General features: G+C 42.3%; 1 protein-coding gene across 1 annotated transcript; it reads left to right on the top strand.

Annotated features, from left to right (window-relative positions):
* The first annotated feature begins 6,555 nt into the window (after positions 1–6,555).
* LOC116334013 (insulin receptor substrate 2-B) lies at positions 6,556–34,540 on the top strand. Its single transcript, XM_031757313.2, has 2 exons — positions 6,556–11,174; positions 28,770–34,540. Exons 1-2 carry the CDS (start codon positions 6,941–6,943, stop codon positions 28,772–28,774), a joined length of 4,239 nt encoding a protein of 1,412 aa, XP_031613173.2. The 5' UTR covers positions 6,556–6,940; the 3' UTR covers positions 28,775–34,540.
* Positions 34,541–63,329: the final 28,789 nt, after the last annotated feature.

Below are 63,329 nucleotides of genomic sequence, written 5' to 3'. Positions count from 1 at the left end.
AATACCCTCAAATACAAAAAGAAAGCTACTTTTTGCTCCTTCTTTAATCACAAGGAGTCACCACAGCAGGCAGCTCTGGATGTTCGATTTGGCAGATCTTTTACGCATGATGCCCTTCCTGGCTCTGCCCCTATAGGTTTTGTGTCTCTTCATGTAAAAATTGAGTGTAAATAACCTTTCAGTTTCGAGTATAACTATTTAGTATAGATAGAGATTAAATTTTAAAAAACTAAACAAAACCCACAAATCGCGGCTAATTTTGGCCCTCATGCCCCAGTTATGGCATGCTTTTTAATATCTTTTAGCCTACTTCACTTTGTCAGAGACTGATAACTATTGTTTTCCATGCAGGGCCAGGTAGGTTTTAATAGCATTTTTCCATTAATGAATGAAATCCACATCTAAAAACTATTTTGTATATACTCGGGTTATCTCTGTGCAATGCTAAAACTTATGTCATGATCTGAAACATGGTGTCGGCCGCTTGCACAAGCTGTGCAACGATTCAGAGGAATATAAATAAAGCTTTAGTCACAGCCCATCTGACATCTGGTCCACATAAGGTGGACCTGTGGCTGAGTCTACACAGCCAGACTCACCTTGCATATTTTTATGTAGCCCATAAAAAACAACAGATGATAGTCACATTTGAGCCAAATATTTATTACTATTACTATTATTTATTTCTCTTAAAAACACTTAGATTGGTGCCTCTTATCCCTATTAAACTCTTATTCAGGGGAAGGTTGCTTGTGTGTGAAATAATCAACTCCTGCCGCAGTTTCTAATCTCCTTTTTGCGTGTATTTGCAAACCCAGACAACTGACGTCAGCGCAGGGACTAAATAAACGCCCTGATGCAAGCACATGGGCAATATTTGCATCTTTAATGTGACACAATGGCTTCTGGTTTGACTGACACTTGTGCGCATGCAAAAGCATACCTGTAAAAGTCTCTTTGCTGTCCCACACAACATCTGCCTTCTGCAGATAGATGCATGCAAATTGCCTTTAAAAAAATCGCAAAACAGCTTGTTTTACTTAAAAGTCATGGGCCACACCTTTTATCTGGAACATTACTCAGCCACAGTGCATGAATGTTCATGTTTTTTTAACCCTTAACTGAAAGAGAACATTGTGTTTTTGAGAGGCAAATAAACAACGTTTGAGATTCTGGAGAATTTCAGAGGTAGCAGGACGAATATTTTTCCTCCCTCTGTGTTGTATATGAGTCAGAAACAGGGCAAAAGGTGGAAGGCTACATAGGTTCATGTGTTCTCACAGCTGCAGAGTTAACAGGTTGATAGGGTTCAGAGGCTTTCGCAGGTTTGACTGGTCTCATGCCAGACAGAGGTTAGCAGAACCGGCCTTCCTTTGAAAAGCAGCTGATATTTCCCCAGGGAAGAGTTAGGTTGCCTGTAGGCTCGAGTGGTAGCTAGCCCCCATTGTGCGAGAGACTGCAGGTTGATATTTTGGCTGTCATAATGCCGTCCAGCTTCTTTCCTGTAACAAAAGGTTAAAGAGGTGAAAGAATGAAAGACCAAAGCCTCCACATATAGATTGTATAAGAAGGTGAAGGCATAGTGCTTTAGCAACACAGCTTAAGGAATACTTTATTGCTCAGGTACCCAAGCTGTACTCAAGTTTTCTTTCATTTGGGAGAATTAAGATTTGGCAGGTTTAATTCCAGACCGGTGACCGCTAACCATGTAATTTTACCTTGTCTGACATTCCAGACATGCAAGAATCACACCAGATAACAGAAAAACATTTTAATTTGATGATCCTGATAAAAACATGAAAAATAAAAATTACATACATTTAAAAAGAAGCGTAATAGTTACATTGTCAAGGATTACTTCATTACATCAAACTTTTTTAATGACAGAAGGTACTTTCAGTTGTTCCCTTATGTCTCAAGGTCTACAGCAGATGGATCTGCATTTGGCACAGGTTAACCCTCCCCATTTTCCCAAGCTTGGGTGAGGGTGGGTTTGTGTCTGATTCCAGTCTTAACCCAGGGGTGTGTTGCTTGTTAACCAGTAAGCCATGATAAACAACATATATACATTTATGGGAGAATATACAAATTGTATATTCTCTTATAAACTCTGATCAGCTCTTGCTGTTATTCCATTTATTAAATGACCACGTTCAGCCGTGTTGCTAAACTGTAGCCTTTGTCTTGAAAAGTAAAATGGAAATGCGTGTCCATGCCTTCATCTCCTCTCGCTTGGATTAACCACCTCCAAACTATCCAACATGCTGCTTTAAGGCTTTCAAGGAACTCTCACAAGTCTTCACTTATAACCAACTTTTAAATCTTTTGCTCTGTCTCCCTGTCAGGTTTAGAGCATGTCATCTTCTCTTCAAGCCAGCTCTTTAGATCTTCTTGTGACTGCTATGAAGACTTTTCTTAGCCCCGAAAAGTGCTATAAAAACAGACTTTACTTAATTAATATTATGGAACCTGGCATACAGTGGGGATAGATTACACCAGTGCGTTTGTAAGGGTTTGATTTGACCAAATGCAACTGGTGAATATTCAAAATGTGTTTGCATCATTTTGAGATGTTTAAAGAGATATGTGTGAAACTAAACATGTTGTGGGTATACACAGGTCCAATATTTTCTCTGTTTTTTTTTTTATTGTAAAATCAAAAGCATTGCGAGTAGATATGGGCTATAGCCACAAATGAGTTTTCTTTAGGTCTTTGCCATTTAAAGGGACGCATTCAGAGGCCGACAGGTGGTCCCCGCATAGAGTTAAGGGTACGATTCCCACCAGGGCCAGCTGCACTAAACACATGATCCCGCTCATGACACTGAAAGGTGTTTGGGATAAAAGGTCCCAGCAAATTGTCACATGCAAAGTGTAGTAGAGGCTAAGAAAGCCGAGCGTGACATTCTCCGCAGTGTGCAAGAACACAGATACCTCCCCTGGGACCAGTGTTGGGGAGTAACGGAATACATGTACCGCCGTTACGTATTTAGAATACAAAATATGAGTAGGCTAACTGTATTCCGTTACAGTTACCGTTTAAAAAGGTGGTATTCAGAATACAGTTACTTTGTTGAAATAAATGGATTACACGGCGGTACTTTCCTGTTTCATATTGTCGCGGGTCAGGACTGTTTGGGTTTGTTTGACAGCTATGTTCTATTGTTCCAGGGGGCAGCGTTACGGTTGCCATGGTTACAGGGTGACGCGCTCTCTCTCTGCGTGTTTCCTGGGTGAGAGAGCTTTTTGTTGTTGTTGTTGTGCTAAGCTAAAAGGCAGAATGCTACAGGCATGGCCCTAAAGAATGTAGCCTCATGGGCAGTGTAGTCCGTGCTGCAGCGAGAATGGACTGCCATACACGTTATGTGTCTGTGAGCGAGGGAGGGAGAGAAAGGAAAAATCCGAGCTGTCACGGAGCAAAAACGGGAGCTGGAAGCATGTAAATATAATAATAACCACTGCAGCCAAGAAGAGTGCCTGACGAGCCCATTTGTAAGTAAATGGTAAATGGCCTGTATTTATATAGCACTTTACTAGTCACTAAGGACCCCAAAGCGCTTTACATATCCAGACATCCACCCATTCACACACACATTCACACACTGGTGATGGCAAGCTACATAGTAGCCACAGCCGGACAATCTGATTTCCTCGTGTTGGCGTTGTTCCCACATCATCATAATAAATGTTGTTCCAGGTTCAACATTGCAAGTGACCAATCACCTTCTTGTGACGTCATACTTCTGCGACTTATAATATAAAACAAACAGGGGCTAAAAGAGGCTAAACTTTCATATGGTATGTCTCTGGCAACATTAACACGATGTCCCAGGGACAACATTTACACGATGTCCCAGGGACAACTTTAACACGATGTCCCAGGGACGACATTAACACGATGTCCCAGGGACGACATTTACACGATGTCCCAGGGACAACTTTAACACGATGTCCCAGGGACGACATTTACACGATGTCCCAGGGACAACTTTAACACGATGTCCCAGGGACGACATTTACACGATGTCCCAGGGACAACTTTAACACGATGTCCCAGGGACGACATTTACACGATGTCCCAGGGACGACATTTACACGATGTCCCAGGGACAACTTTAACACGATGGCCCAGGGACAACATTTACACGATGGCCCAGGACAAATTTGTAAATTTCTGGATTACTGTTAATCTCCATAGAATCAAGAACTCATGTCCAGTTTCACGGCTATGGACCAGTTAATTATGTTTCCAGGTGATAGTTTGATTCATAGATTCAGCACACAACCATTAGTCTAGGCCTTTTAGTTCAAATTCTCTTCACTTATGTTTGTAAAATGATCAGGGAAGCTACTGCAATTTTGCCTGACATTGTTATGACAGCTATATTCACCTGTACATTTATTATATATCATAATATATTGACGGGAGAGCTATATTCACCTGTACTTTCATAATAAATCATAATACATTGACACGCAATTCTCTGTCTGGAGAACACTGGTTCGCAAGTAGCCTATCACTAGCAAACAAACAGCTATCCATTTCAAGGAAAACATATGTATTATGCTTACCGTTTATTAAAGAAAAGTATCTTGAGAGGAATTGAAATTGCTGGATCGGCGGACAAAAGGCGGTTTCCCGAAGAACATTTGTTTTTTTAAGACGGGTATTTTTCGAAGTCGCAAAAGTATGACGTCACAAGAAGGTGATTGGTTACTTGTAATGTGGACCCTGGAACAACATTAATTATGATGATGTGGGAATAACGCCAACACGAGGATATCAGATCGTCCAGCCACAGCCACCCTGGGGCGCACAGACAGAGGCGAGGCTGCCGAACACTGGCGCCACCGGGCCCTCTGACCACCACCAGTAGGCAACGGGTGAAGTGTCTTGCCCAAGGACACAACGACCGAGACTGTCCAAGCCGGGGCTCGAACCGGCAACCTTCCGATTACAAGGCGAACTCCCAACTCTTGAGCCACGATCGCCCCACAGTAAGTAAGCTGTGGGGCGTAAGCTAGTAAGCTATTAAGTAAGCTATTAAGACTCAATTGTACACTGTGTTCGTGTTTTCCTCCGGAAAAAATAAGTTCCGTTGGAGCAGCCTTTCAACGCCTCTCTCTGTCTCTGGCAAGCAAAGTTGACCCAGACAACAAAGTAAAGCTAGTTTTCGGCTACCAGCACGACACGGAACCCACTGTATTAGCCCGAGGTCCCTTTACTACTGTTCGGAGCCGCGGACCTTCAGTAACAGTAATAAATCACAGCAATAGTACATTCAAGTAGTTGTAAACAGCACGATAATATATTAAGTAATCCAAAGTATTCAGAATACGTTACTCTCATTGATTAACGTAACGGAATACGTTACAGAATACATTTTGGGCCATGTATTCAGTATTCTGTAATGGAATACATTTTAAAAGTAACCTTCCCAACACTGCCTGGGATATAGGGGGAAAGTCCTTCTTGATTACTCTATCTAAGTTTGTTGCAGGAGCTTAAATCTCTGCTGTCACACATGCATGCTCTCTTAATAAGCGTCTAGTGACAAGTTGCTGCCTTTAGGCAAAATCTTAGGATCACTCTCAGGTCAGAGGGAATGCAAGTGTGGTGCCAGCAGGTGTAGTATGTTCAGTGAATTTTGTTCTTTGTATTCACTTTACTCACACTAAATGTCTAATTTCTTGTTTCTCACATTGCTTTGAATTGTATCTTCCACTTTTCTGTGCATCTGTCTTTTTAAATCAACTCTAAAGCAAAATTTAATGAAAATATATGAAAACATTTCCTACTATTATAAACAGGCAAACACAGTGACATTAGAAATGCATTTTCACTATTAAGAATGCATTATTGTAAAATTAGCTGTTCAGTGTTGTCACCAATTAAGGTGGAGATCATTCCACATGCTGTATTATCTTTAAAAACATACGTTTTTTCTGTCAAATACACACGAACCAGATATGCTCTTCCCTATAAATAAATACAGTGGTGTGAAAAATACAGTATTTCCACTTAAAATGCAGTGAATCACAACCACAGACTTGCACAAAAGTGTTTTCAAATTGTACTTTAATAACACTGATAAAAACCTCGGTTTCTCGGTTTATTTTATTTCAAGATTACTTTATTTAAGATTTTTGTAAGACTTACTCAGTAACGGCTCATTTACGCTTGTTTTTTTTTTTTGGTTTGTATAACATTTGATAATAAGATCTAACATAAATAACCCCCCAAAAAATGGAACAGCGCGCGGGGGGGGACTCCGTGTCTGCTGATCTGGGAACAGTTTCCTACGCGTAAACAGTTGCTGGAAAGCTCAACAGCAGTCTCCAGATAAGCCCGAGAAAGTCACCGCCTATTTTGAAAACTCAGTAAACTCCACACTACGCGATTGGCCAAAGCTATTGACGCAAAGCTCCAATATCTCACACCGATTGGTTTCAACTTCTGTCAAAAGCTGACAGTCAAAGTGACGGACCAATCAGAGCCAGTCTCTGCCCCTTTGTTCCTCCCGTTCGCTCGGTGACGCAGGGGGTCATGTGTTGTTTGTGCTGTGGCCCGTAGAGATGTGTACAAGAGGAGAAGGGAAAGCAGTGCTAACCGAGCTAGCTGGATCCTCCCGATTATAGAAACACGGCTGAACGTGGTCATGTTGCACACGGTGGGCTTTATTTCGTGAAAAAAAAATAAAAAGCAAAGCTCACGCTGGAGTACCTGCCTCGCAGCTAGGAGGGCAAAAGGGACTATTTTCTTCAGACGGAACAGCAAAGCCGGTTTGTGAGTGCTGCAAATCTGAGCCGTGTGTGTGTGTGTTTGTGAGTCAGTTAGCTGGCCTAGCCGGACTCGGGAGCTCGTCTCCCAAAACAAGAATGGGGTCTAGGTCCGCTCGGATTAGCTTGCTAGTAAAGTGACCTTTGATTGTGTTCTCTGATGGCAAATTTCACGAACTATCAGGAAGGCAAGGCAGCGATGTTGATGGTGGAGACACAGCAGAGGGACGTGGGGACGAAACCTGCGGCCGCCGCCGCCGCCACCACTGCAGCCGCAAACGGAGACGGCTCGGTCGGGGAACCCCCTTCCCCGTTAATTAATATCGGCGGAGGAGCCGGAGGTGGTGGAGGAGGAGGAGGCTCTCGTTTCCACCATTTACCTCCGTCAAACCACTTCCACCTTAGCCACAATCAGCCGCCAAAGGATCAACAGCAGCACCATCACTACCAGCAGCAGCAGCATCTTTCCGGGGAAAACATCGCAGAGTCTCCGGGCAGGAAAGCCGCCGCCGCCTCCTCCTCCTCCTCCTCCTCGCCTTTCAGCCAGGTACACACCGCCGAGGACCCCGCCGCTGGCAGCAGCCATGTATACGCGGCTGTGAACGTCGTAAACACCTCAGACGTGGTGGATGATATACGAAAGTGTGGCTATTTAAGAAAGCAAAAACATGGACACAAGAGGTTTTTCGTGCTGCGGGCTGCCAGCCACCTCGGCCCCAGCCGCCTGGAGTACTACGACAGCGAGAAGAAATTCAGGAACAGCCTGCGCTCTGCTGCTGCTGCTGCTGCCGCCGCGGCAGCCGCCTCCTCCTCCGCCTCCAGCAGTGGTGGAGCCGTCCTCCCTTCTCCTCCCAAAAGAGTGATTTACCTCTACCAGTGCTTCACCGTGAACAAAAGGGCGGATTCCAAAAACAAACACCTCATTGCCCTTTACACTAAGGATGAGTACTTTGCCATTGTGGCTGAGAATGAGCAGGAGCAGGAGGACTGGTATGTGGCTATCAGTGAGCTGATGAGCGAGGGAAAAAAAGGACACTTAGACTCTGATGATTTAGATGATGGATATGGTACGGTCACCCCTGGTACTGTGTTTAAAGAGGTGTGGCAGGTGAATGTAAAACCCAAAGGACTGGGTCAAACCAAAAACCTCACAGGTGTTTACCGGCTATGCCTCTCTACCAAAACCATTCACCTCGTTAAGTTGAACTCTGAGACGCCCTGTGTCAACCTGCAGCTGATGAACATCAGGCGCTGTGGACATTCGGAAAGCTTCTTTTTCATCGAGGTGGGCCGCTCCTCATCCATCGGGCCCGGGGAGATATGGATGCAGGTGGACGACTCTGTTGTGGCTCAGAACATGCACGAGACCATCCTGGAAACGATGAAAGCGCTGAAAGCGTTTGCGGAGTTTCGGCCGAGGAGTAAGAGTCAGTCGTCGGGCTCCAATCACATGCCTTTCATCACGACGCGGCGCCACCTGGGCAACCTTCCGCCGAGTCAGACTGGGCTGCAGCGACGGTCGAGGACAGAGTCTGTGGTCGGCACGCCGCCGTCGACTAAAAGCAACATGGCTAGTGGCTATCGCTTTCGGACATCCAGTGAGGGTGAGGGCACAATGAACCGGCCCTTTCGCTCAGCCACTGGAAGTTTGGTTCACCTAAACACGGCAAGGGTCCATCACGGTCGTCAGGATATGGGCAGCGGCAGTGGCGGAAGCAGTGGGAGCGGCGTTGCCACAGGAAACACTGGTACAAGCACCGGCAGCGGACGCTATGTCAGAGCTATCCCAGGGGCGACGTCCACCTATCATGCCCGCTCTGCCTCGTTGCCAGTCTCCCATTTTCCCTCCACCACTAGCCCCGTGAGTGTCTCCTCCAGCAGTGGCCACGGCTCCGTCTCTGACACGCTGACCCGCCCATCGAGTGCCTCAATATGCGGCTCCCCGTCAGACGGTGGCTTCAACTCGTCAGACGAGTACGGCTCCAGCCCAGGTGACTTCCGTTACTTCCGGGTGCGGAGCAACACGCCAGACTCTCTCGGCAACACCCCACCAATCAGAGAAGAGAACTGTTTAAATGATTACATGGCCATGGGCTGGAACCGGGAGGTCTTTGGCACCAGTGCGGGCTCTGGAAACAACAGTGGAGCTGACACGCCGCGGGACGAGAGCACGTCAACGACAGAGGATGAGCGCTTTTCTTCATCATCACTGAGGAGGAGGACGCACTCTTTTACCAGACCGACTGGTGGCGCAACCGGAGTGGCAGTCTATCAGAAAATGACACAGACTAACTTCTCACTGGACGAGGGGTCGGATGTGGTGTTGCCGTTTGGCAGCGGCCTGCTCCGCGGGGGGCCGTCGTCCTCCTCTTCCTCACTGCGCTCTGACTACAGCTCCTGCTCCGAACACAGCCAGCAGAGCCGTCCCTCCACACTCTCCCGAACGGAGGCCGGTTCCGAACGCCCTCCCTCCTCCTCCGCCAAGGAAGACAGCGGCTATATGCCTATGATGTGCGGCGTGGCGGTGTCGCCGAGGGACACTCCCCCTGACTACATGCCTATGCAACCCAGCTCTTACTCCCACCACATCTCCCATTCTCCTCAGTTTCACAGTCCAGCTTTAGCTACACGCTCAGCCCACCATCATCACCCCCAGCTCCAATCCCAATCCTCCACGGATTCCCACGGCTACATGATGATGCTCCCGGGGGGCAGTGGCAGCTCCCCCTCCCCAGTGCAGGCCTCTCCCAGCCCTCACAGCAGCTCCAGCCTCACTGGAGCCTGTGCAAGCAACAGCATTGCAGAAAGACCGGAGAATGGGGAATATATGGACATGTCGTACAGTAGCGGTGGGGTGCGCAAGGTCTCAAATGAAGGGAGCAGCGGATATTATACAACTGGCACACCTGAGAGCACCCCAAAGCCTTACAGCCCTTATTTCTCTCTCCCTCGCTCCTATAAGGCCCCCAGCAGAGAAAGGGAAGAGAAGAATAAAGAGTATGGGGAGTATGTTCCTATGAGCTCTCCTGCTAAACCAGTCTACTCATCAGTCGCCACATCTTCAGTGTCAACACCAGAAAAGAGGGGTGGGGGAGGTAGTAGCACCTCCACTCCCTCTCACCCACCTCCGCCTTATGGTGCTCACCATACGACTGCAGCGATGGCTGACAGGCGTATTGTGAGGCCCAACCGCCTCCCTTTAGGCCGAAGAAGTTTCCACGGACCGCTGCGGATTAGTGAGCCTTCAACAGCATCTGCAGGCACCTTGACTTCAGTCCCTGCCACTGGCAGCTCCTCTGAAGGGCCTTCCAGTCCTGGAGAGTATATTAATATAGAGTTCGGTGATCACTACCCTCTCCAGCAAGAGCCACCCGCCTACCCTCACTCTGCCCAAGACGAAGCGCCTTCCCTGGGATCCGGTGACCACTGTCGCTCCCCTCCTCAGGATTACATGAGTGTGGAGGTAGGGGCGGACCAGCAGGATAGTTCTGATTGCCTGGGCAAAAACCAGTCACCCAGACCGAGCCTAGTTGCCCCGTGGAACCCACCCAGCTATATCCGACCACTGGCTAGCAATCCCGGGGCGGTGGCCTCCCCTGGAGTGCAGGTCGGAGGTCACTGGAGGCCGGTTGGGGACGACTATACAGACATGACGTTTAACCTCAGCAGAGGTGACGGGATGCAAACGAGCCCTACAGCTATGCTGCAGCATCTCTGTGTTATAGAGGGGCGTTACGGCCACCCTCCCCACACCACCTCCTCATCCATTTCTCCCCCCCTGCCCCTGACGAGCCCAGATATGGCGCCAACGCACCCGATGGAGCCCAAGGTGGTTCGAGCTGATCCCCAGGGCAGAAGAAGACACAGCTCAGAGACATTCTCCTCCACCTCTTCCTCTAATTCAACTCCTCCTGGTGGAGGTCTTGGCTCCTCGGCCACACACCCCACCCTGGCTAACCCCTCAGCCCCCAACGGATCTTATGTAACGGAGGGACAGGCGTCTAGATGGGCCAGCTCGGCGTCTTTTGACAGTGTGTGGATGTCTGTGGAGGGTCTCGGTGATTCTCCAGCTCACCACACCCCGGCAAGAACCACAGAAACGGGCACGGCCTCCAGGACTTCAGCAGCATCCTCCTCCTCTTCCACAGGGCCTGGAGCCGGCAGAATGTGCAGGAACATGTCAGTCGGCTACCAAAATGGCCTCAACTACATCGCCTTGGAGCTGAGGGAGGATGGGAGTAGTACGGGAGCTGTGACGTCGGGAGCAGGTAGCAGCAGTGGGAGCACGGCGTCGGTGGTGGCGGCTGCAGGGGGGACGGTGCCTCTGCCAGAGAACGGAGCCTACGCCAGTATAGACTTCACCAAATCAGACGGCGTCACTGCAACAACCAAGGGTGAGTTAGCATAAGTGATGATTTTGTGTTAGTGTTATAGACTCTAATTTTTATGTTCTGCACACGCTCACTTTCTTTCCTGGAGTTAATGTAGCAGCCAGCCCTGTGTGTGGAAAAACACAGTGTCTGGCTGTGTGTGTGTGTGTGTGTGTGTGTGTGTGTGTGTGTCTGTGAGTGATCTTTCATGTGTGAGTAAAAGTGTATTTTTTTTTTTGTTTGTTTGTTTCTTTTTTTCCCCCTCTCACTGAAATCCAAAATAACCCTTGAGTGCTGGATGCTATTATTAGCTGCATTGTATCAATTTGCAGCTCCTCCAGTGAATCTATTTTGAATCAAGTCTCTGTGATCTTGACAAGGGAGTGTTCACGCGCTCTGAGTCTTTTGAAGGAATCTGCCCAGGGAGCTGAAGCCTAGGCTATAACAGTGCTCGTACAGGAAGTGGCACCAATATGTGGTTCATCTTGAGGTCTGCGCGCGCTGTGTGCAAACACACTGGTAGACGATTAGCTCGCTGAATGAACAGAGGGTTTATCTGAGGTCAAGTGTGGTTTGAATCACCCCAAAAATGGCTCAGACTTCCTGTCTTTGTAGCTTGGTGGTGGTGTGTGTGTGCGTGCTTGTGTGTGTGTCTCTCTCTCTTTGCCTGTCTGTGCACGTGCCGCTGTTTTCTTTGTGTCAGCATGTATGCAGAATGTACTAATGTGTGGGTGTATAAACTCTTTTGTCTGCTGGAAGGCTGTCACATGAGAAGCTTTTCAACATCTATGAAAAATTATTTTTATTTATACTAAACACGAAGGAATCCAGTGCCAACAGGAACACTCAATGTGGCAGCACAATACACTTAATACCTTTTTATAGTCTAGTAAGCTGGCAGTCACTCGGTGAAACATGTTTTTACTAGGGATGTTCCTGGCAAATGATCGTTTAAAATTACAGGAAAAAAAATCACTAGATTACTTGATGTGAGAAAACACTCAGGAAATTGTCAAAATTGAGTACAATTTAATAGATGAGGTTAAACATTGTCTGTAAAAACGTTCTGTTTATATTCTATTTAAATAGGCAGTTCCTGCACGGTCGTCTTAAAGCCAGCTGCACAGAGACCTGTGGTGTTGGCTCAGGTCAGAGCTTGTTTCAGTGAAAATCAGCTTGCAGTTTGTCTGCCTCAGTGATGGGTTTGTTATTAGAACACCTAAAGCACCTTTTAGCATTTCATTTAAGTGACTGACCCTAGGAGTAACTGACTTTCTTTCAAAAGTAACTTAAAAGTGTCTGCAAAATCACACAAGGTTAGTTGTTTTTCTTTTTTTTTTTTTTCTTTTTTTTTTTTGTAGTAGCTTTTGATTTATTTATTATTTTATTAAACTTGGATAAAGTTTTGTCTCATAAAAATGCCCTTTTTTGGCATAAAGGTTTCCAGTTTTATCCTCTAAAATTTGCCTATTTTTCGTAATAAATGTCAAGGTTTTATTCTTGTCAATTTCACAGTAAGTTTACCTTTTTTCCTCATATTTCTTTTTAGAAATGTCTTTTTCTTGTTCATTTTCAAGTTTTTTTTTTTCCTCAAATCGACAATTTTATTTCTTACCTTTTGCAAGCTTTTTTCTTTCAGATATTCAGCTTTTTTAAAAAAACAAACAAAAAAAACTTTTTTTCTAATTTTCTTCTTTTAGTAAATTTGGCTTCTTTTTCCTTATAGTTACAAGTTTTTTTTTGTCTTTAATTTCCCAATTTTGTGTCCCCTTTTTGTAATCAGTTTGCATCTTATTATCTACTTTTTGGGAATTTTGCAAGTTTCATTGCATAAAATGTCATTTTTTAACATAAATTTGACACTTTTATTCTTGTCAATTTAACAAAATCACCTCCTGTAAATATTAGTAATAAATTGTAATTATAATAGTATAATATTAAAGTTAATTTCTTTTTATTTCTTCACTTTTTGCTAGAATTAGTTGTTTTTGAGTATATTTGACTTTTTTGTAAATTTGGCTCATTTCATCTAATAAAATTGGCTTTTTTGACATAAATTTTCCAGTTTTTATTCTCTTAAATTTGCCTGTTTTGGTTAAAGAAATCTGACAGTTTTATTATTGTCAGTTTAACAATAAATATGCCCATTTTTCTCATAAATTTTATTTTAATACATTCATACAATATTTCAGGCTTTTCCCCTCAATAATTTGGCATTTTCCCCCAAATAAATGTTCTTTTTTATTTCTAGCCAATTTACTTTCTTTTTCTTTTTTTTCTTGTAAATTTGCTTACTTTGTTTTTTTCCCCTTATGTACAAACTGTTAAATTTATATGTGCTAAACCGTGTGCTTTTATTTCTACCTTTCATAAAGTCTGTAACTCACCATAAGTAAAAGTAATGAACGAAAAAGGGAGAAGCCAAAGCTTGGTCACTGATTTACAGTTTTAAAAAGCTGCTTGGGGTATATTACTGCTGACCCTCTGCTGTTAGCTACTTTAGCTCTGCTGCTGTTGAATGGTGTGCTGTATGGTGAAGTAAACGTGGAACATCCAACTGCATTATCATTGATACCTGATCCAGCTTTTCAGCCAAGATCAGATCAGTGGTGAATGTCTTTGTTTCCTGCTGTGGTTCCTGTTAAAAGTCTGTGAAGGTTCTCAGTTATCCAGGTCATCATAGTTCAAGGAAGTCCTTAGACTTCCTGTTTAAAAGTCGATTAGCAGTAATAAGTAATGACTCAGCTCATATTCGTTAAGTCTTTGTTTTCCATATTTACAGCTCTTTGTGAAGCAGCTCCAGTAGGTGAACATCCGCAGACAGGAACAAAGGTTTTAGATGAGAATGCTTAGCAGGGGATTTCAGGATGATGGGTTTTGTTTGTGTTAGAGAAAACATTTGACACTTAGAGCACAAAGTTAGGCTATGTCTGTAAATGAGGATCTCCTTTTTCTCCTTTTTTCTTTCCTCTTCTCTTTTAATTCAGTTTTATGCACCCACTTCCTCCACAATCGCCTCCTGTTTTTTGTTTTTTTGTTTTTTCTCCCTAAGAGCGTGAGTCAGGACTCGCTGAGAGCGCCGACTGATTCATTTGTTTATCGTCGTTGTCTGTGTGGTTATTCACTGCTGAATCTGTGTTCGCCGACACGGGAGATCAACTGACACTCAAACCCTTCCTATTGTTTGAGTTTGTCCGTCTGTCTGTGTGTGCTGTGTTTTCAGCTGCTGCCAGCAGGTTCATTAATCAATAGAGTGTGTGTGTGTGTGTGTGTGTGTGTGTTAGTTCATGCAGTTCAAGGTAACAGTCAGAAATGTTAATCCCTGACCCCCCCCACCCTACACCCTGCACACACATGCATACACAGTTTTGTGTATTGGCTTGTTTACAGTCTGTGCCGGGCATCTAGGTAGGTGCGCGTGTGCTTGTAAGCGCTGAGTCATGGCAGGCAGCTTTTGATGTGGCAGTGTAATTGCGGCGGCGGCATGTCAAGGCACACAGCAGGTCTGAGAGGAAGCGCATCATCATCACTCAGGAATGCGCTTCCCCTCAGCTGCGGTGTTGCGCTGATAGAGGCACACCTGGATCCTTGACCCAGAGGAGGAGCAGGAGGCGGAGGTTCAGGCTGGGTTTGTATCCAGCTGGTGAGGAAGTCTTGCATGCATCTGTGAAATGTTGCTATAAATATTTCAAATTAGGCGTGTTTAGATCAGCTGGGGTAAAAGAAAATCTGCAGGAAATAACGCTGAAGTTGGGGAAATCTGTTAATAATTTCCTCTATTTAATTGTTTTGTCCACAAATTTACATTTAGCAGCACCAAAGTCATCGCATTTTAGTTGCCAGAACTCAAATATGATTCTTTTTTTACTCAAAAGTGGTTCACCCAGATGCTCTGCAGCATCTCAAATTCATGTAGGTTTCATTGTCTGTCACCAGCCTGTGCTGTGAGGCAAAATATGAAGGTCAGAGCTTCACGGTTATGAAAGTAGTTAACATTATACTCGCGTCACCATAGCAACAAATGATGCACACCTAACCTGCTTATCACCTACAAAGTCACCAATCAGATCTTTGTAAAAAAATGATTCCATTGATAGGAAAAGGTAGTAGGATGGTCTTTAGGTACCAGTAGGAAGTTTATTTCTTACCTTCGTGAGCATCAATAAAGAAAAATAGCGATTTAATCTTTAGTTGCTCTCACTAAAACTGTCTAATGCACATCCAAATGTTAATGTAATCAAATAACAGCTGTGATCCATCAGATTCTCCCATGTCTTATTAATAGAGGTGCATGTTGGGTGGCTTTCCTTCCTGGTTTCAAATTGGCAAAACTTTAGACTGGAAGTTGTTATGTTACAATAAAGCCCGCTCACATAGGCCAACAGATTGGTCGGCGACCTCATCTATTCTAGCCCAAACCCTCGCAACCTCAAACAACTGCTGAACGTCTAAAACTCAAATTTTCATTTACTTGGTGTTGGTGTTAGGGGAGTCCAAATCTATACCTAGCAACTGGTGTTTGCCTGGGGGTTGCTGACTGGTTCTAGACCTGGGTGACTGGGGCTTTACTGCCCAAAGCTCTTAGGCCACGTTCACACTGCAGGTCTTAATGCTCAATTCCGATTTTTTTGATCAAATCCGATTTTTTTGTCTGCTTGTTCACACTACAAATAAAATGCGACAGCAAACGCGCTCTAGTGTGAACGCTCAAAGCGGCCCGCATGCGCAAAAGATGTCACACACAACGCGCTCTGTTTAGACCCAGAGCAAACAATATTGTTTGACTGATGGCCCTTAATATAGAGACTTCGGACTTTACGTTTCCCAATTTTTGCTTTAAGTTATTCTGTTATTTACATAATAATGTAAATAACCTAATAATGATCCTTATTGCTGTTTTAGAGGAGCGGTGCTTCAAAGGATAGTTGCAGATTTCTGTCAGAATCTGCAGAAAATACAGTACAAATAAAATGTTCACGTTGTCTTCTCAACAGTTTCACTAACATCTATACTGGATGGCCAGGAAGCGTTTGCGATGTCTTCTCGGGCTCTTCTCCGGCGCTGATAATTGGCGTCTGTCTTGTGTCAGTGACGTAAAAGACGGATTTAATGCGACCTGACCGTTCAAACTGCAGTCGCTTTCTAAAACATCGGATATGTATCGGATTCAGTACCACATACGAAAGTGACCCAGATCGGATTTGAAAATATCGGATTTGTGCCATTCACACTGTCATACCATGATCGGATACGGGTCGCATAGGGTCAGAAAAATCGGATTTGATGCGCTTTCGCCTGCAGTGTGAACGTAGCCTTAGAGTGCATGCACTATAAGAGTCCTCTTACTTTAGCCGCTATTCATATTTTTCAAACATCAGTTTTTTGGTTTTTTTTTTTGGTTTTTTTTTCTTTTCTTGCTTTGTAAAATCAGCTGCCCTGGCTTCACGTTTCCGATCGGTCGCATATCACCAGCACCTCCCCGCTTCATGTAAACGAACTGCTAGCCTAGATTGAAGCCTTGATTGATTTATTGACACTGACTGCTGATGTTGGGGTAAAGCTGCGCATCGCTTTCTTCCAGGCTCCAGTTGCTTTGGCAACCCTCTAATGTATTTACTATGAATTCATATGTCAGTCAACAATGTTCTTCACCCTCATCAGCACTCTCATTCTTCAATTGCTCGCCTGGGCTCGCCTGTCTACTTCCTGTCACCAGCAGTTGTTTCTCCTGTACTTGCTCGAAGTCGCATTCACCTTTCTGGATTTGAATGTAGCTTTATTTTAGCCCGATCAGGAAAAAGATATCCTGGGTATGTTCAGTTTTCTTCGTAGTACAGCCCCAGATCCTCCCTATGGTGGGAAACAGTAGCTGGTTGGTGGCTTCATTGCTCTGTTTTCAAAGGGAAAAGGGGGAAAAAAAAAAGAAGGGTTAAATAATCAAAATTTTGTGGTTATGATTTCTGCCATAACTGAGCAGTATTACTGGGGATTTATGCGTCTGTGTAAAGTCTAAGCTGTAGGTATGTCATAACCGCCAAGCCCTCTAAAATCTTATGTGTAAACTCACGTGCACCTCCCTGCACTTTAGTTCCACCTCGGGCAGTTTAGACATGCCAGCCTACATTAAAAGCCAACATCGATTTATTATTGTGCAACGAGAGCCTCAAACAGACAGTAGAAACTAAACCAAGCTGTCTCTAACCCTGAGGAAGTTTTAGTTGTTTAAGTTGGCTCTAAATTTCTTTAAATTTTTAGATATATATTATTTTTTTTATTTTTTTGTCTGATACGCATCATATTCAAAACTTTAAATGCTGTTTTGGGAACTAACAAATGTTCCTGCATGGTGAATGGTAAATGGTGAAAGTAGGGTCAGGAGAGAGAGATGTGGCCTTAAACCTGTCAGAAGTGATTTTTAGATGTCTGTGACAGCAGTGGGAAGCTGCCCTTTTCTCCTTCTCCTTCCTCTCACCTCCCAGCCAAGTGCTGATGAGGTGGTAAAGGGCCGGGCAGAGTGCGAGGCAGGGTTATCGGACGGAAAGGGAGAGTAAGATGCCCTTTTCCTCTCTCGTTCCCACCTCCACGACTGTGCCCTTCTATATTTACAGGTCTATTTCCAGACTGACATGAATTTATGGGCCGGTATGAGGCTCTGCTCGTAACAGGACCCCCCCCCCCACACACACACACACACACATTCTCTTTTACTGTGTGTTGCAGAGGTCTCTCTGCATCCTAAATGGCCAGACATGTATTCCCACAGATGTTAGAATTATTAACCATCAGGCGTGCACACAAGGCAATTTTGATTTTAAGCTGCCATTTTGACCGTCACAGGAAAGTATTTGTGGCTTTCGGAAAGCCCCCTGAGGTTGGACTTTTTGCTCTTTATGCCTATTTTAGTGTACATTCAGCAAATAAATAACCTTAAAATAACATGTGCCATTTGATGAGCACCGTATTTCACAGGACTGACATGATAGATGTGCTTTGAGCATGGGTGGCCTGCATTAAGAGGCTTGGGAACATAAAGCTGGCAGTGTTGTTGAGAAACAGGGAAGTGGCCCTCAAACTTTGGGCAAATGACTGCTTGGAGAGCTCCCATTGATCAATAAAGTCTTTAAATATGGGGTTTTAGCAAACGCTATGAGACTTTGGGTAAAAAATAGTGCATTTGCTGAAGGTAAAAATGAAATTCAATAGTGAATCACCTGAAAGTTAAGAAGAAAGAAAGAGAGATATGTGAACTGAGCTAGAGAACCTGGTGTGTGATGAATTTAGGCTTTTAATGGAGCGGAGGGTGAAAGACGAAACAAGGTCATCATTGTTGCAAACTATGAACTATCGTTTTATCTCAGCTGTCCTGTTTTAATAATTGTTGAAAGCCAAATTGTAATTTAAAGAAAAATTCAAGTAATCACACAGCCCTCCTCAAAATTTTCTATCAGTACAAGTTCAGGTTAGTCCTATGAGTCAAAATCTTGGCTTATAAATCTTAAAACTGAAGTCGTGCACTTTATGATGACAGTGAGAGCAAGATGACATCTCAGGCCTGAGCAATACAGGTGAAGAGACTGGTCTCTGACTAGTTGGGGAGTGCAGATGTGTGGATGCATCCTCAATCATCCAGGTCAGAAAATCCCAGAAAGTTTGTTCTGTTTATCTGGGCTCATCCAAGTATCGACAAAATGGTTTTTCCCCAAAGAAAAGATTTTATGAGGTTTTCTTGTGAACGCTTTGGTCACTAGCAGGTTACCATGGAAGATGCCAGCTTGTCTGCAAACACTCACCCGCTCGAGCTCGTCGAGCGGCTGTGAAGCATGACAGCGTGTCATGACAACGTGTTTGCAGACAAGAACGGGGAACATTCATCTTCACAGTAAAAGTTGTGCGCTACTGCTGAAGCCAACAAATTTCAAAAGCTGCAGCTTTTACTCTGAAGGCAAAAGGCCTCAGTTTCTGGTTTGTGTCACATTCCTCAGATTACCTACCACTTAGCAAGTAGTTGCAGTGTGTTTGCAGACAAGTTGGCTTTTCCCATACAACTACAGGTGACTGTGGGACAAAAACACATAATGAGAGCACCTGTCTGCTGGTCAGACAGGGGAAAGCGAGCTAAAATTACTCATTTCAAACAGTGGATAAACCCAAAGCCTGCAATAAAAGAAAAATAAGGATTATTTTGAACTTGTAAACACAAAAAGCTACTCCAGTAGAGTCCAGGAATAAATATATGGACTTGGAAATGAACAAAATAAATTAACTTCACAACATTGAAGATTTGAAAGAGGTGGTTCTCAGAGCTTTAAATATCAGTTTAGAGCAGCTCTTTGTTAGGTCCCTATAGAGGAAAAAAGATTACTAGCCATTATTTTCTAAGCAAGACACATTCCAAATGTGTTCTTGATTTAGCTTCTGAAATATGCTTTTATCTTATGTGACATGAAGGAAAATATCTTTTCGACATTTGGCTTCGAGAAAATATTTTTGCACATCTGAGAAACAGTTAATTGAGAACATTTTCAAATCGGTCTTTAATGAAAGCTGCAGCACAGCTTGACAGAACCCTAATCAAATGTTATTTCCAGCTTGTCTACTTCGGTTTTGTTCCTATGTTTTGCATGCTGCAAGCAACTGTTGCAACTCATCAAAGCTGGAAACTTTTTTTTTTTTTTTTTTAAGGTTAAAATTATTTATAAAGTGGCGATTATTAATGAAGTTGTGAATCATGCAGTATAAATAAAGTCGCAGGCAGTGATTAAGCTTCACAAGACCAAAGAGCTGCAGTGCTTACTCAAGTGGAAATGTTGTGTCTCGTCAGTAATAAATGGACCTAAACATCGTGAGTCTTTAACTGGGCCTGCGTGTAGATTTCATAGGTGGTCTCGTACTTTAATCATCGGGGTTCCTGAGGCTCTCCCACTTCGAGAAGCGCTGCAGTTTTCTCTTCTGTCTTTGCAGTGTTTTTGTCTACTTCACCGCCTCCTGCAGATACACGGTAGTGGTAAAGCATGATTTTACTGGAATACCCTTGGACTGGCTGGAATGTGAGGTTAGATAGCTTTATTAGTCAAAGTCTGAATGTGTGCGCAAACGTGCATTTAAGAGGAACCCCGAGTGCGTCACAGTTTGTTTGAACTAAACAGAATGAATGTAAAAGTTTACTGAAAGCTTAAAAGTGACTTTAAGAGTTTTAGATAATGCGAAAGAAAATTTTAGTGAAGTTTTATTATTGAGTTAGTTCATTCTAGTTTGTCTTTGTATGGGTTTCTCTGTCTGATGTGACCTCATCCATCTGTTTAGTAATGTCCTGTTATGAAGCCTCTCGTTTTCAACATTGCCATCTTGGTGTTTGGAAACTGGATGTGTTGAGTGAGGGGCGGGTCTGACTGCGAAACCACACACTCATTCGGTAATGACTTGTGATTGGCATGTGCTGATGAGCATGTCCCGGTTTGTTCTTCTTTCAGACTTGAATTTTGACGGTAATTCAAAAAGCTTCAGGTTTTGTTAAATATTACCTGAAACTAGCAAATAAGCCCATAAACTCATCACTGAAATATTTACTGAGGTCGCAGAGTGAGGGAATTGAGAGCTATTATCCCATCTCAATAGTGAGAGGTGAACCATTGAGGCGGGCAGGCAAAGTACTGTAGACCCTAAATACCACAGCTAACGACATCCAGCCGTCTTAGCGTTTATATCGTTAATGATAGCGCTGTATAATAGGGCTGCCACAAACGATTATTTTGATAGTCGACTAGTCACCGATTATTTTTGCGATTAGTCGACTAATCAGATCATGCATCCATTGGACGTAAAACGTACAGCTTATTGCACCAGCATCTGCTCTTATATAACTATCATTAGCTTACAACTTTAAGTGTTTAAGGTATGTGCTAACTAAAAATAAAGACAAGATGATAGTTTATTAAATTTAAATGAAATTTGCAGATTGTTTCGGTGGAGTTTAATAAACGCAGTCGTCTGCTCCTTGCTATCTAAAATATAACAGGACACCGGAGTATATTCTCGAGCATCTCACACTTCTGATAATCAGTTGTCTGCTTGACGTTTATTCAGCTGTGTAAAAACTATAACCTTAATCTCAGCCAAGCCGATTTACTCAGGAACAAATAAAATACTGACAAAAGCCAAACAATAACATTTTTAAGTTATCTAAGTGACTTATATATCATGTTTAACCTGAGTAGCGAAAGGTTTGCCGGGAGTCCGGTGTTCTCACCGGCTCTAGAGAGCCTTGCCCCCGGCTAGCTATCGAGCTGGTGGGTAACAGACGTCTCAGAAAACGTCGGAGCGCTTTTGAAAATATGTGGTGTCTCGATAAACTGAGCAGATATTTGAGGTTTACACAGCTACATTCTCGCCTGAAAATATGTTAAACGTTTATTTTGTGACCCAGAAAGAATAATAAAAGTAAAATTAAAACTAACTAGCTGCCGCCATTGCTGCAAACTGAGCTGGGCTGCGCTATGAATTCTGGGACACAGTTTCTTCTTCTTCGGGGTTTAACAGCAGCTGGCATCCTTGTACATGCTGTGCTGCCATCTTCTGTTTCACTCCGTTATTACACTCTTAAATCCTACTACTTACTCCTGCGTCTTTTGGGATCTTACAAAGCTTCAAACGATGCGTCGACTATTAAATTAGTCGTCGACGATTTTGATAGTCGACGTAATCGTGACTAGTCGACTAATCGTGGCAGCCCTACTGTATAATAATAAATTTTTATATATTTTGTAGCGTAGATATGCTACAGTGCTTTGTTTCTGACTGCAGACACCACTCTTGTGGTTTCAGAAGTTTTGCGCTCACAAAAAGACCTGGTAGGCACAGGTTTAAACATTTCCACAGTAACGGCGACCTTGACCAGAGGCGTTACGCTTTCAAGTTCGGATTGTGGGTAGAGTCTTTCTTCTTTCAGATGCTCCCTTTAGGGGTCATCACAGTGTCACGTCCTCCTTCACTACCTCATCTGAGCTCTTCCTCTTTCTTCAACATCCTTTGTCCAATATATCTACCATCCGTCCTTTGCACAAATCCAAACCGTCTCCAGCTGTCCCACTGATGTACTCATTTCTAATCCCGTCCATCCTGGTCACTCCCAAGGAAAATCTGAGAAACTTCAGCTCCGCATCCTTTCTCCAAACTAAAACATCGTTGCAGGTCTCACTAGTAGTTCTTCAAAAACTTTAAAAACAAGGCTGTGTGTTTGTAGGAACAAGTTAAGTTCATTCAGTCTGTCGTAGCTCACAGCGAGTCTGCTTTAGATGGTCTCAGCATTATGGCTCATAATCCAAATCTCTATGGAAATATGAAGGTGGTTTTTACTCCTGGAATCTAACTGTTGACCTGTCTAGTCTTTTTAGTCTAGTGGCCAAAATAAAATACAGTTTTAAGTCGCTTTTGCATTGGCTTGACTTTTCAAACTAAGTAGATATATCCTTTTATACTTCCTATTGTTGGCCCTGCGTCACAGTTGCACTTTTTATGTGAAAATGTCCTTTATCGCAGTTGGACCAAATTGCGGACATCGAGGGTTAGTAAAGTCTGATCGATGGGCACACTGTAGAACAGGATGACCCCTTAAAGTTTGACCGTTTGCATTGTTTATGCTGATATTTGCCTCAAGTACAGCTCTTCTTTGTCTTCCGTGCAGCTGCTGGTGTAAGGGTGGGGGTAGAGACGGGGGAAAAACAGAACAAGAACAAACTGGACACACAAATTGAAGTGCGTCTTTTCGTTCCTCGATCTGCACTTGAAAGGCCGCCGGTCCAGCTGTCGTGCAAGCCCATGTCAGGTCAACACGTTACGCTGGCTGTTCACTCCCATGATGCCTTTCATCTCTTGTCCCAGCTGGGTGAATGGGGTTTGGGGACAGAGAGAGAGACGAGCTGAGGGTCAGCGAGGGCACAGGGAACGAGACAGAGGGCGGCGGGTCTGAGCACCTGCATGTGTTGCAACAACACAACAATCTGTTAGCTAATGCAGGTGTTTTTATAACCTGATTTTGCCCTGAAAGTGTGGGTACGTGTGTGTGTGTGTGTGTGTGTGTGTGTGTGTGTGTGTGTGTGTGTGTGTTTTTAACCAAGGTCAGCTCGGGTCAGTTGGGCTCGTGTCCTAAGAGTGTTGTTTTGATCAAAGTCCACGCCTGGACTGCAGAGAAACCCAGAGACCTCAGACTTTCTCTCTCTGTCTGTCTCTTGCTCTCACACACGCCCACATTCAGATTCAGCCTTGCTTTGACCATAATTAAGTACAGTATTGCCAAAGCTTGTTGTATGTAGTGTTAAGTATAATGATTCAGAAAGTTAAAAGAAAAGATACAAATCCACATAACTGCGCCGTTCACCAATGGTGGCTGAAGCCCCCAATCTCTCCATGCATGGTGTTGTGTTTTTTTTCTTTGTTTAAAAAATCATCTCCCTTTAGATATTAGTTTGACTATACTCCTCTAATTCCTGGACAATTTGAACACACATTTGCTACAAACACAAATGAGAAGCAGTCAGAACTCACAGGTTTCAAAATGTGAAGAATTTCAGGTAGGAATGAAACAATCTGCAGTTCAATACAGCAAATATTTGTTAGTATTCATCATTGGAGAAAATAATACTGCGTATATAATACTGACTGAAGAAAGCTCTGTACTTTACTGTGTATTAGTTATAAAACTACATTCTGAAAGCTTTTACTGTTAAATTACAGTAAAGTGCCGGTAACAGGATTCAGCAGCATTAAGCTGTTGTTTTTACAGCATGGTGTCATAGATTACAGCAACAGTTTCTTACTGTAAATGTACAAAATAGTGTGGTTATGTCAGTGTACTCACTCTGATCTCTATAAACAGCCCTGCTTCAGCTCTACACAAGAGTAGGGGGAGTGTTGCTGTTTTCAACACTTTAACAAAGTGAACGTGAGTGCTGGCAGGATATTATTAATTACCGTGGGACTCTTGAACACGGTGACCCATTGTTGGCCAAACCTCAACACTGTTGGTACCTACGCAAACACTGGAAATGACTTCAAACACCAAATAACCAAACTTATTTTAAATGTTCATTTATCTTTATTTTAAACTATGCACTACGTGTTGTTCGTTGCCTTGGTGTTTGCTATTCATTCTCTGCATTTCGTACAAGGGATTTTGGCAGACCCACAGTGCTTATATGATCACTAAAAATGTGACACATATTTCTGGAGGCTGCTGTCACTAGGCGAAATCAGTCACACAGAGGGGTGCTATCCAAAAAAACTCTTTCTGACTGCTTTGATCGCTAGCAGATTGCCACAGTCGCCTGTGGTTTACATTAAAGACACTAGCTTGTCTGCAAAAATATTAACTCTCTGAGCTGTAGTTTATCACTGCTTGGAGAGTAGTTTGCAAATGTTGCACAAAAGTCTTCCATATAAACTCCAGGCAGGTTTTCAGGCAGCACCTCTTTGTGACCAGTTTAATGTTGGCAACCTCCAGCAACCACACACCAACTGGTTGCATAATATACACACAACCCCCTGGAGACCGGTGGCTGCCGGGCAGCTGTCAGCTGTTCTTTAGGCTTGTGTGACTAAGGTGTTATATGGCAAAGATGTTTAAAAGCCTCCGATATTAGAGCGGTAACCCCAACAATCAGTTGACACCCTTATGAGCAAATACATGGCAACCCCATGCACAACCAGGCTCAGAGAGGGGCAGCTATCTGCTGTGACTGGTTAGAGGGTGAGGGGGAACGGGAACTATGGGGAGAGAAGGCAGTTGTTAATGTCATGTAGTTGTAGTGTATAAACACATGTGGCGTAAAGGGTAAGTACTCATTCCATCATGTGAAGTCCCCCAGCAGCGTTGTTTAGTTATAGAAACATAACTAAGTAATGGTTCAGGGTCAGCTGATTCAGGGCAAACTATATGTTTAATCATAAGGCAAGTTTTTAATTTAGTCTTAAAAATAGACTGTGTCTGTCTCCCAAATCTAAAGTGGGACCTGGTTCCATAGGAAAGAGGTCTGGTAGCTGGAGGCAGGAATCACCAGACACCTCACCATACGATCTTATCACAATACTTAATTAACGATACAATTTTATTGCATTTTGCTACATGTTGAGTATTGTAATAATGTATATTGTGATTTATCGCCTTTTTTCAAAGTTACACTTTGTCAGTTTCTGTTTTATCCAATAAGCTAAAATGATCTCACTTGAGTTATTTCCTTACTGAAAAATGAGATTGTCGAAGATACTAACACCATCACTAAAACCTGCCATAAATGTCACCATCAGACAGTCGATCTGAATTCAGTCTGAACTGGGTCGAGCTAGCAGTTGCATGCAGTCTGTGTGAATTAACTGCGACAAATCGTCAAAAATCACACCCTTGCAGTAAATTCACATGTAACTATTACATGTGTTCTCAGCAAACCTTCCTGTTCTTCAGGAATACAACCAGTTAAGTCGAGTCTTCTCGAGTTGTGCTCAGTGACCAAGAGTCCTTCACACTCTGTCTAAGAGTGACTGCCGAGTCAAACCGCAACTGTTTTTAAAAAGGTTGCCACCCATCAGGCAACCTGTGCCTTTTATGATGTGCGTTCCTATCTTTATTTTTATTGTGTGGCTGAGCCATTAGCTTGGTCTGAATTAGCAGGTAACTTTGTCAAGCTCAGTGGTGCCCAGTGTCAGTTGGTTTTGCAGCTCGGCTCACGTTATCCCAGGATGCCAGCGCATGAGATGAGCCCTCTTGTTTGTAGTATTCCCAGAATATTTACATTTTTTTTTTAATAAAATATGAAAATTTAGTGTCCCTGTATTGCTACAATACAGCAAAATATCACAATACTATGCTGTATCGAACCTGCCCACCCCTCAACCCAACCCACTCCTGTTGAAAGCTGGCTCTGCCTGCCATTGTATGTTTAGAAAAGTGAGAGTAAGTAAGCCCTGCAGTCTGAGAGCAAAGTGCTCTGTTAGGGTAATTTGATACTAAAATATATATCAGATATGAAGGGGCCTGATCATTGAGGACTTGGTGTGTAAGGAGGAGGGATTTTAAATTTGATTCTGGATCTAACAGGGCGCCAGTTAAGAGAAAGTCCTGCCAGTTCTCTTACTGCAGTGTTTTAGATCAGCCGAAGGCTTTTCAGGGAGCTTAAAGACGGCCTTGTTCATAGCAGAGTTCCAGGGTGTGCTACACCTTTTGGTTTTTTGGTTGTAATTTGGTTGCATCAGGTTTTTGTTTCTTCTGTTCTTATCCGTGTATTCCTGCCTTTCCATCAGTCCATCCCTCCCTCCCCATGGCTAGCAAACAGAGGGGCAGCATTCCAGCAATGCCCCCTGTCAAAGCATCTGTATTGTGGCGTGCTGCTCACATTGTTGTGTCAGACAAAGGCTCGCTCTCAGTGGAATAACCCAGCTGGATTGCGGCCATTGCCACGGGTCATTCGGGGCCGCTGGGCCGCACCACAACAGCCGACCTGACAGCCCGGCCCAGCAATGATAGCAGGGCAGGAAACAAACATTTTATTTGTGAGTGAGTGAGTGTGTGTGTGTGTGTGTCTGCTGGAAGCGAGCAGAATCCAAAGTTCACCGGCCACGCTCACTTATTACCAGACAAACAGATTTTATTATACAACGAGGAGTTTGAGCCAAGCCGCCCCCTCTGACAGAGACGTCTCACATCTGTGCTGCTTCTCTCAGGCGGTGATCTGTGACTGTGCAACAGCTGTAGTTCTACTTTCTTCTTCTGTGATTGTAAACCTGCGGCTTGTGTCATTAATCGTGCCCTTTTTAAGATTACCAAACTGTTGGGCAACCTCTAAGAAATATGGTGATAACCATCCCCGAGCTGGCAGAAGAGGGTCGAGTGTTTTTGCAACCCCTGCAGTGTCTTGCAGCGCACGACCCCTCAGAAGCCACCAGCACCCCCACCTTTTCAGGATTTGGAGAAATGTTTGGGGGGCCGAGCCCAAAGCCAGACAGGGTCTGGTTCCAGTCAAAATTGGCACCGCTAGGCTTCAAAATGTCCAAAAACATAATATCGACAGCCCCCCCGCCCCTCCCCCCTCCAATCAGTGAACCACACACATTCCTGTTTTTGTGTGCGTGTGATAATGTGTAATAGTTTTTCTATTAGCCAGTGGTCTCATTATAATTTTTCTCATTTTTCAGCTTGCTTTTTTTGTTTGACAAACAGCAGTGAAAATGCCTGTGACACTTTAAAGTTGTTTTTTTTGTTTTGTTTTGTTTTTTTAAGTGCTTCCTGTCTTTTGCTTAACCGTCTGGAGTCAAGTGTGCAACCGGCTGTTGCACACTGTTGCACACACACACAATCAAGTGTCAAAATAAGATGTGCACAAATTATTTGTGCAGTAGTTCTTGTCCTCCACAGGACAGAGGGACACATCACAGGCCTTACATCTGGCATTTTAAAATTGTTTATCATAACTCTAATTTTACTTGTCTTTACTTGACTTGTCAACACAATTTAAAAACCGGAATTTATTTTGGAGTCTGCACTTTGGACACAAGTTGAGCCTGAGACTCGGTGAGGCAGCGTTCTGCGGGTTACATCATCTTAAATCGGTCATGTGATTTGTATGCGGCGACACATCCGTCAACACTACAAGGTTAAACAAAAGTTCCACATCCAGAGATACTCACTTCAATATATGACAGCGTCTCCTCACACATAAACTTTTACTCGGGAAGTATAGCCAGGGAATTTAACAGTCACCAAAGTACGGCAGGCAAAACCATCCTGGCTCTTATTTTGAAAGTCTAGTGTTTTCCTATGGGCTGCTGTTGTGGTGGTCCTCGGGACGTACCTCTTCTGCACAGCAGCTTCTCACTCTGCTCTGGATCCTCTGCGAGCTGCAGGTGGAGAACTTGTTCATGTGCTGCTATGCCAAACTCGCTGAGACTACAGAGCTTAACGAGGGCTCCAACCTGCAATCCAGTCCTCCGTGGAGAGGCAGCTGAAAAGTCACAAAGTATTTTGCATATTAGATACTTGGAGAGGAGAAAGTTACAATTAATGATTACAGCAAACGTCCTTTTGCCTCTTCTAGGTGGAGCTTACTTTCAGTTGTGTAGAGACTGAAAGGAAAGTCGTTCATCTTGTTGTTCACCTGCTACCACGCACAAGAAAACATTCACTATATAGAAGGAACAAGTCAGTCAAATAATAATAAATAAAAAATATATGAATTAATAACAATTACAGGTATCTGGTACTGATACTGTCATGTTTTCCTGACCTAACCAGTTATCCCGGTGCCCATGCTTAGGAAATCTGTGTGTTGTTGAGTCTTACTGACACCTCACAGGTTTTATGCCTCTAACGACGCGTAATCTCGACCTGTTTGTTCATTTGGAGGCTGATGATTGCTTCATGTAAATTCTTGAAGTTGCTGGTTTTTGTCTTGATTTTTTTGAAAAGGGAAAAAAAAATACATTCTTCCCAAATTCCCAAACAGATTGTTCTTTTTCTTTTTCCTCTTTGTTGGCTGCCTGTGGTCAGTTTTTCATGTTGTCACTAGTTTGCTGTTTTTGAGTTTGTCTTCATGTTTTCACTAATGAGCTTTTTCCCCCCCTCTCTCTGTGTCTCAGACTGAGCGACGGAGGTTCATCACACGCCGCAGCCCCCCCTCCTCTTCATCCTCATCTCTCTGCTCGCGGCACTTGACTCTGCCTGTGACCTTTGGCCTCCACCGCCGGTGACCTCTGACCTTCACTGAGACTGAGAAGCTGCTCCCTCCTGATCGCAGACAAAATGTCAAAAACAAACACAAAAAAACGCTTGCAGTTTTAAAAAAAGTGTTTTTCATTTTTTGTTTTCCTTCTGTTTTATATGCATATCGTCCTTTTGGGTTTTTTTTTTTTTGGTTTTTTTTTTGTTTTTTTGTAAAATTAACAAATAATCCCCCCTCTCTTGACCGACGCTGCCAGCGTGCGCTGCTTCCCCGCCCCCTCTCAGAGAGAGTTGGGCTCGTACTTATTCAACAAACAGAGGGTGAACTTTGGCTGAGGGGCGTCCTTGCATCTGCACGGAGCCTTTTTATCAGATGGTTCTGCTTCTCCATGTAGTATTAAAAAAGGGAAACTGAAATTCAAAGGCATTACGGCACAGACTTGGATTTTTTTTTAAAATGTTGATTTGAATTTAAATATTCATCATTTATCATTATCATTATTATTATTATTATTATTATTATTATTACTATTATTATTCTAATTTTTTTTTAACCCCTTGTGTAATCCATCCTGAATGCCGTATAGTTATTACATATTGGATAAAGTGTTTATTTTTTTAATTCCTTAACCCCCTTTAATGGTACAAGCTCGTGGCTGGGCCCGTTTTAGTTTCAGAGTGGCATTGTACGAGTATCGCGTTTGATCCCAGGTACGACGCAGTACCGGCACCCTTTGGATCATCATGTAGCAGGGCGCTCGCGCCTCAGCGACACGTTAGCACCCATTGCCTGAGCGGGCCTGCTCCAAAGGGCTAAAATCAGCTGCAGTACTGCGCCAGTGTGGGTTTGTCAGAGTACCAATGCAACCTTAAAGCATTACTCCTCATGTTATATAGTGCTGATTATTTATATGTTAAAGCAGGTACAAATGTTCCGGTACATTTCACTTTGTTTGTTCTTCTGACTGATGGTACTCAGCAGGGCGGGGAATTGTTATGGCCGCTGGTCGAACGCTGCAAAGTTTTCGGTGTCATTTACAATCCACTCATTAGAAGTTTGATAATCTTAAAAGTGAAGCTACAGCTAGCAGTCGGTTAGCAAAGAGTAGCATAGACACTCAGAACAGGAGCCAAAAGGTGTTCAAAAGTAATTTTACACAAAGTCCACATAAAAGAAATTGTGTTCTGCTCAAACTTTAAATTTTAAACCCAATTTATACCCATTTAATGCCGGCTAGGTGTTTAAATATTGCACTATAAAGCACAGAAAGTCACTAAAATAGCAGTTCTTTTGTTCTACTTGCACAAAAATGGAAATGTATATCACTAAAAGGCCAAAAAAATACACCTAAAGATATAAAAGTATTGTTAATATGAACAAGGCCATAAATAAAGATACAGAGATACAACAGTACATGCCATCTTGTTAAAGTGGACCTGTTATGCTAATTTCTGTTTCAGTGTTTTGGTTGATTGGATTCTACTAGAGCCACTTGGCAATAATCATTATTACATCATCCTGTTTGAAACAACCCATTTTAGCTCCCTTTAAACCAACTTTCTCCTGATTGATCCCTTCAGCAGATAGATGGGACTCCTGCGCCTGAAATGACTGTATAAGAGATGTCTTCTCTCTTTGACATCAAAGAGAGCTAAAAGTATAAAAAAGCCATTTTAGTTTAGTAACTTCTGATTGGATGCCCCTCTAATAGGCTTCAGAAGCCATTAAGTGGGGCTTTTGTCTGGTTTCCATGGCATCATGGAGAGCCAAAAGTAGGAAAAAAGTGTCTGAAACCAGGCGTTTGGAGCAGTCTGAAGCCTAAGCTTTTGACTTTCAAAGAGCTACATACACACAGGATAGAAACCTTGTTCCATTTAAAATAACCATTCATCCTCATAACTGTGTGCATGTGTGACAGGAAAAAAGGAAAAGGCATAACAGATCAACTTTGACACATTAAACCAAATTGTAAAAGCAGCTTTAGGCTGTTATGTCATGACTGTTCCTTAAGGAATATTTAACCAATTTATACACGGGCTTTATCTATGTGGATAGGTCTGCTACTTTTTTCGGGTCTTTATGCTAAGCTAAGCTAACCGGCTGCCTTCACAGATATCTGGGTGTTGTTAATGAACTCTCAGCAAGAAACTCTGATTGTGTGGTTCGAAAACTCAGCTGAAAAACCCAAAACAACAAAAACAAAAAAACGGGTTTTTTGGGGGGGGGTTTTGTTTTTTTCCCCCCGCCCTGCTGTTTCACTTGGTTCATCTTCCTCAGTTTTCTGCACAAATAACTGTTGAGTAGATCCAAGTAGTAGGTGTTTGTTTGTTTCATTCAGTTTTACCTCATGCGGTCCGTAGCACAGATCAGATTAGCGAGGGAGAGTGGCGCCAAAGCAAACACAGACAAAACGCTGTGAAAGGTAAAAAGCACAAAGTACAGTATTGACACACTGAGATGCAAACACAGGAATAATGCACACACACATGAAATGCAAGTGAACCATTTACTGTACTTTGTGAGCAGTGGCATGTACATACACACAAACACACACGCATACCTGTACGTCAATAAGACACACATCTCGGTCATGTGCCCCCCTCCACACACATGCCCTCATATTGCATACAGGCACAGAGGAGTCATGCAGCCCTTTTTAGTCGAGGGTACCTCCTGTGCGTCTCCATTTCGGCCCTTTGTGAGCGGCTCTTGATGACGTGCGGGATTTTTCTCGCACATATGCATGCCGGGGTGTTCGTCAACGGCTCCGCGTGACGTAGAGGTTTCCAGTAACCGGAGCTCCAGCCCCAGGTGCAGCGCACTGGACATAATTGCCCTGTGACACCCCAACCCACACACACTTATAGTGGCGCACAAATTGCCTCCTCTTTTCATTTTGGCACCTTCACACACTAATACTCGCGCATTTAGCATTTATAGTGACGCTGCTCTCCCACGATGTGCTTAAACTTAAAGACCGACAGCTAGACTGGTCCACAGAATTTCAATGATTTCTTTCAGTATTTAATGCAAAATTCATCCTGATTGTTTTTTTTTTTTTTATTATTATCCCACCTTTTGTGATGTTTTTGAATTTACTTGTTTAACGATGCATCATCACTGTTATCCAAGCAGAGCCGGGAGCGAGGGAAGGCGTGTTTGACTTTGGTTTTGAAAGCAGCCTCGACAAGTTTAACTGACTAATCTTTGCTCCGATTTGCTCTCATTGTCCTGATACCTGATGCTGACTTGTAGCAGTTTGACCATGCAGACTGTGGAAGCTTCTCCTCAAAGATGAAAACCTGTGCAGCCGGCTCCCATAAAAAAAGCTGCTTGCTTTGTCCCCTGAAGTTCTGAAGGGCTTCGTTTCTAATGGCTTGTTGTAGTCGTCACTTATATCATTTTTATTAATGCATTCTAGTTGATCTTGTTTCACTGAAGGAGTTGTGATTAAACTTACTTTTCCTCCCATCTATTAAAATGCAGTGAAATTCTGATTGGATATCAGTGTTTAAATTAATTTAATAGTGGTGTGCAAAAATAACAACAAATTTTAAATGATTTCTTTGCAAAATGGGGATAAACACAGAAAAACGTGTATCATTAAATGTAAAATTATTAGACGATAGGCCTGGATCAGTCTGTACAGCTGGTGTAAAGCAGCATTACATCTCTCCTAGTTCAAGCCGGCCTATTTCTGCTAGCTTCTAGCTGCATATCCATTTAATCTATTAGAGTAGCTTAGCATGATTCACAGATCAAAATAACAAGCCTTGGTGGAGCCCCTAATTTTATTCACTGTCTGACACAAGCTGTTTTTAATCCAGCTTTTGTGTGATTGGCTGCCCATCATGAGCAACTGGGTAGGGCTTCTGGTCTGAGAGTGCTGTATTAGGTTTCTCTACCCTATGACATCACACAGACCCAAGAGTGGAGACGCCGGTTTGCAACGGAGCGTTCAGAGCCGTGTGAAGCTTGCACTGATCTCAGTATTTGGAAGTTTGTCGGTGTTCAGTATGAAAATTCAAGATTTATACCAGTATAAACGAGACAGAGGTCCACTTTAACAAAATCTTTCAGCTATGCTACGTTTCCATTTACACGTAGATGGAAGTGGCCAAAGATGAAGCGAGTCTTCCACAGTCTGCAAGGATCCTTCATAGCATACAGCGTGGAATCAGAAGGGTTAAATTTCCTAACATCCTGCAATTAGCAAACGTGTCTCGATTAGCACAAACATTAAAAAAAACGTGGCCACGCTTTCCCCCTGGCTCTGTTTTCAGACTCGTGCAGTGATGATGACAGACCCCTGAAAATGAGCACGGTCGCTCCACAGCAGATCACATACGAAAACCCACAAAATGCTGTTCAGATATTTTTTTTTTATTTTTTAAACATGTGGCGTGTCTTATGTGAACAGTTTAAGCTTTTTTCTTCGCACCCCCACCCCATCTTCTTCTTTTGAGTGAACAAAGAGTTAAATCAGTGGCCCGTGGAGACAAATGAGAATTTTTTTTATTTCTTTTTGGTTGTTTATTTTTCTTTTTTGTGTACTTACTTGGCTACAGCAATGTGTTGCTTTTGGGGTTTTCATGCTAAATGGTAGAGCTGTTTTTTTTTTTTTTTTTCCCCCACATAATTTATTTGAAAATTGTTAACGTCAGACTTGATCCCCTGTTTAATTCTTCGTTATAACTGAATTGATTCACACAGAATCTGTGTTTATTTTGGCAACAATTCAACCTCAAAACTGTCCTCAATGTTTTCATGTTTAGGGTGGAGAATTAAGAAAGAAATAAGACCTACATCATACATGTATATCTATATATAATCCTGACAGAGAAGACTTAGGGTACGGCATCATTATGCAAACTTCAGTTTTTCCTCTAATCCTTTGATTTATTTTATATTCTAGTTTACAGAGGGAAGAATTCATCTTATTCCTGGTTTTCTCTCATCGGAGAGGCTTCTCTGAATACAAAGCGACATAAGGATAGTGTTTTTGTTTTTTTGTTTTTTGTTTTTTTTAAGAGTACATAGGCATTTTTTGCAGTTATTTGTATAAAGAAATGGGTTACAACCTGCCTAATGTTTATTTTTTGTAACTATATCACAGTTCTTTTGGAGGTTTTTTGCTGCTGTGTAGTACAGTTATAACAAAATGCTGTCAGTGGCGAACTAAGAGGACGAAGACGCGGGTCAGGAAAAAATCCCACTCTTACCCCCGCTACCTGTATTCTTCTTTTATTTTTTCCAAGTTGAATGCTGTTGTTCATTAGCTTTACAGGAAAGAGTTCAAAAACAATACTGTGGAGGCGTGTATCCTTCGTACGTGCATTATTTTTCAGCGTCCTGTATGCGGAAAAGACAGGGGGGGTGAAGAGAGCTTAAATTTTAGAGAGAAAGGGAGAACTGGTGGGAATCCTCCTTGTGTAAATAAGGAAAACTTGTTGTTGCTTTTTTCATGTTATGATTGGTGCCTCGGCAGGTGCCCCGCCCCCTCACCCATTTTTTCTTTTTAACTTCCTTTTCTCCTTGTCTCTTTTATTTACTTGCGGAGGGAAAAGGGGGGTTGAAGGGGGTTGAAGGGGGTTCTCGGAGGCGATTTGAGCATCGGCATAGTGTTTATATTTATCAAAACTTTTTTGCTTTCGATAGAGCTATTGCAATAAAAATGTGTTCATGTAGCCGCCCTCGTCTCTGCTGTCTTCCTTTCTTTTCTTTTTTTCCCCCTCGGTTGTGTGTTTCTTTGCAGATCTGTGTTTGTCTTGCGTTACACAACAGTTCAGTTTCTAAACACAAACAGGACTTTGACGTCACTAAAGACCTGAAAAAATGTATCTGCTTCTGTCTCGGTTTGCTCAGCACACTGATGCACGTGATTCTCAAATATGCTGCGACACACCCACCCAGAGAGGCCAATGAAGTGCGAGCTAAATCATTTCAACCATCTGATGAAGGAAATATTTTTTTCTTTCTTCCTCTGGGCACTCTGAAAGGCCACGAGGTTGAGAAATTCCCTGATAACTCTGGAGTCTGATAAAAACCTCTTTGAGAACCTCTGTGATTATGTCTAAAAGAATGCACCGGTGACGTCAGCAAGTGGGATTACGATAAGTCCTCTTGTCTTTAATAACCCTCCTGACCCCCACAGGGAGGCCAAATTTCCAAACTCAGAGGAAATGTAAGCAGCACACACTGGGACCACCTATGCTAACGCTGACTTTTTTGTCATCGTTTTCAAACAAGAAATTGATGCAACTGTCATATTTTAAAAGGTATTTAATACTTTGTGTCAGGGTTAGACTTCGTTTATTACTGGGAGATTCCAGGATAAATCGCATCATTCAGTTCAATTCAATTTTTATTAACACCGCTAATAAATCATAACAACAGTTGCCTTAAATCAATACAATAATACAAAGAAAGAGAAAACCCCAACAATCATATGACCCCCTATGAGGAAAGTGCTTTGGCAAACGTGGGAAGGAAAAACTCCCTTTTAACAGGAAAAAACCTCCAGCAGAACCAGGCTCAGGAAGGAGCGCCCATCTGCCACTACTGGTTTGGGGTTAGGAGAGTAAGATGGGACAAAAGACATGCTGAGGAAGAGATTAATTATAACAATTAAAACATAGTGAGTGAAAAAAAGGTGACTGAAGAAGAAATACTAAGTGCATCATGGGAATCCCCAGTGGCCTACACCTACTGCATAACTAAGGGAGGATTCAGGGTCACCTGGTCCAGCCCTAACTATATGCTTTAGCAAAAAGGAAAGTTTTAAGCCTAATCTTGAAAGTAGAGATAGTGTCTGTCTCCCGAATCCAAACTGGAAGCTGGTTCCACAGAAGAGGGGCCTGAAAACTGAAGGCTCTGCCTCCCATTCTACTTTTAAATACTCTAGGAACAACAAGTAAGCCTGCAGTCTGAGAGCGAAGTGCTCTATTGCAGTGAGAGGTATTATGCCTCCCACAAGTTGACCCCCCCCCCCATACAGTAACTTTAGTGTGTTAAATGAAAGCATGCTTAAATTTGATAAAAACAAAATTTGATGAGGGGACATGCCATCTGCCAAAATAAAACTGAACAGGCTACGGAACTGCAATCGGTCCCAAGACCTGGTAAATGGGCTGGTTCTTATGCAGCGTGGTTCTACTATACTGGAGCACTCAAACCACTTTATTCAGATTGCCTCATTCATACAGGCAGTTTTTCCTAGTCTTGCCCAGGAATACTTTGGCATGCAGACTGGAGCAGCAAGGGATTGAATCACCAACCTTCCAATTAGTAGATTACCTGCTTTACTTCCTGAGCTGTGTAATCCAGACCCCAGAAGGGAGTAGGAAAATTTCTTCATGAACCAAACTTATTTGATCAGTGTGCTACATCTAAACTGACATGTGGGCACCAATGTTATTTGTTCACTTCAAATAACATTGGTTATTTGAAGTATAACTGGTATCAGATATGTAGATTAAAAGGAGATGTTTCATGTCAGAACTGGTTTTCATCACCATCATCTTCAATATTTGCCCAAAACACACTTTTTAAAGTTTTCTCCAGTCAACCAGAAAAGACATGACATGTCCAGGGTACCAGAGCTTGACCTTAAGTAGGCTGGACCAGTGAAACTCTCCTTTCTGTCAGTATAAAGACATTTAATCCCCCAGATACATTCATATAAGAAAACAAAGTGCAATTTTAATGGCACGTCTCAGTTTTTTATATGATAAAAAACATTCAAATAACTGATTAAATGAATGATTAAAATAACTGTGTAAATCAGGGGTCTCAAACTCGCGGACTATGGCCCACGTCACGTCTACTTGCGGGCCCACCTATTGACGTGAAGAAATATTTTTTTAAAATTATTATTCAAAAAATTACTTAATATGAAGGCATGCCATGTGTCTGGGCAGAAAGAGAGTACCAATGTGTTTATTTGGTAGTTTAATGAAAGGCTTCAGTTAAGAGTGAGAAAAAATTGCGTTCATGTTTGCAGTTTTGTCTTTTTATACAATATTTGAATTTTTTTTTTAAAAAACAAACAAAACACAACATTTTAGGAAATATTAGTGGGTGTTTTCTGGTTTGTTTGTTTGTTTGGGTTTGTTTTGTACTACTTGAACACTAAAGTGGCCCTCCAATGAGATGACGGTGGCAGCACTGGCCTGCGGCTCATTTAAGTTTGAAACCCCTGGTGTAAATCCCAGTGAATCCAGCTTGCAACATTAATAAAAGTTAATATTTCAAGCAGGACTATCCCACAGATTCAAACATTTTCTATGGCATAAACAGCAGGAACAGCAGCATTTTGAGTCAACAATAAGAAAGTTTTACGTAGTATTTTTCTGTGGGTATTAAGCGAAATAATTCAAACCATCATACAGCAGATAGCTACATTTCTACTGTGAGCGTAACTACCACGGTACCCCCGTTAGGCAGTGTGGAAAAAAAACTGGCCCGTGGCTGAACCTGGTTACTGACCCCTGCAATGTGTGCTCTGTGGTTCCTTTATCTTCTCTAACCAACTTTTCACGTTTACTCAAAGCACAGGATGTTTAATTTGTCAAAAACATACCAAAAACCCTGTAAGCAGCTGGCAACTTTTTAAACATTTAAGACCTACAATCATTTCTACCTGTTTTGTGTGTAGAATGAGCTTTGGTTAATCTCAGTCATCGCCCACATGGTCTCTTGGTAATATGGTGAGATGATTGTTTTAGTGCCCTGCCATAAACTCTTATCTCTCTGTCTTTATTGTTGGGGGAATACAGATTAAACCTTGTCATAAAATAATTGCTGATCGTGTTACAAATGAATGAATGAATGCATACACACATTTATGTTGTTATTGAGCCATGTGACTGCAGAGGTGTTGTTTTTCTCACCCTAGCATACAGCTCCATAATCATTGACCCTTCACCCCATTAAACTCTGTTTAAAAAAGATAGGTGTCAACAAGAAAAACAAGCTGTTTCCTCATTCCTGAAGCTCTTGTTACAGATGAGAGGATGACAAGTGCTTTTTCAAACTGAGGTGTCCGCCCCAACAACACAAAGTCCAACTGTCAAAACAAACCAAAGTCCACTTTGGTCATAAGGTTTGGTCAGATGAGTTTTGATCCCCTGGTTTACTTTTTTTTGAGGTCAATAAGCTAACAAAGATGAATTCTTTCCACCAGTTTTGAATGGCACTGAGTCATTATGAATCAAATTAGGGAAAAAGAATGTTGTTTATAAGTCTGACAAAGCCATTTAGGATACCAAGATGACAACAATTACTTTTGTAATAAAAGCCCACTTTTGTACCAGAGGTGTAGCTAAAAGGGTATCTGGGGTGCCATTGCCCCTCCTGAAATTAGTTTTCATTCCCTAATTCCCAAAATTATCATATCAGTGTAACCAAGGATGAAGTCACCATTTTCTGTGAAACTATATAACAATATGCACTCAAATCTTTTGTGATTATTATGCAAAATACATTTTTTAAATGTGGACATAATAATAAAAGTGGACATAATATGCTTCACAGTGGTTTGGTCCAGTGCCTTCTACTTTATTTTACAAAGGTGAAAAGTATTGGATGTGTAACACATTGTTTTTTACACTAGAAGTAAGTAATTAAGTAAGCAAAGTGCTTTACAAATCTGTTAGACCACCAGGTGTAAGGCTTATGCCACAGCTGCCCTAAATTAACTGTACTGGTAATTTTCCAAAAGTCAAACAATGCTAAAATATAATTTCTAATGGATTGCATTTATATAGCGCTTTTTGAGACCCTCAAAGCACTTTACAATTCTACTACTCATTCACACACTGGTGGAGGCAAGCTACAGTTGTAGCCACAGCTGCCCTGGGGCAGACTGACAGAAGCAAGGCTGCCATATTGTGCCAACACCAGTAGGCAGTAGGGTGAAGGGTCTTGCTCAAGGACACAACGACCAGGACAGACAGAGTTGGGGATCGAACCGGCAACCTTCTGGTTACAAGATGAGCGTCCCAACCCCCTGAACCACGGTCCCCTTTAGTTTTTTTAGTTTTTATTTTTTAAATCTTGTATGATACACAGCCAGAATAAAGTGTATTTGATCATAAGACTACATTTTTTTTTCAGCTTCATTACCTTGCGGCTGAATCTATTCTTGTTGCCACTGTATTGTTAAAGGGCAGCCACCACCTCCTGATTTATATATAAGAAGACAGGTTTGCCCATTGTTAAACTCATTAGGACTTGTTAAATTTTGAACCTGTCGTGGAGCGCTTTTTATTATCTCACAGTCAAATTTTTTATAAAAACAAATTTAATGTTAAAGGTGCAATATGTAGAGTGGACATTGGATCAACGAGTCTTTGCATCTACCACTGCCTGATAAACATGTAGTGGAGGTCCTACACAATCTTCATTTGCTGTATGGGCCTGGCATTAAATCCTCTGGGAAATCCTAAGTGGTTTGCTGGGAATGCAGCAAATGTGGCAGTGCTAGGCTAAAAACAAACAATATCCTGCTCACTCTTCTGCTAATCTTCTTTGCCACTGATGCCTTACAAAAGCCGAAGCTATTGTTGCCTATCTGCCTGTCTTTCAACATGATTAGTGAAAGGTCAAAATCACTGACTGTGAGAGACTGTGAGACCGTCTCTGGAAGGTTCTGATTCTTCTATTGAAGTTGGACTTGAAGCGGATTGGACTTCAGAGTTTTATTTCTCAAACATCTGTATATTGTGTTCAACGGATATTAACTGAAGTGGAAGCAGGGCTAGAATGTAGTTTCATGCAATGCAAATTTGTGTTACATTTGTAGCACTAGTTAACCAGGTAAGTAATTACAAAGATATTCCTATTTACAATGGTGGGCTAGGGAAAAGTAAAGCCTCTTGCAGAAATGAGAATATTTTTTTAAAAAGTATCAAAAGTTAACCCTCTATTCCTGAGAATTCTTTTAGAATGTTCTGAATTCCTGAGAACTCTTTTAGGATGTTCCAAATTCTTGAGAGTTCTTAGACTGTTCCAGATTCCTGAGAATCCTTTAAGGATGTTCCAAATTCCTGAGAATTCTATAAATAATTCTCAATGAAACATTGCAAGCACCCAAGTTTTATTATAGTCACACACTGCAATAGAGTTTTCTGGGTAACTGCCCAACTCTGGTGGCATTACCTCCAAAGCTTATACAAGTTTCTGCTAACAGCAGCTACATTGTCAGGAACAGCACCTACCAACAGAAAAACTCATGATATCCTCAACAGCTCACCTCAGTATCAGAACTGAGCGATATTATTGTCAAATGTTGATGTTATTCACCTAAAAAAAAAATGCTGACTGTACGTGTCTGTTATGGGGTGCGGAGGGTTAAATAGCAGCACACATTTGAAAACAGCTTAACATACTCATGGTCCCTTTGTGGTTAAAGGGTAATTACAAAAAGCACTTTTATACTGTTAATAAAATCCTGATCTCACATTAAATACCTTTGAAGGGTTTTTAATAACTTTCTACATTGTCATTAGTTTGTTGTTGACTTCACAGTGACGGCTGGAGTAAAAGTCAGAGGCACAAAATGTGTTCAAATTTCTCATCCCTGTCTCTAAAACACAGTAAACACTTTTAAACTATTTATTCAGAACATTTCAAGGCAAATTTTAGATCAGAGAAGGCAACCTTTTTTTTAAAAAATGTTCTTGACCTTATTTGCACAAAATACCCATGAGGCACCATGGTTAAAATGTCATTAACCCCCGCCCCCCCTGAACATTTTATGGCTTTTAAAGCAGGTTAACAGATACTTTTTATTCCTCCTTACCAGTGATTTCCAAAACATTTTTTAAAAATTTAAGTGCAAGCTGTAGGAATCTATTCGGAATCTATTCTTGACTAATGTCTTGCAAATAACAACAGTTTTTTATTTTCATAGAAGAGGCATCAGGGTTTAGATTCAGCCAAACAGTTTTCCAGCAATAAACTCCAACTGACTGACATCATCTAATAATAAGAGAAAAGAAGTCAATAGTCTGTCTGCTGTTATTTCATAATTTGATGGGTGCATCCAGTTTTAGGGGTTATAAATAGGCATCTGATGTTATTATTCAGCAGTTAAAGTGCTTAAATGCAATGCCCCAAGCCCGTTGGATGAAATTAAAACTGTCATAGAGTCACCTACGAGTCAAGACTGTTACTGACCCTTGCTTGCCTCTCAAAGATTTCAGCTAGATGGTGATAGCCTCTGGGTCTGTTTATGTTATTTAAAGACATGCTGCCAAACCAGTCTGAATTGCACTTTGGCAAAATAATGACTTAAGTGTCAAATTGTGCTGGGAATTTCCCCCTAAACTTGTTTTCTGCACCCTGTTGAAGTGCCGAGGTTCAGCCTAAGGGTGCACAATACTGATCAGCGGCAATCAGATAATCTAATATGATTATCTCTGACTAACAACCTTCAAGAAACTGCAGGCTTTTGTGGCCACAAAGGTCAGGAGGCAGTCAAAGTCAAAGGACTTCTATGAAGTCATTAGTTTAAAATGCTACATTTGATTCCTGCACATATAATCAGAGATCAGTTACATTAGTTTAAAAAAAATAAAACTGTATGGCTCAGGCTTCAATATATTTTGTACAGCTCCCCTCTGATTGCACTAAGATTGTTAAATTAGTAAGTTTTTGTGGCGACATTTAACTACGTCAGCTGAGTGTTTTGGGGATAGTGAGCCTTTCTCATAAATGTGGTCATTTTAGGCACTGTGAACAACTTACAGTAAACTCTACTTTTTTAATACTTCAAATATGTAATACGTAAAATTAAAAATGCCCAAACAGCTGTGATGGAGCTCAGGATATACACTTACGGCCACTTTATTAGGGAGAAGCAATTCAATGCATTTAGGCATGTAAATATGGTTGAGATGACCTGCCAGTCAAACTGAGCATCGGAATTGGGAAGAAAGATGATTTAAGTCAATGTGGCATGGTTGTTGGAGCCAGACAGGCTGGTCTGAGTATTTCAGAAAATACTGATCTACTGGGATTTTCCCACACAATCAATCTGAGGTTTACCAAGGAGAAACTATCCAGTGAGCAGCGTTTCTCTGGGTGAAAATACCTTACTGATACCAGCGTTGTTTTGAAATGATGTTTTGAAAAACTAGTTAAGGCATTTACTATTTTTATTGTTATTAATTTATGACTACTGTAATTCACAGACGCTCTATGTGGGCTTGTAATGATGCAGCGAGTTTTCTTCTTCACTCACTATGTGTTTATACACCTCTCTGCATTTAATCATTAGTTATTATTAATCTGTCTGTCTCCCTTCATGCCCAATCAGCCGCAGCAGATGACTGCCTCTCCGTGAGCCTGGTTTTGCTGGAGGGTTCTTCATGTTAAAGGGGAGTCATATGATTCTCAAAGTTTTCTCTGTTTTCTTTGCATCATTGTAGCTGAAGTTACTGAAGTTTGTGCATATTTTAATGTACATTTCTATGCAGGCATCTGTGTATATGTGTATGTATTGTTTGGGTTTTTTTCATATGTATAAAGTAAAACGTTATCATCATCAGGCATGTGGAGGGGGGCGGGGTGCGGAAGGGGTTTGGGCATCTTGGTCATTTTTTGCTGCCTGGACGGTGTCACTTGGATGAGTGACGGAACGTTTCTCCCACTGAAAACGCTACGACCAGATGAACAGATCAACCTTTTAGGGTATATAGGCACATAGGACAGTCTGTTAGAAACAGCTTATCTTTTTTGAACCCATGAGGTCTTTGTGGCATTTATGGATCAGTGTTGGTGCTGAAACGGGGAGAAGGTTTGATGTTCAGACTTTTTTGTGGGGAAATTTTTACAAGGAATTACCTTAAGGGGGACTCTTCACCCTGAAACATGCTGATGTATGCAGCAGGTTTGGGTTTAGACTGTCATACAGTCTGCTTTTCGTGGCTTTATATCTCAAGATGCAGGTAGGTTCCATTAGCTTGTATTACAGGTGCTCTTCTACAGGAGAATAGCAAAGAAAGTGAACTGCAATTAGCTATCCATCCATCCATTCATACATACATTTTCTTATACCTGTTCAAAGCTGGATTGTGGTGGCAGCCATACTTTCCAGTTCCTCCTGTGGGATCCCAAGGCCCTCCCAGGCCAGATGAGATGAAAGTTGGTTCTGGGTCTACCTCGGTGTTCCCTAAAAAAACCTAATAAGGAAGACATCAGTTTGCAATGCCAAGGGTCAAAACGCCCAGGTCCCTCTTTTTGCCTTACATCCAGCCCACCCCAATGCCTGCTCCTATGGGTGATAGGCCCACAAAGTGGAAGATGTTATTTTTCTGGCTTATTTCAAGCTGCATAGATCAAGGCACAGCCACCAGACTGTTGCTGATGAGCTCCCTTCTTAGGACTAATTTACCTTAGTCCCCTTGCCCCCTAGCAGGGACTATTGTTTGATAGGGTGCTGTACTACAGTACATCCAAAAAGTGTTGAACCTGCCACTGAAATACAATTTATGACTTTATTAACTCACTAATAATGCAAACTCATGTGCAACCATAGCTGTTCTACTCTTGTAGCGGTCTACTGAAAGCACCACTGCAGGAGTACGTGACAGTTAAAAATCCACTTTTGTTCATCATTTAATTGCAGAAGATAAGCTGTGAGATAAGTAGGTAAAACTCCTAAAACACATGCTGACTATATTGAGCAGCTGCATCAAAGCTGCTCGATATGGCTACGACAGTTAAGTTGCCTAATTCACAAGGGGCATAAAGTCCTTCACATCATTCGGGGAGAATGTGAGAAAAGGTTCAGGAGTTGATGGAGCGGGTTTAGCTGTTATACCATGAAACTGTGACATTTAGGTGATGGGACGCTTCCTACTACAGCCTGTAATTCTACACACGGAGGAGCCCTGGATGTTTGGGGAGGAGCGGCCGCTGATTCCCCGCTGACTGACAAAGCCTCCACAGTGAGGTCTGGAGGAGCAGAGAGGTATGATGTGTGCATGTGGATGATGAGAGTCAGGCCAGTGGACCAAGCAGGGGGTATTTCAACACTAGCATGTGACCCGCTAAGGTTTCATTACAGATGGACGACGCTTTGGGCTCACTGGGGATGTAGACGGGTGCTAATGTTTCAAAACAACCCAGTGTGTGTGTGTGTTTCGGTGCATATGCGCTTATGAGAATGATATAGGGCAAAGTTTTGGAGTTCACTTGAGCCCGACTGGATCCTATGTCTTATGTACACGGCTTTAAAGCTATTAGAGAAGCTATTAGCATCTTCATCAGTCAGTTTACCAAAGTCCTTTGGAATCCCACCCGCTAACCCCTCACACATAGACGCAAGTACACTCAAACACACACACAGATACTTTCCTCTAATGAGGAACGATGCGTCAGAGCTTCACTTGACCGCACCTCATTTCTGTGTCCCTTGGCGGGACCTCGGTGGGATGCCTGACCTCGTTGACGCTCAACAACAGCATTCATCTTTAAAGGTGACTCCATCGACAGCCTCGGCTTTCCCTCCTGTTCATGTCCTCGAAGGTTTCCTATTTAGGCAGCATAAAGAAGGCTTTCCAGGTACCCATGTAATTACAAAGGATATTGTCTTACCACAAGCAGTTCTCAGGAATTTCACTAATGGCTCCACTTGGAAACCTCAGCGATGCCATCTTTTATGAATGAACTTACTCGCTGCCTGAGAAACTGACATTTTGGTTTTCATTCTTGAAGCTAATCTGATATTTTGCTTCTGCACATGAGCTCAGTGTTAGAAGAGTCTGGCCTTTCTCACATGATGCATTCATACTACTGGATATACTGGATACTTGGTGGTTTAGGTGAGAGAGCTGCATGGGTACAACATGATGTCCACTCACTAGCTGTGAATTCAGCAAATTGTTCGCTGGTACTTTTCTTACATGATCTCAGTCACAAAGACTTTGGACCATGGAGCTGACAGGTTAAAGAGCCGAGTCAGACTATTTTCAGTCTATGAAACAAATGTTTTCTGATTTTTTTAAGACGAAGAAGAGGATGATATTAAGACTTTTATCTCTATTTCTATAACAAAACAACAATAAACAGGCTATAAAACAAAACCTATACACAACATAAGATAGAGAAAAGCAAAGGAATATGGAAACTCAACCACCAGGGATCACCTGAATACAGGATTTCAATAATTTCAGCAAAATTCAAACAGGCTTGCATGTAAAGTAATAATAAATAACAACGAAGCTGACAGCCTCATACACCAAAGAGACGAATAACAAAACCTGAACATAAAACATTCTCACGAAATAAAAGAAACAGCAGCTTGTGAAACCTCAAAACACAGGGCCCATGACAGGAAGAGCTGGGACCAACAATCTTGAATACACACACACACACACACACACACACACACACACACACACACACACACACACACACACTTGCACGCACACACACACGTATTTAGCGAATGTATCTTTTAAGCTGTCCTTCTTTTCTCAGCAGTAGCTGAAAGACTTCCTTTGTGCGCCATGTTTAGAGGAAATCTGTAAATTGTAGCTGGAAAAAAACACAACCTCACTCACACTCAAAACGGGCACTTCTCTGTTACAATTTGATCGTATTAACAGCTTGTTTTGTTCTTTATTTTGTCAGCTGTTACCATTCACACTAATCACAAAACATCAGATGTGCTGCACTTTTACCCGCAGTGTGGATTTAGTTCACTGAAGTAATTAATACAGGACATTAAACCTGAATTAGCGGTTGTTAAGATTGTTGTTAAGATCGTCACATTCTGTGAATATAAACTGTGAGCTTACATTGATGTAATGTGTAAATCCTGTAGGTGAGCACGTTTAGCTGCTGCACTTGTCCTGAGAGAAGCACTCTCTGAGCAGGGCTTCAGCCTCCTGCTTTAAGGCCACTTTGGCAGGACACCTCAGCCTTTGAGAGCAGGGAACTTTTAATCGGTTTTTTGGTAATGGGATGGGCTCTCAAAGCACCAGGGAGTCTCCCAGCTACCACCAGGCGTTTGACACAGCAGTGCTTTGTCTTTGATTGTGCGTCCCAAACCTACCTTTGTAAAAAGATAAAAAGATCAGTGTGCGTTTCCGAGAAGCAGCAGTGGCTCTAAAAGGCTTAGGGAGCTGAGACACACAGACCACCTCAACTCACCTCCGATCCTCTCTTGTTCTGTAGCTCAGCCAGAGAGAATCAGGAAGTAGATTAGTCGTGACAGCTTAAAGCCTCAAATGGCTTATGAAAATAAAACAATAGCTGGAGTTACCGCATGAAAAAAAACAGAAGAGGAGAAGAAGAAACCCTCTGAGTTATTTATTAACTTAATTTACATATAGTAATATTCTGTTTGCACAGATATAAGTCAGAGAATTAATTAATGTGTTTTCTCTTTGAGTGCACATCTGTAAATCTGCATTATTATCACAGAAACTGCTTAATGATGTGAGTACTTGAAGTGATGTGTTGGTGGGATTTTATCATATTCATCTATTCATGTGTTTTGTCTTTCAAGGCATGTCTGTATCAGTTAATACAGCTTATTGCATGTGACTGAAACACATCACAACATTTATTGTACATATATGAATCATCATACTCAGGTTTCAGAGCCCATCACAGCACAGAAACAGCTTATTTTTCTTGTGGCCTCTGACAGTGAACTCATCTCTGTGCTTGTCCTGCTAGACCTCAGTAAAGGGTTCGATACTGTCGACCATAATATCCTATTAGAGCGATTAGAACATGCTGTAGGTATTACAGGTACTGTGCTGCAGTGGTTTGTATCATATCTATCTAATAGACTCCAATTTGTACATGTAAATAGAGAGTCCTCTTCACACACCAATACAAGGTCTTAAATAATCAGCCCCCATCTTATTTTAATGACTTTATAGTACTGTATCACCCTATTAGAGCACTTCACTCTCGCACTGCAGGCCTACTTGTTGTTCCTAGAGTATTTAAAAGTAGAATGGGAGGCAGAGCCTTCAGTTTTCAGGCCCCTCTTCTGTGGAACCAGCTTCCAGTTTGGATTCGGGAGACAGACACTATCTCTACTCTTAAGATTAGGCTTAAAACTTTCCTTTTTGCCAAAGCATATAGTTAGGGCTGGACCAGGTGACCCTGAATCCTCCCTTAGTTATGGTGCAATAGGCATAGGCTGCCAGGGGACTCCCATGACGCATTGAGTTTTTCCTTTCCAGTCACCTTTCTCACTCACTATGTGTTAATAGACCCCTCTGCATTTAACAATTACTTATTAGTAATCTCTGGCTCTCTTTCACAGCATGTCTTTTATCCTTCCTCCCCTAACCCCCAACCGGTGTTGGCAGATGGCCGCCCCTCCCTGAGCCTGATTTTGCTGGAGGTTTCTTTTCTTCCTGTTAAAAGAGTTTTTCCTTCCCACTTTTACCAAAGCACTTGCTCATGGGGTGGGGTGGGTGGGGGCTAATATGATTATTGGGGTTTTCTCTGTTTTCCTTACTGTATGGTCTTTATCTTACAATATAAAGCTTCTTGAGGCAACTGTTGTTGTGATTTGGCGCTATGTAAAAAATGAATTGAACTAAATATGTGTTTTTTTTAATGTTTTCTATGTATTTCTCTGCATTTCTGAAACTTAATTAGATTTGTTGTAACAGTAGACGCCTTATCAGTAGGTTAGAGGACCTGCTCATTTCTTCATTGACATTACACCGCATAACGCAGACATTGTGGCAGCGGAGGTGCACAGACAGCAGTAGTATACACAAGTCTGTCTGTAAGTTAATGCTGCCATCTGCTGGTCATATATGGAAGCTCTTAAGTTTCAGCTGCCACATACCTTGACTTAACACCATTAATATTAATTCATTTTTGAAACGGCCACTCACCAAACACTATGACAGTGATTTTGACAGTCCAGTGGAATTTGGATAGGAAATAACTGTAAGCAGAGGCCACACTTAGCAACATTTATTCTCTGAGTTAGGGCAAACTCTAATATAACAAATGCATACTTTTACATGGTACCTAGTCTAGTGGCAGCTGAGGTCATGTTATTATGGACGTATTCCAGCCAAGACAACTGGGAACTCCAGAAAGAAGGGTTAGTTAGAACAGCTTCAAGCTCCTGGTTAAACCTGTCTGTTTGATCATTGAATTACGAATGGAAGCCTGAGTCAAGGTTTACTTCAGCTCCTAAAGCTGAGCAGAGCGCATCAGAAAAAGAGTTCTTTGTCAGAGACTATTTCATTTTGAAGACCACGGAGACAAAACACCTGTACTACTGCTGCTTCTTCTACTGCTTCAGAGGCAGAGGGAAATCTTTTCCTTGGTTAATTATTTGGCCTGACCTACAGAACCCATTTATGATAGCGTGAACGACTCTTTACTTTGGAATAGACAGTAACAAGAGTTATATGTGAGAAGAGTTTATTAGGAACCAACAATGGCTGGAGGAGTTCTGATGGGGGGTCGGAGCTGCTGTTGCTTCTGGCACAGAATAAACAGACTGCGATATACTCTTTTGCATCTTTGCCTGAGGAAGACAAACAACCTAAAGCTGACCCAACTACCAAGTGTACATTGCAAGTTTGTGCTAACCGTCATTCTGTAGCCAGGTTTGCTTTGTATTCAGGGATTTTCAAAGTGACCTACACAAACTACAGCAACTAGCTGTAAAAGAAATATAATTTCTCTGTGTTGTCCACTATTTAAGAATAGTGATTAACAGCACATTCTTCTTTTGTGGCTCCTGTAAAACTCTTTGACGGATTCTGGCGGAATCATTCATTGTATGCATCAATATATTGTAGTATGAGGAGGAGAATTTCCAGGTCTGTCTGTGCAGTAATGCTTCCATCTGCTGGTCACATCCGGAAGCTCTTAAGATCAGCTGGGAGTTAAGATCAACTCTCAGCTCTCAAATCCACACATAGATTAAGTGTATTCCCAGATCTAAAAGAAACTACTGTGTCAAAACACTTTTTAGTCTAAGACTAGGCCAAGCAGAGTCCTAAACTTCAAAGTGAAATTAGACAAGATCTTGTATTTCTCTAAATGTCAGAGTCACTTTTTCCTTTACTTTAAAATTACCATGATATGAGTAGATTTTGGTGGTTAGCACTGTTGCCTCACAGCAAGAAAGGTCTTGAGCTCAATTCCACCATCAGGCCCGGGTCTTTCTGTGTGGAGTTTGCATGTTCTCCCGGAGTTTGTGGATTCTCTCTGGGTACTCCGGCTTCCTCCTACAGTCCAAAGACATAAAGTTGGTGGGGATAGGTTAACCTGGCAACCTGTACAGGGTGTACCCTGCCACTCACCCTAAGACATCTGGGACAGGCCCCACCTCCTCATGACCCTGAAAAGGATAAGTGGAAGAGAATGGATGGAACGGATAAGTAGATTTCATTATTCTACATAGAATATACAAGATACTCTATTATATAAGAAGTTAAATAATAAAAATCATCAGCCATGTTGGAATGAGTCATGAATTTATTATATAAATATATAAAGTTTATTATGCTGGTTATATTCTTTTGTAGTTTCGATAATAAACACATATTAAATACTTTAGGAATTATTCAAAATAGTGAGCTTTATTAATGTTATTAATACTCTTGTTACATTAGCAGTCTGTAAAGCAATTTAACAATTAAAAAAAAAGAATATACACTTGAGTTTTTATTGATTATCACAGTATTTACTGTATGTTAGCAACAAATCCCTCAGCATCTTGAAAGAGTGACGGACTCCATCGATGATTTGTGCAGTAGAAGAGTAATACCATACAGAAACAACACAGATGTAAAATGTAAATAAATATTCAGTTTTACATTTTCATATAGATATGATTCATATGTGGCAGTTATTGTCGCTCACTAATTAAAGCACGAGGAGCTAGCTTCTTAAAATTTTAATAAATTAAATCAACAGGAAATAAAAGAACACACAGCCCGGCCCACACTGGAAACTGGTCAGATATCATTTTACTGAGTAATGAGCAACAAAATAGTTGACACACATTTTTCCCATCAGGTCTTTGATAAAACCAGTGAACCTTATGTCACTGAGTGGTGTTAGTCCAACTCTTCCAAATCCACAGTCCAGCATAGAGCAGCTCAGTGAACATGCTAGACTGTGTGGAGGACGACCATAGCGTCAGAGACGCTATAGAAGGACAGGACACCTGCCCTGGGATCCACATATACTCCTATGCAGCAGATTTAACAGACACACTGCTGATCAGTACGGCACAACATCACCTTTTTAAAGATCTTTAGAAGTACAAAACATTTGTATTCAGCTTTTGTGTGGTGACCAGTGTTGGTCAAGTTACTTGAAAAAAAGTAATCAGTAACTAATTACTGATTACTTCCCCCCAAAAGTAATCCCGTTACTTTACTGATTACTTATTTTCAAAAGTAATTAATTACCTAGTTACTTAGTGACTTAGTTACTTTTTAAAAACACGATTTTCAACCTGAATAGGCGATAAAGCGATAGATCTTTCAGCCCAATTCTACTTTTTCTGCATAATCCATCATACAAAATGTAATCAAATGGAAATGTCTCTTTTTAAAACTTGGTTTTATTAGTTTTAATCTTTTAACTTTAAGCATCAAGCATTAAATTATATGCAACATTCTCTGACTGGAAGAAATTTGTTTAACATTTAAACCTATTTTCTGCACATTCCAGCACATAAAATAAAATATTTTTTTTGTGTTTACACTCACTCTTTCAAATAGATGCAAGTAAAACACAGCAGAAAATAAATAAAATCAAAGACTAGCGGTCCTGTTGCTCTATTTTCACCTGTAAAGCAGGGCTGGGTTAGGCGGAGGTTTACCCTGGTGCAGGTGTGCTGCAGTGATCAGTGGAAGAATCCGCGAGTTTCTCTGTGAATTTCACATTCCGTGGTAGCGCACTCGGCGCTTGCTCGGAAGTTAAGGGTTTTTTTCGCTGTAAAAAGAAGTTTTCTTCCCGCGCAGTGAACAGTGGACACTAATGTTTTTGTCACTTTTTACGGAATCAGACTCAAAGTAAGGTCAGTACTTCCACGCTTTAAACGCTGCATGCTCATACTCTCTCCGCACTCGATATATTATTCACTGTTGATCTGCACACAGCTGTTGGCACGAACGTCGCACTCGCTTACGTCACTGTCATGAGACACTCTCGCAAAAATATCACAGTTTTAGTAACGCAGTAACGCAGCGTGCTTACAGGAAAGTAACAGTAATCTAATTACCGTTTTTGCAATGGTAATCCCTTACTTTACTCGTTACTTGAAAAAAGTAATCGGATTACGCGTTACTGCCCATCTCTGGTGGTGACAGAAAAATCCTGCATTATATTCCAATACTGAATTGTATAAATATTCAAGGTGAAAAAGTGTAATAAAATAAAGTTCATGTTAATTGGACTACAATGTTGGCTGCGTGCAGGCAGGTGAGGACCCAAACGCAATACTCACAACACGCGTGGATAAACACAAAGCACGGCTTTATTAGCATAAGGATAAAGGATGATACAAAACTACACTGGGAAAAACTAAAACTAACTCACAAGGAGGCACAGGGAAACCACGGGGAAACGCACACAACACTGAGGGACGACGCAACACGGAACAGGGGGAGATTCTGACATAATACACAGAAGTTAATGAGGGACGTGGGAACACACGGGGAGCACAGCTGAGGACAATTACGCATAACAAGACAGCGAGGACACAGAACTGAAAATACTGACCCAAAACGTAACACAGGAAGAACACAGAGACGCAGACAGCAGGGGGAGAGAGAGCACAGGCAGAGCACAGACAGCGGGCTGGGGGGAAACATGGAATAAAACACGAGGGGAAACAAGGCACAGGAACTATATGACTACAGATACACAGAGGGAGACACAGGACCAAAGACACGGGGAAATCTAACAACCAAAAAATAAACATAAAAACCTAGTGACTCAGACTACACTTTAAAGTACTGTAAGGACAAGAAAGACATTGTGGACAAAACAGGACACCCCCCATAATCTTTAGTTACAATATTATAGTTAGTTAAATATTCTGATTGTTCAAATATGTATTTTCTTTGGTTGTTGTAAAATAAAATGTGTGCCCCAGTCTCCAAAAATGACATAGTGCAGGAAGGGTAGTTATTCCTCTGTTACACCACAAGAGGGAGTATCCCCTAAAATGAGCAGCTCTAGCGGGAGTAAATAAGCCCAGACACTAACCATAAGGCAGTGCGAGTTGTGTGAGACTGCAGAAGTGTGTGACCTCTGCTATGTCTACATATATATTTACAGGTAAGCAGATACAAGATGGGAAATAACTTAAAATGTATCTACAGATGAGTCCACGGGGTTGCAGAGAATGCGGGAAAGTTGGCCGTTAATCCCCATTATGTGTCATTAGTATGTACTCATTGGTAGCGATGTAGATTAGCCGCGAAGCTAACAATTAGCAGCTGAAGCTAATCCACTAGTTCGTGTTGAAACCTCGTGGCGTTGTAGTTGGATCTATACCTGTATTCGGCTGTAATCACAGTGGATGAAGACTGCTGAATCACACAGTTGTCGACGTTTATTCCATTGATGTTATTGGAAGAAGTATTAGTGTTTTGAGTTTAAAAACTAACTATAACGGTGTGTTCACACCGAACGCGATAGAGGCGGCCAGAGCGTCAGGTTTACATGTAAAGTCAATGGAAAGAGCGCGATGACACGCGATTGCGCGTCCGGCGAAAATTCGGAGGCAGATTTGCGTCGCGAAAACGCCAAAACGCGTGAAACGCGCGTCAGTGTACCGCGTCTGGCGCGTTTGATTCGCGGAAAAAACCACGCGCGTGAGTTTTTGTGTTGCATTTTGTGCATACGCGTGTTTCGCCTCTACCGCTCGAGTTGGAAAAATTTGAACTCCAGCGTCAAATCGCGCCGCGTCAACCAATGAGGAGCCTGGTGACGTGGCTGTAACCAGGTCAAAGGGGCAGATCCAGCCAAAGCCCTTCATTCTTCAATGGAGGGAAGGCTAATCAACGCCGTAGCAAACAACCCGGAGCTGTACGACACCAGCTGCTTTGTGTACCGAGACAGGAATATAAAGGACCGAGCTTGGAGGAAGATATGTGAAGAGATCGGGCAACCTGGTGAGTTCATTCATTTCTCTTTTTACATTTTTCACTGACCCGAGGAAGCCGCACAAAAGCTAGCAAGCCACCGCTATTTTCCCACTGATGTACAAATACCGTTCTGCTTTTATGCATGTTGTCATATAGGATTTTTTTTTTTTTTTTTTTATTAATAAACAGCACACAGTGGTCCCGCTCATCCGTCACTGCCTCGCTTTTTCGCTGATTTTTTTTTTTTTTTTTTTGCACAGTACAGCATTGCATTCTGCAGCCTGATTGACAAATCTCCTCCGTGCTGTGTCTCCTGTGCTTGTCAAATTTATCATGTTTTGTTTTGATAACCATCACGTCCAATAGATAAAACAGCACAAAAACACCCATAACTATGACCCTCATTCGGAAATAGACACCTGCACCGCGAGGGAAAAAGGCGCACGAAAGTGGCAGGCAGATGAAGACAAAACACGGCATAATACTTTTACGTTTTGCAATCTACAAAGGTTTGCACTTGGAGAATCACATTGTGAGAACTGTGACTAATGTTCATGCGTGTGGGGAAAAGTGTATAAAGTAAACACCGACGGCATTCACTGTTAGCATACCACATCCATGTTAGCAGTGTATAAACGGATGGTTTAGCATATATTAGCACAGGTATCAATAAAGGACTACCATATTAAACACTTTTACTAACCTCAGGCAGATGGACAGGCGCTCTGTAGGTGGGATTGAGCGCCTGTAGTTGGTGTCTAGGCGGGCGATGCTTGGACCAACGCGGGACAGCAGGTTCTCAAACTGGGCGAGTGAAAGACGGTGGTATCGCTGTCATCGCCGTCATCCAGGCGCAGCTCCTCGAGCAAGTGGTGAAACTCACCGAACTGCTCACGCCTCTGGAGGACCTGATGGACCCAGGTACGGTGAGGACGTCCTTAACGCCGCTGCTCTGCTCTCCACAGTAAATAGAGAAGGCTGACTCTCTCTTCAAACGCTAGCTCACAGCTGCCATCTAGCAAAGATACCGTCTGGCACAACTTCCTCCCACATTCCTCCCACATTTCCGGTTCACGCGCGTGAAAAGATGCAATTTTGAGGCGCGATGGATTTTTCTTGGACACGCGTCGAGGTGCGAATGTGCACGTGTCAAATTAGGGGTGTTTGGGGCGTTTTCGCTCGCGCCTATCGCATTCGGTGTGAACACACCGTAAGAGTTGTGTGAGACTGCAAAAGTGTGTAACGTTGTGCTATGTCTACATATATATTTGCAGATACAGTAAAGGCGAACTCACAAAGCCCCACTGGTTTCAATTCATTTTAATCCAAGTGTGCAACAGTAACAAGGTGGACTCAAACCATAATACAAAATGACAAAACACAAGAAACTGAAACCGCTGGGTCATAAGACCCAGGATCATATGTGGTCATCACAAATGTTACAAACACAGTACCGAGTCAATAAAAGTTACAAATTCAGAACTAATTTAATGACATCATGTAACAGCTGGACTGATACTCCAGACATTATTAAAATTAATCAACCGTTTAACCCACTGATTCAAGATTCAAGATCCTTTTATTTGTCGCGTACATAGTTATACAAGTATAAGATGCAGTGAAATGTGACCTGATACGCTCCTCGACTGTGCAAAATAGAGAGGGAAAAACATTATATACAGTAAGTAAGTAGATATATACAAAGAGGACATTATGTGCAATAAGTGAGTGAATTATATATATTAAGTTAAATAGAATGAAACAATCTGGAAATTTACAGTTCAAAATTTGGGAGTGTAAATTGTGTGAGTGGGGCGTTAAAGTGACTTGTGCCGCAATAAAGTCAGAAGGATCGGGCATGAAATGGGAATATGTGAGTCCTGTATCAGTTTGTTATGGTTGATGGTGAGGGGGGGGGCATGTCCTGATTTAACACATGGATGGCCTGAGGGTAGAAGCTCCTCTTCAGCCTCTCTGTTCTTGCCCTGATGGTGCGGAACCTTCTGCCTGATTGCAGAAAATGGACCAGTTTATTGCTAGGGTGGAACGGGTCCTTCAGTATCTGAGCTGCTCTGGTCCAGCATCTCTTAGTGTAAATGTCCTGTAGGGAGGGGAGTGCAGCCCTGCAGCAGCGTTCTGCTGTACGGATCACTCTCTGAAGAGCTTTTTTGTCCTTGACACAGCTGTTTCCAAACCAGGATGTGATGTTCTGTGTGAGGATGCTCTCCACAGTGCCTGTATAGAAAGTCCTGAGGATCACTGGAGAGACCCTGAACTTCCTCAGGTGTCGTAGGTGGTATAGGCGCTGCAACTAATTCATTTTTAACATTTAATAATTATTGTTAAACATGAATGTACAACTGATTTTATATTATTATGGGTGTACTATACGTATCATTACAGTTATTTTCTTAAAATGCAAAAAAGGTAAAAAAAAAAAAAGAAATCGAAAATGATTGAGAAAGTTCATGAATGATTCATACAGTGAGACAGAAAACCTCACAGCAACAGTATAAGCCGTACAAAACAAATCTCACATTTTGATTAATGATACATGTGCAAACACTGGCACTCATCATGCCTAGATGCTACTGATTTCTAGTTCCTGTGCACAAAGAAATGTGAGATTTTAATCCATATTTCATGTTTCACTGTGACACCTGGCTTAAGATGATGGCATTTGATCAGTGAGTAAAGAAAAGAACAACACAAGAACAAGATGGGTTCACAAACCAATGAAGACGGCCTATTTTATCTCATTAAACGTAGCAGTGGTGTCAGTCCAAAAACTCTTCCAAATCCACAGTCCAGCATAGAGCGGCTCAGTGAATGTGGTCTGGACTCTGTGGAGGAGGGCCATGGTGTCAGAGACGCTGTAGAAAGAAAGAATACCTCCTCTGGGATCCACGTACACTCCTACTTTGGAGGACAGAGGGCCTGAGATGGAAGTTGTGATTTTGTTGTGTTTGAATTTGTAGTAGTCGCCATAACACTCTAATGCCCAGGAACTATTATTACTTCCAAATTCAGTTTGATCCAGGTTATTTTTATTCTTGTACGTCACAGCTACTGACAGACCTCTCCCTTTCATCTCCACTTCCCAGTAACAAGGTCCAATCAGACTCTCTCTGCTCAGGACCTGCTGCTGGATGGAAAACCTGTCCCTTTTTTTATATGCAGGATATATATTTGGATTTGAAATATTGTCTGATACAGTTCTGTTCTGATTAGATAGGAAGAGATTTCTGTGGACTGTGTCTGGGTCCATCGTCAGTTGACATGAATGTTTTAAAAAGTCATCTCTGGTCTTAGGTTCAATTTGTGGCAGCAAAACATCCACTGATCTCACTGTCAGAGTGAGATAGCTCCATTCCTCACTTAGAAATGCTTTGAGTTTTTCTCTGGCTTCTAACAGTGCTGTTTGCAGATCCTCAAAGTATTTAAATGGACACATTTTAAAGCTTGGTGAATCTGTATATTCACTGAGTTTTGACATCATGGAGTACGTTAGTAGAAATTCGGTGTGGCCCTCTGTGTCTGAAAGCTGCTTCAGCTCCTCTTCTTTCCTCTTCAGCTCAGTGATCTCCTGCTCCAGCTTATTCTGAAGCTCTTTGACTCGCCTCTCTTCATCTTTCTGCTGGGATTTGATCTGCTGCTTTAGATTTGAGCCTTTTTCTTTGATGAAACTCACCAGCTCATTGATGATGGCATCACTGTCTTCAATTGTTTTATCAGCAGACAGTTTGATCCCCTCCATCTCTTTCTCAAGCACTTTACCTTCCTCCACTCTGGTTTGAATTTTCTTCTGGACTTCCTGCAGATTCATCTTAAGGTCTTTGTCTTTTTCTGCCCTTTCAACTTCAACTGGAACTGTTACATGGCGTTTATGTTTGTCCATGCAGCAGACATAACAGATACACTGCTGATCAGTATGGCAGAACATCTTCCTCACCTCATTATGAGTTGAACAGATGTTACTTTTCCACCTCTTGGAAGGTTTGATCAGCTTATGTTTGTCAAATGCAGAGGATTCATAGTGAGGCTGGAGGTGTTGGTCACAGTAAGAAACCAAACATACCAGACAGGACTTCACTGCTTTCAGCTTCTTTCCTGTGCAGACATCACAGGAAACATCTTCAGGTGATGTCTTCAAGTCCTCTACTAACGCTGCTAACATGGTGTTTTTCTCCAGCTCAGGCCTGGATATGAAACTCCTTTTGCACTGAGGACAGCTGTAGGCTCCTTTTGGTTCCTCTTTATCCCAGTGTCCTTTAATACAACTCATACAGTAGTTGTGTCCACAGGGAATAGTCACCGGCTCCTTCAGTAGATCCAGACAGACTGAACAGTGGAATTTTACTGACCTGCTTCCTTGTTGTGCCATTCTGTGTGATAAGGTGAATGCCAAATAGTTTCACTGTGAAAAGAAGACGTATGTATCAGGTCATGCGTCATTCCAGAAAAGCATACGTCTCACTCTTAATTGTTGTCAATGAACAGTAGGAAATTAAGCTGTTTGAACCAAAAAGTATTCGATACACCGCTAGTATATAAAGTGTACACTAATACTGCACAAGATTAAAAACTACAGGAAACACCAAATAGCACTAAATATCAAAAAAAGTATAAACTAAAAAGTAACAATAAAAATCAGAAAACTTAAATGGACTATCATACAAATAATTTCGAAAATCTCTGCATGTCTGTCCATCTGCTGTTCACCGCTCATAGCAACTGTTTATCCAGTTAGCCAACCATCCATTGATCTGTCCATCCACCCACTATCTTCTGCTTATTCAAAGTTGGTCCACAGTGACATCAGGCTATTCCAGGTTATCAGTTCCAACTGAGGGATCCCAAAGTATTCTCAAGCCACACAAGACATATAATCTCTGCATCAGGTTCTGGTTCTACTCCAGAAAGCCCCCAAACCATACAGTATACTTTGCAAGTTTGAACAAACTGCCTTCCTGCAGGTATGCTTCATATTCTGGGATTTGCACTCAAACTACAGCAACTAGCTGTCAAATGAATATAAACTCTTATTGTTGTTCACAAATTAAGAACAGAACAGCTCATTTTTTGTTGCTCCTGCTAAACTCATTAACTGGTTCAAACCAGAGTTATGACATGAAAAGAAGAGACCATATTTTTTCATTTTGCATAATAAATGTGTAAAATTTGATGTTTTTTTTTTAAAGTGGTGTTTTACACATTTGCCAGATAAGCAGGAAGTCAGGAAGGACACCAGTGTAAAAATCAGTTAAATGAAAAATGTGGACCGACCTGTTGTGGCCACTCCTGTGACAAAGGGAGCACGCAGAAGGAGCTATCATAGATCATCTACTTGTTGCATTGACACAAGAATCATTGAGTGTCCAAAACATTGATTTATTTATGACAGGTTAGATCTTTCAATATTATCATGATCTAATAATATCATATATTATTACAAAAATTAAATATGCTTAATAAGTGCTGGTAATCAAGTATTGCTGGCTGTTTGTCTCTGAAACAAAGGTTAGATTTGTGCATTTGACCTGTGGATTAAACATGTTTGAAACAAATAAAATACTACATAGAATTATTTACTTACCAGAAATCCTGCGTCCTGCTTTCTTCACAGGTCTGATGGGACTGACTGTGTCTGACAAATACCTTCCTCGAGACTCCTCCTTTGAGACACAGGGGTTGCCAGATTGGGCCCAGTGAAGGAAATGAACTTTAAAACCTGTTGTGTATGAGCAACAAGTATTGTACTGTATGTGCAGCATTTAAAACAGATCCAATACCAAAATTACACAAATAAACATTACAAACCTCAATTTAGACTAAACTGATTTCTTTCTTTTCTCCTCTTCAGGGCAGTTGGATTTTTATGTCTTAATTCAGCAACCTGTCAAACTTAGTGTTGATTTTTATTTGGTATGGCCAGGCTGAGAGGGCGGGCAACTGTCTTATTGGTGAGCCCATCAGAGGTGTTAGAGTGTCTAGAACATCTCACAGTTTTATGACAGTCTATGACAGAACATGTAACATTAAAATGAAACTACTAACCAGCATTAGTCTCCTGTATTTATCGGTATAGGGTCAAAATAAATGGCTAAATATGGTAAAACCTGCTAACGTGTCGTTTTAGAGATCAATCAGTGCATTTTGAACATTCAGTGATTGTATTCTTACAGCTGTCGTCTTTTTCAAGACAGTAACATAATCATTTTGCTTGTCTCACATTTAAATGGCCATCTTTTACTTGTAACTAAAAAACAAACAATTAAATCCTCCACAAAGGATGGCACCTAGCTGATTATCTATGACTTCATCTCCCAGTGGTGCTTTTATCTAAAGGTGAGCAGAAGGCCTTACAGACCTGTATTATCAACAGGGGCACTCTGTCAGAGAGGTTCTTTCTTTTACTGGGAATACCATGAAACCAAATGTATGTTTTACTCTTAAACCTGCTTCAGAGGCTGTGAGAAGCTTTTCTACGGCAATGAGGTGGCATGACTAACAGAATGACTGCTTTTGGAGTGGGCCAGGCCAGTAAGAACAGTTATATTCAACCAGGACCTACTAGAAACTGGTAAGGGCTGGAGGAAACCCACAGTCTGCTTTGAGCTGCTCTTGCTTCTGAAACAGATTAAACAAGCTCCAACATACTAATTTCCATCTTTATCTGAGGAAGGACATGAGACGTAGTGGTTTAGAAAGCAAATACTCTTACTTACCATGAGGTGGCAGTGTGGGCCCAGTGGATCACCCACAAGCACACAGTAAAGGAGACAAAGCATCTTATGAGGCTCGGTGGACTATATCTTTGATTTTCCACATCAGAGTTCTGAAAGTACAGATGTGTAGCAAGATGGTTTTGGTTCATCATCACTGGAGAACTGCTGAGAAACCCCATTTGGTTTAGTGCTGTGAGAACCAAAGCGATAGATTATGGAGAAAACAAAGACCATCTTGCTGTCCTGGAATTTAATTCCTTGGGGGGGCTGAACACAGGAGACTCCTGGGTCTATTGCTTAAGACTGAAAAAAAGGAAACTGATGCTTTGTGGGAAGAAGTGATGAACTGTCTTTATTTGTAGACGTTTTGACCATGATACCCTGTAATTCCCAGTTTTTTGCACTGCTTGACACTTCTGTTTGAATTCATATCATCTGAATGTTAATTACTGTTTCAATGAGAATTTCCCAACAATGGGAATTATAAAGCCTTTCTTGTCGTATATATTTCAACAGTTTCGAAACCTAAGTTGGTATTTTGAAGAAAAAAAACGTACAAAAGGGCACGACATATAATCAGCTGCTTAAAAGGATCCTTAAAAAGTGCATTAAAACAAAAACTCAACATTTTGTATTCAGTTTTTGTGTTGTGAGAGAAAAAATGCATTATACTCCAAGACGCTCACTATGCGCAGTTCTGCTGAATTATATAAATATTCAAGGTGTGAAAAGGTGGATGTAATAAAATGAAATTCATGTTTATTAGACAACTATGTCATATCTGTGGTCATCATAAATTTTACAAACATGATAACGGGCCAGTAATAGTGAACAAATTCAGAACTATGTCAGGGTTCCTGGGTGGTTCACCCAGTGTTTTCAGTTTTGTCATGTTCAGTTTATTTTCCACATCCATGTTTTTCACTTCCAGTTTTTTGTGCCAGCCTGTCTACCTGTGCATTGTGTTCCAGTTTATTCCATGAATCATTATTCAGACTAAGTTCAGCCATATACTCACCTGTCTCCGATCGTCGTCATCGTTAGTCTTGTATTTAAGCCCTCAGTTCCGTCCAGTCCTTTGTCCTGTCGTTGATGTTGTCACTGCTGTGTAATCCGCATGTTTGCCATTCAGTTCAGTTCAGCCAGCCAGTGTTCTTCCCTGTTCTGTTCATCCGTTCATCCTGCCATTGCAATAAACACCCTTAATCCTCACCACGAGTCCTGCGTTTGGGTCCCCTCTTCTTCACATCCACACAGCAAGAACCGTGTCACGAAGACACGCGTGCGACCCAGCGGACTCTGACCTTTTTCAGCGGCAGGAGGCAGTGCTCTCCCTATGGGCGGAGAAGCTCCGGTGGAAACTGGCTCTTCTCAGAGAGGGAGCACATCTTCGTGGGGACTCGTCTGGCTCTGGGCAGGCCTTGGAGATGCCGCAGTCCTCCACCTGCTGCCTCACCTGCACGTGAGCATTCGCCGCGGAGAGTGGGAGTCATTCACCGAGCTTCAACCGCTCCCTCTCTCGGCGCTCCGCTCCTCGCTCACTCACCGCCAGCCGCTTCACTCTCCGGCCCTTGCACCTCGTCGTGCTGCAGTGACTCCGCCTCCCACCTCGGCTCAGCGGAGGCTCTCTTGCCCAGCGGCTCAGCTGTTTCCGCTCAGGAGAAGCGAGCTTCACGCCGCCGTCGGAGCAGCAGCATCAGGTAGTAAGCGAAACAAACTTTTTTCTTCCCCATCACCACAACTCAGAGACTGTTCACCGTCCACCTAAAAAAAAGACTGTCTACTGTGATTACATTCTGCACTAGCCAATTAATACTCAGGATTATTCTGTTTCTAAAAGGACCGTCTTACCCTCGGAGGCTCCCATTAAGCACATTAATGCCGCTCAGGCTGATAATTTTTTCATATCACCATTTCTTCACCTACCTGTCAGCCTGTCCCAGTTCCACCATCCCAGGCCAACGTTAAAGATATTCACAGTGCTAGATCAGATAATCTTTCTCGCCCAATCACTATTTCTTCACCTGTCTGTCAGCCATCACCCGTTCCTGTGCTCGCTCCCAGGGCGAGGGCAGCTAAGACCCAGTCCACTCCTGCACCTGTTCCTGTTCCTCAGGTGGGGATGACTGGTGTCCAGTTAGCTCCCGTGCCTGTCCCAGCGCCCAGGGTGAGGGCGGCCAGAATCCAACCTGACCTCCTTAGAGGCTCAGCTGAGGCTCTCTCAGTTCAGTCACCTGCAGCTCAGTCTCCCGTCCTCCAGTCATCTGCAGCCCAGTCTCCGGTAGTCCAGTCATCTGCTGTTCAGCCTCCAAGCCAGCCTCCTAGTCAGTTTCTAGTTCTGTTCCCCGGTCTGCAGCCACAGCACCCAGAGCCGGCTGTGAGCTCTCTCTCTCCTCAGCCAGAGCTTTCCGCACCTGCTTGCCCTGCCTCAGTATTGGGGAGTAACGGAATACATGTACCGCCGTTACGTATTTAGAATACAAAATATGAGTAACTGTATTCCGTTACAGTTACCGTTTAAAAAGGTGGTATTCAGAATACAGTTACTTTGTTGAAATAAATGGATTACACGGCGGTACTTTCCTGTTTCATATTGTCGCGGGTCAGGACTGTTTTGGTTTGTTTGACAGCTACGTAATGTTGTTCCAGGCGGCAGCGTTACGGTTGCCATGGTTACAGGGTGACGCGCTCTCTCTGCGTGTTTCCTGGGTGAGAGCGCTTTTTGTTGTTGTTGTTGTGCTAAGCTAAAAGGCAGAATGCTACAGGCATGGCCCTAAAGAATGTAGCATCATGGGCAGTGTAGTCCGTGCTGCAGGGAGAATGGACTACCATACACGTTATGTGTCTGTGAGCGAGGGAGGGAGAGAAAGGAAAAGTCCGAGCTGTCACGGAGCAAAAACGGGAGCTGGAAGCATGTAAATATAATAATAACCACAGCAGCCAAGAAGAGTGCCTGACGAGCCCAGCTGTAAGTAAAATGGTAAATGGCCTGTATTTATATAGCACTTTACTAGTCCCTAAGGACCCCAAAGCGCTTTACACATCCAGTCACACACACATTCACACACTGGTGATGGCAAGCTACATTGTAGCCACAGCCACCCTGGGGCGCACTGACAGAGGCGAGGCTGCCGAACACTGGCGCCACCGGGCCCTCTGACCACCACCAGTAGGCAACGGGTGAAGTGTCTTGCCCAAGGACACAACGACCGAGACTGTCCAAGCTGGGGCTCGATCCGGCAACCTTCCGATTACAAGGCGAACTCCCAACTCTTGAGCCACGATTGCCCCAGTAAGCTATTAAGACTCAACTGTACACTGTGTTCGTGTTTTCCTCCGGAAAAAATAAGTTCCGTTGGAGCAGTCTTTCAACGCCTTTCTCTGTCTCTGGCAAGCAAAGTTGACCCAGACAACAAAGTAAAGCTAGTTTTCGGCTACCAGCCCGACACGGAACCCACCGTATTAGCCAGAGGTCCCTTTACTACGGTTCGGAGCCGCGGACCTTCAGTTTCAGTAATAAATCACAGCAATAGTACCTTCACGTAGTTGTAAACAGCACGATAATATATTAAGTAATCCAAAGTATTCAGAATACGTTACTCTCATTGAGTAACGTAACAGAATACATTA

Source organism: Oreochromis aureus, linkage group 3, assembly GCF_013358895.1.
Source record: "Oreochromis aureus strain Israel breed Guangdong linkage group 3, ZZ_aureus, whole genome shotgun sequence".
NCBI classification, from domain to species: Eukaryota; Metazoa; Chordata; class Actinopteri; order Cichliformes; family Cichlidae; genus Oreochromis; species Oreochromis aureus.
The sequence above is the reverse complement of the archived record's forward strand: the minus strand, read 5'-3'. Positions and strand labels throughout refer to the sequence as shown.

Excerpts from the sequence above, each read along its gene's own strand:
- LOC116334013 (XM_031757313.2), top strand. The coding sequence starts at position 6,941 with ATGGCAAATTTCACGAACTATCAGGAAGGCAAGGCAGCGATGTTGATG.